This window comes from Jaculus jaculus, chromosome 2 (assembly GCF_020740685.1).
Source record: "Jaculus jaculus isolate mJacJac1 chromosome 2, mJacJac1.mat.Y.cur, whole genome shotgun sequence".
Taxonomy (NCBI): Eukaryota; Metazoa; Chordata; class Mammalia; order Rodentia; family Dipodidae; genus Jaculus; species Jaculus jaculus.
The window spans coordinates 211243332-211315420 of record NC_059103.1 but is presented as its reverse complement, the minus strand read 5'-3'; the positions used below and the strand labels follow the sequence as shown (position 1 = coordinate 211315420).

Below are 72089 nucleotides of genomic sequence, written 5' to 3'. Positions count from 1 at the left end.
TTCATAATTTTTAATCTCCAGAGTAGTCAAATTTGAACTAGCATAACTAGTTTAAACTTCAAAGTATGACTTGCTGGAGCTGATTCTCATGGTATTGGATTCAAGAAGTCTAGCATAGACTTGATCATTGCATATCTAACACGGCCCTTTGTCGCACTGATCTTGTGAGAACAACTAGGTCATCCTATAGGACTTCGAATGATGTGTTTTTAACTTCAGGGCTAGAACAGTAGAAGGAGGGAGGGAGATGTGGCTTCCATGTTTTGCTATAAAGCTTTTGGAATGGATTCCACTTGACTCTAGATCCACTGTGTTTGGAAAAGTGGTTCTCAATATTTCATTTCCCTCTTGATTTCTGTTCCTCACCTAAGCTTTCTACAAAGTTTATATTTCAAAGCTGCCCCATGACACAATTGATACTTGCATAGTTGAGCATGTGAGTGAAGTGAGTTAAGGTTGATAAGTGTAAGAAGCTTGTCTAGACTGGAAGTCCCCATTCTACTTCTCTTTCCTAGATGGTGGAAACAACCACATCATCAACGTCATTTGAGCTCCCAATTAAACTTTTTGGTTTACAGCAATATTTTTTCCTCAGACCCCTTAAAATTCTTTGTCCATCTTCCCCACTCCATTTTCTGTTTCCATCTTCCTGATTTCAGACCCTGCCACTTGATGAGGGCAAAACGTTTTCCCTACCAATTAACATAGTGGAAACCCTGAATGGTTCATACTGTGGCAGACAATGCTTCATTATGGTCTCTGGATTTGAACAGAGAAATCACTGTTCCTGAAAGCAACCAAAAAATGCTGTAAAGGATAGAGTTACTGAGTTACAACCCTGAGCAGCGACCACAAGGGAGCTGCATGCCACAGAGGAAAAAAATGTATCTGTGAATGGGGTTCTGAGGAATGCCTGGGAAAGAATTCAGGATCAGAATCAATGGATGCATGTGTTCTGTCAATAAGCAGGAAGTTTGTTTGTTTCCCTAAAGTCCTTCAACATTTCTGACAGAAGTTTTGCTCCCAGTGCTCTCCCTAAACCAACACACCATTGTCCATGTAGAAGATGTTTTGAATTAGTTTCCCCAGGTGCTATTCACTAGTGTGTTCATGTCATTGTTGTCTAAGGTCCTGGTACCCATATTTGCATCATTCTTTCAGCAATGAAAACCTAAAAGCCAATGGGAAAAATTATTTCAGTCACCATGTCCAAAATATACAGGGAGTTGTCAATGTCAAAATAAATAACAACATAAAATTTTATTACCGGAGTAGGGAGTTTGAAGAGACAATTAGGAAGAAATGAGTATTTCAGGCAGCGAGGACAGCTAATGGCACACCTCAGCATAAAAGGTAGTTGTCAGGATGTGTCTGCTGTGGGCAGAAAGTGACAGGAAGCACAATGGGAGAGAGATGGACCAATAGGAAGTGCCTGCTACTTAATCAAAATGTCACAATGGGAGAGAGATGGACCAATAGGAAGTGCCTGCTACTTAATCAAAATGTCGCATTGGTGGACACTGATCATGTATAATGCATATTAAAGTCTTTAACTTCCATATTCTCCCAGGTTTGTTTACTAAACATTTTCTAAACACCTGAAATCTTCTAGGGCTCCTTAAATCATCTTGTATATCTCCAACTTTGTATTAATTTTTGGAACTATTTAAAAAGTGATAGTAATAATGGGAACAATGTGTAATTGCATTTATGTGACTTAAACCTTACACTGACACCGGGCAGAAGGCTCCATTGATTTTCTGATTTCTACCTTGTAAAAAGAAATCTTGGGGCTCACATTATTTATTTATTATTTATTTATGTGTATATGTATATGTGTGCTGATGAGCATAGTTTGGAGATCAGAGGTCAGTGTTGAATGTCTTTTTCAATATCTTCCCACCTTATTTTTTGAGACAGGGCCTATTGCTAAACCCAGAGCTCATTCTTTCAGCTAGATTAGCAACCCAAGAAGCTTCAGGTAACCACCAGTCTGCACCTCCTCAGTTCTGGGTTTACAAATGGACTGTTGTGCTCAACTTTTACATGAGCACTGCAGATCTGAACTCTTTTTATTTCTCCTTTCTTTTCTCTCTCCTTTTCTTCTTTCCTTTCTTTTATTTCAAAGATTTTTAAATGACAAGAGAATTGACACATAGACCTCTCTGTGGCATTTCTATTTGGGAATATTACATTTCCCCAACAGTATGTATTTCTTTCCAGGGTTCTGCATTGCCAATATTGACTGCGGCTGATGTCCAGAGAGAGTTTGTCAAATTTAAATTTGTAATGGACTGATATACTTGGCTAAAAATATGGAGCTAGAGATATAAAAGTTAAAAATGGAGAGAGCCAAACAGGTTTAAATAATTTTCCATCCTAGACTCATCTTTAATTTACCCACTGTTTTAGTTTGAATGTATGTTCTCCAACAGACTCAGATATCTGTATTACAAAGCTTGCCTCTAGGTGCCTGGCTAGAGGAGGTGCTATTGGGGGTAGATCCGGGGATCCAGCCCTATGGTGTCACTGGGGATGGATGTTATTTTTAGCCCAAGGTATGCAGAGGGCTTGAGCTTTGCCTGGGATTTGCCTGCCAGATTTTTGCTCTTGCTTGTGGCAATTGGGGTGTTTTCTGTTTCTGCATGGATCTATGAAATGGGGCCAGCTCCTTTCACCATTACAGAACTTCTTCTGGATCTGTGAACCTGAAATAAATCCCACTACTCCCATAAACTGTGTCTTAATTGGAGGTTTATCTCAACACCATGGAGCTGACTACAAAATTGGTACCAGAGAGTTGCCATGATTGTGATGAATCTAATCATGTGAATTTTGGTCTTTTGGAACTTTTGTTTTGGAATAATGGGCATGGGCTTGGTACTTGCAAATGAAGATGCCTTCCAGAGCAGTAAGCCAAGTTTTATAGACTACTCTGGTGAGAGTTTTCAAATGCTAACTGCAGATAGAGGATTGCATTTGGAGCTTTAGCTTATGAACTTTCCAAGTGGAAGAAAAGACTGCAGAGATCTTTGTTGGAACTGGGATACTGGCAAAAGGGCTTGTTGCTTTCTGAGGCCAATGTCCAGAGAGTGTTTATCAAGTTTAAATTTGTAATTGACTGATGTACTTGGCTAAAGATATGGAACTGAGAGATATAAAAGAGATTGGAGAGATTCAAACAGGTTTAAAATTTACTGGCATAGAGATTGGGTTTTGGTTACTGAAGCTGATACTGTCCTTTACACTGAAACAATTGCAAGGATGCCTGATGAAAGACAGAATGGTAGAAATGCAAACTCTTGAAAGGAGATGAATGGAAAGAATGAACCTGCTCTTCAAAGTTGTGGTTTATTTCTTCTGTGAACTAACAACATGGCTGTGTCCTGTATACGTGGTATGGGTTTATACTCTTTAAGAATGGATGGAATGGGTCATGAAGTAACACAAATCCAGGAGTTGCTACTGAGATGTGGCAAATGAGGCAGGCCTGATGACCCTGACAAAGAGGTCAGCGAAGCCATTGGAAGGTGTACCATGGCTCTCATGGAGACTCAAAAATGTATTGGATGTACCAGAACTGTGTAAGGACTACCATGGAGCACTGTTGGCTCAGGATGGAGGTTTCCTCGGGCTACTGAGCCCAGCTCAAGGGGCATAGTTATACAAACCACAGATTTTCAGTCATTGTTTATGGATATCAAACTTGAACTTCAGATATTTGCCTAATGGTTGTTGAGCTGGCATTGGTCCAGTGCTTCCTTGTTATGCATTCTAGCAATATAAATGTTTACTCCATGCTATTATTTGTTGGAAGTATGTAACTTGATTGGTTTTACAGGAATTGCAGTTAAGAGACAGTCTTAACGTTAACAAACTCTATGGCACCTTTAGACTACATATTATTTACAATGTGAGATAGTCATGAGTCTATTTGTGGTCAAGGGCAGATCTGTATGCCTGAAATAAATCCTATTCCTGCCATAAACTGTATCTGATTTTGAGGTTTGCGCCAGAATCATGGAGCTGACTACTATACACACCTTACATTTTTTTCACTCTCAATGTTTATTTTTAAATATTTTATTTAATTTATATAGTGAGACACACACACAGAGGTAGAGAGAAAGACAGTGAATATAGGCACTCTAGGTCCTCCTGTTGGTACAAACAGACTCTATATGATGCATGCACCACTGTGTATATGGCTTTATGTGGTACTGGGCTATCTCTCCTCAGTCCCAGTGTTTTTAACATAATGTGCAATCCAGACTCATTATTTCCATTGTGATCAAATCACAAATGTATTTTAAATGTGGGGCATTATGGTCTATTTAATATGCTGCATTTGGGTCTGGCTTGTATGGGCAAGTGTGTTGGTCTGTTGCCTTCTAGAATGCTAATCAACTCTTGAAACTTGTGACCTTAGAACTCACATACATCAGTTAGATAGATCCTAAGGAAGAAGAAGTAGAATGACAACATTTTTCTAAACATGGTAAGGTAGTGCACTTCCCAGACTCTGATGAAATAGAGGAAGAGGATGCCAACTAAGTTGTAATTTTGGGCAGCAAAATAGCCTAACTTAAAAATGTCACCAGGGCTGGAAAGATAGCTTAGTGGTTAAAGCACTTGCCTTTGAAGCCTAAGAACCCAGGTTTGAGTACCCACAACCCAAGTTAGCCATATGCACACAGTGGTACATGCATCTGGAGTTTGACTACAGTGGCTAGAAAGCCTAGCACGCACATTCTCTCTATTAAATAAATATTAAACATATAGTCAAAGTCACCAGTAAAACTTCATGAATCTTCCAAAATTTTGCTGTGCTAACATTTGAAAAAATTAAAAAATTAAAAATTAAAAAATGCCTGCCTTTATTAATGAGGGAAAAATGCAAAATTTTTTGTCTTTATACCCTGTGGAGTGGTTCAACTACAATTTGCTTCATCACTGTGAACATCTCATTCCCACAATTCTTTTAGAGTGAAAAATACTTTATTATTTATTCTTTTTAATTTAAAATTATTTGTTTGAGAGAGAGGAGGGAGAGAGAGAAAGAGAAAGAGAGAGGAGAATGGGTGCAGTAGGGCCTCCAGCCACTGTGAATGAACTTCAGATGCATGTGCCACCTTGTGCATCTGTCTTACATGGGTCCTGGGGAACTGAACCTGGATCCTTAAGCTTCACAGGCAAATGCCTTAACCACTAAGCAGTTCAGAGACTCACTCTAGCCCAAAAAATAAACACTATTTTTAGAGTATAAAATGGGCTCTTTGGTCTCCAACATTCATGGATTTACACATTCCTTCATTCATGCACAAAGTTGTATAACAGGTTCTAGATATATAACAAGAAGACAGACTTTTTCTTGCCCTCTAAGAGGTTACTGTTCGAAGGACACTTGACAGAAAACAGAAGTTCTAAAAGGCCATGTTTGGTGGATGTCACTTCATTTGGCTTTTCCTACTTATCTCCTTTTAAATTATGCTGGCAAATGCCAGTTTTCCAACTTATCTTTTCATGAAAATTTGTTCCATGAGCACTGGAGGCCATCTTATTATCTCCGTTTAATTTCTGTTTATATTAAAGTAAATTATGAGCTTGTTACACATGAAATTTGGAAAAGTTAGGGGTGAGAGATAATTAGCTAAGTCCTCATCTCCTTGTCTTCCCTAAGTAGGTCAAATTTTTCCATTTTAAAAGAAATTTTAATTGTCAAACATTGGCCTTCTTCATGTTTTTTTTTTTTTTCCTTTTTCTGTTTGACACCCTTCAAGACATGGCAAGCAAGCCCCTAACCTGCCTCTTGTGAAGCTATATTTAGTACTGTGTGAGACTTTATTTTCCAGTTCGGACATACTCAACCCTTGTTGCTGAGTTCTAACACTGACACTTCTTTAATAGAGAGGAGTTTCTGGAATTCTTTTCTGTTTGGTAGATGTTTTCACAAAGATTTTCACTAAATCTAGAACAAACTGACCCCAGCAGGACCCCCAGTGCTAGGAGACAGTCTACAGTTGCTAAGCTAGTTTAAACAGGTCCGCTCTTGGTTTTTCCTTGCTTGTCTGCTTTCTTTCTGGCAGAAAGGCACTACAGAAAAATGAAAATTACTAAAGAAGGAAGAAGGAGAGAAAAAGAAAGGAAGAAGAAGAATCGAAAATGAGGAAGAGGAAGAAGACACTATTTTGTGTATTACTGGAACAGGCAAAGCTGTCTTTGACAATCTGATATGGCCCCAGCAGTAAATTATAATATTGTATTCTTATTAAATTCCAGAATTTGTCAACACACATTCTTCAATTGTAAATTTGGTTGTCCCTTACATATTCTTGAGTAGTAATTTGTTGGAATCTAAGATACCACAGTGTACCAGTTAAATTCCACCACCCTCTCCTCCTCTCCAAGTCCCTTCCTTTCTTCATAGCTGGACAACCTTAGAAAAATCATTGAACTTGTCTGATCATCAAGTCTTTCCTATATAATAAAAGGAAAGTACAGTTGTTGCTGTTGCATCCATTTTAATGCACTGTTATGAGGAGTGAATGAGAGTAAGAGTAACTTTCCCAGTAGATACATTTAATCTAGAGCCAGAGGAACAAGCCCTTAGTAACCACTGGATGGAAAAATGTTGCACATATTGTCACCTAGGATACAGTAGTAGAGTTCATTTGGAAACAGCTACATGTTGGGTAATGTTATGTTCACAGGGGATTCATAACAAAGCTTTGTCCCAGAGTGGACTTCTTAATAATTCACTTTGCTCACTGGTATATGAATCAATGACAATAAAAGACACAATTCAGTAGAGATGTATTTTATTAATCCAAAATTGTGTGTATATACTGAAGGTAAGAAATAATGAATACTCATATCTTAATACCCAAACATCTACACAGAGCCAAAAATAACCATAGAAACCTCCCTTGGGAGCTTATTAATTAACTTAGTCCTTTACTTACCTCCATACCAGTGTAAAAAGACCCTCAAGTGAGGTATAGATGATGAAAAAAATTCATAAGAATCATAGATTATTGGACTAGTCCAAGGACAGTGAAGTTTCCCGGAAGGAATACAGGAAAGATGTTAGCTACCTGTTCAGGTAGCCTGCTAAATGCTATTGTCTACCTGAGAAGGTCAGGAGATAAAGAAGAGTGACAGAGAATATGACCCAGGAACCCACCGAGTGATACAAAGATGAATGATTTCCCACACGTTCAAGAAGAACTAAGCTTGAACAGACAGACCCATTTATGATGTGAGCTTTGGCTAAAGGATATATTGTCAGTGTCTGGAAACTCATCCAACATGGAGGCCCAGGGAATAGAAGAAAACAACCATGATATCCCACAGTGGACATGTGAGGAAGCAAAAACCTGGTGAAGTATTCACACAGAGCTTCCAGTCAGCCAGCATCAAAATTCTGCCTTCAGTATGTCCCTATTATTTTTTTTAATTTCTCTGGCATCTGTTGTGATAGCACTTTTTTCATCTTTAATTTTATTAATTTGCTCTCTTCTCTCTTTCTTTTGGTCAGATTTGCTAAGAGTTTATTAATCTTGTTTATACTTTCAAAGAACTAGCTCTTTGTTTATTCTTTGGATTGATTTTTGGTTTCTATTTCATTATTTTGTGCCTTATTTTCTTCCCATCTACTGATGTTCTTCTTTTCCCGAAGCTTTAAGGTGAAGCATTAAGTTGTTTACTTGTGACCTTTCTAATTTCTTAATATAGGCGCTTAAAGCTATAAATTTCCCTCTTAGAACTGCCTTCATTCTGTCCCAAATGTCTTGGTATGTGGTGTCCTCATTATTATTTGACTCTATGAATTTTTTGAATTCCTTCTTGATTTCTTCATTGACCCATTCATCATTTAGTAGTGTATTGTTTAGTTTCTATAATTTTGTGTATGCTCTATAGTTTTTGTTGCTGTTGATTTGTAATTTGATCCCATTGTGATCAGATAGAGTGCAAGGAATTATTCCAACTTTTTTATATTTGTTAAGATTTGCTTTGTGTCCTAATATATGGTCTATCTTTTAAAAAATGTTTCATGTGGTGCAGAAAATAATGGGTATTCTGCAGCATTTGGATGAAATGTCCTGATATCTGTTATCTGTGACCTTAGTTCTAATAGCGTTTGCTTGATAAGTTGGGAGTCCTCATGTTATCTGCATATATGTTTAGGGTTATAATGTCCTCCTGTTGGATTATGCCTGTAATCAATATAAAGTGATCTTCCTTATCTTTCATGACTGATGTTGGACTGAAGTATACCTTGTCAGATATCAGGATAGTGACCCCTGCTTGTTTTCTAGGTCCATTTGCTTAAAAAGCTGTTTTCTAAGCTTTCACCATAAGATAGTGTTCATCTTTTATAGAAGGTGAGTTTTTTGGAAGCAATAATTTGACGGATCCTGCTTTTTTAAAAAAAATTGTTTATTTATTCACTTGAGAGTGACAGACAGAGAGAAGGAGAAAGAGAGAGAGATAGAGAGAGAGAATGAGAGAGAATCGGCACACCAGGGCTTCCAGCCACTGCAAACAAACTCCAGACGCATGCGCCCCTTTGTGCATCTGGCTAACGTGGATCCTGGGGAATTGAGCCTCTAACAGGGGTCCTTAGGCTTCATAGGCCAGAGCTTAACCACTAAGCCATCTCTCTAGCCCAGATCCTGCTTTTTAAACCCAGTCTCCAAACCTATGCCTTTTGGTTGGTGCATTGAGGCTATTGATATTAAATTATTATTGAAAGACGTGTATTTATTTTTTTTCTTTTTGAGATTTTTCTTGTTTTGTAGTCCTTCCAGTTTTACCTTTGCTCTCTTGTATTAACTAGTATTTGAGTATTTTTTTTTTCAGGTTCCTTATATGTGTACTTTTTTTTTCTTCAGCATGGAGGATCCTTTTAAGCCTTTTCTGTGGAGCTGGCTTTGTCTTCAGATATTCCTTTAACCTGCTTTGGTTGTGAGATTTCATTATTTCTCTGTCTATTTTAATAGATAGCTTTTCAGGATAAAGTAACCTTGGTTAACAGTTGGTGTCTTTCAGAACTTGGAATACATCACTCCAAGCCTTTCTGGCTTTTAAAGTTTGTGTTGAGTAAGCTGCTGTGATCCTGATGGACTTCCCTTTGTATGTGACTTAATTTTTCTCTCTAATTGCTTTCAATGTATTTTCTGGTTTGTATGTTTGGTAGTTTAATTGCAATATGACAAGAAGAGGTTATCTCTCTCCATGCAAAGAATTAGGTCCAAATGGATCAAAGACCTTAATATCTGACCTGAAACTCTGAAACTGCTAGAGGAAAAAGTAGCCCTTCAATATATTGGTCTTGGCAAAGACTTTCTGAATATAACCCCAATTGCTCAAGCAATAAAACCACAGATTAACCACTGGGACCTCATGAAATTACAGAGATTTTGTGCTGCAAAGGACACTGTGAATAGAGCAAAAAGGCAACATACAGAATGGGAGAAAATCTTTTCCAGCTGTATATCTGATAGAGGATTAATATCTAGTGTATACAAAGATCTCAAAACCCAGAACAAGAAGAAATTAAGCAACTCAATTAAAAATGGGTCATGGAACTAAATAGACAATTTTCATCAGAAGAAATCCAGATAGCATATAAACATCTAAAAAAATGTTCTACATCCCTAGTCATCATGGAAATGCAGATTAAAACTACATTGGGAGTCTATCTCACTACTGTCAAATTGTCTACTATCATGAAAACAAATGACAATAGACACTGGAGAGGATGCGGAAAAAGAGGAGCCCTTCTACACTGTTGGTGACAATGCAATCTGGTCCAGCCATTGTGGAAATCAGTGTGGATGTTACTGATATTGATAAAAATAGATACCACATATGACCCAGCTATAACACCCCTAGGCATACATCCTAAGGGCTTATCTCACTACCTTAGAGATACTTGGTAAACCATTTATTGCCACTCTGTTCACAATAGCTAGGAAATGGAACCAGCATAGATATCTCTCAACTGATGAGTAGATAATGAAGATGTGGCACATTTACAATGGAGTTCTACTCAGTGGTAAAGAAAAATGAAGTTATGAAATTTGCAGGAAAATGGATGGATCTGGAAAGGATTACACTAAGCGAGGTAACCCTGGCCCAGAAAGCCAAATGTCACATGTTCTCTCTCATATGTGGATCCTAGCTACAAATTAATGGACATTTATGTGAGTAGGAAGAAAACTCAGTAGGAGATGCCAGTAAGCTGGAAAGGAGATATAAAGACAATTGAAGAGTATGGAGGTGGACTTAATAAGATGGTATTGTATATATGTAAGTAGAAGAACAGATTAATGAGTGTGAAAAGGCCTAAGTGAGGTCAGGGGAAGATATTGAGTAAAGGAAAGAGGGAGGGAGGGCTAATCAAAATCTAAGAGGATATAAATAAGTCATATGGAAACCTACATTTTGGCCAACACTCAGGAACCATAGATTGATACTAGAAAATGTTCAGTTCCAGGGATGGGATACCTTCCTGTGAGTTATTGGCCCAGGAGTTCCCTGATGCCCTCAAAACATTACAGACCATTGCTAATGCCTTTGGTTGCCCACAAGAAGTATATGGTAAGGCCCTATTGCTGAAGTCTCAACATACTTGGGTTGCAAGGTCACTGAGAAATTCTGCTGGAGCTGAAATGAAAACCTCTTCCATTTAGATCAACTGACTGAAATCTGGGAAAACCACTCAGCAGGAAGTTCAATGGGAGAGAGTAATCACCAGTGAAGATACTCAACAGTGGACACAGCAAGCCTTATATTTTGGCCAGACAGGCCAATGAGCCAATGGGTGCAATAGTGGCACATCTGTTATGGGGGAAACCAACTGCCCTCTAATTAGACTGGAGGCCCTCTCCATGGGAAGGAATACATCCCTGATACTGAAAACCTACAGCAGGGGTAGTCATGAGCCCTAGGGGTGTAACGTCTGCTGCTGTCTGACTAAATGTATATACTATGCTCACCAAACTGCCCAGTAAGCACTTATCAATGTCCATACCCATATATTAATACTACTCTCACTTTTGGTAGAAAACCTTGTCTTTTCAGATGGCAGTGATCTTGGGATGACTCAGAAGGCACTATGGTGCTAAGAAGAAGTGACAGAAGAGTGCTCAGCACTGAAATATCTCTATCATACCTTCCATGGCTTAGAGTCCATTAAGGAACAGGTGGCAGAAGAATATAAGAGCAAGGAAGGGTAGGACTCCTTACAATGTGCTCTTCCAGACACAGAATGGCCTGGATATCCATGACCTCACAGTGCCTGACACTACCTACACAAGACCATCATAATAGGAGGAAAAGATCATAACATCAAAATAAAAGAGAGACTGATTGAGAGTGTGAGGGATATAATGGAGAGTGGAGCTTCAAATGGGAAAGTGGGAGGAGGGAGGGAATTACTATAGGATATTGTTTACAACCATGGAAGTTGTCAATAAAGGAAGTTTCTGCCTTCAGAAAGGCTGTGAGGATCAGCAGCTGCTATGGAAAAGACTGAGACCCAAGGGAGGAAAAATATTTTCCTCCATTTCCTATGCAGTGTAAATCCCATAAGTTCAATGATGGGGAGAAAGAAATGATGCTGGAATGTACAATGGACTTTGTTAGTATAACCACGTACAGAAATCTTTTAGAATGCTCTCAAATCTGCACTGTGTGTGTGTGTGTGTGTGTGTGTGTGTGTGTGTGTGTGTGTGTATTATTTGTAAAGAAAAACATTCATGGAATGAGCTGCCTTTGCAAAGACTAATTTTTTGGTCCCTACCGCTTAGTAAATAGATGATACAGAATAAAGTTGTGGGAATACAGGCTATATTGAATGACTTAAATCCCTTAAATAGTCACTTGGCTCCAATCTTACCCCAGATTCTAGTTTTTCAACCACTCTGCCTAGATGCCAATGTGAAAAGAACCCATTGCTTACCCAGTCTCATGGACTGCTTCCCCATAACATGTTTGCTAAATGCATGCCTAATATCATGTGTATGGAGGCCAGAAGAAAATGTCAGGTGTCCCCCATCATTCATTAGCATGTTTCGCTGTCATAGAGTTTCTCACTGACCCTGCAGCATACTGGTTTTACAAGACCCAGTGATTCTCCACTCTCTGCTCCCCATGGGACTGGGGTTGGGGAGTGTGTGGCCACACCTAGCTGATAACGTGTGTGCTAGGGAATCAAACCCCAGAAGTCTCAGTCACCCTTGGACACTCATGCTTTCATGGGAAGTACTTTTACCTGCTGAGCCATCTCTCCAGCCCTTTGGTATTGTTTTAGTAGCTATGTAATATTTAACTTAAAAAATTGTACCAGAGTAGAAGATACATAAGCAACTATTCCTCCTACACTATTTGGATTATCTTGCATTTTTTGTTAATTTAAAAATAGTACATAGAGGCACATTCCCATTTTTATTCTATCTTTCAATTTATTTCTATACACTGGCTTTAAAAATGGTCCCATTGAGCCATATTTTTGGACACTTTAAAGAACTTAGTGCATATTACCAAAAATCGTGCCAAAGGGGCCATGGCATTGACAACAGCAATGCATAATCAAGCTTATTTCAATGGGTCTTTGGTTTCACCAGGACTTAGTGTTATAAGAAAACTAAAGGGCTGTTAGCTGGGTGTGGTGGTGTAGCATGTAATCCCTTCACTCGGTAAGGAGAGGCAGAAATCTGAGTCAGAGGCAGGATTAGGAGAACAAAACCAGCAGAGGTTATATAGCAAGACCCTGGATCAAACAAACAAACAACAAAAAATAAAGGTTGCATTTTGCAAAAATGAAATGTTATATTTGCTTTTAGTTTGTATTCTGTGTTGGACACTTTTCCATGTTTATTATCTACTTACTACTTTCTTCTTTATAACCTGTGTACAACTGTGTAAAATCATCTTCTAATACAGTGGTTAATTTTAGATACTCACACAGACTGAGAGATTTTTCTTAGTAAAGAAAATAAGAATTATGAAGTGCTGAAATAAGAGCTATCTATGCATTACAACTGATTGTGTATGTGTGTGTGTGTGGGGGGGTGTCTTTCTATTTAATCATCCAAGTGACATTATGACACTATTTTTTAAAAATTTTTATTTATTTATTTATTTGAGAGCGACAGACACAGAGAGAAAGACAGATAGAGGGAGAGAGAGAATGGGCGCGCCAGGGCTTCCAGCCTCTGCAAACGAACTCCAGACGCGTGCGCCCCCTTGTGCATCCGGCTAACGTGGGACCTGGGGAACCGAGCCTCGAACCGGGGTCCTTAGGCTTCACAGGCAAGCGCTTAACTGCTAAGCCATCTCTCCAGCCCTATGACACTATTATGTAAGCTTTCTAACATAGGCTGAATGATACTCGTATCTGCTGAGTGGCACATGAAGTTCAAGGAATGGATTGCATTTACATTTGTCCGGCACATGCTCACATCTCTGTTACTCCCTAAAGCAACTGGCCTGTAAAGATTAAGTACATTGATACTAGAAATTATGTTAAATTCTTTACAGCGCAATCTTAGTTCACCCTTAAAATAACCCCACTGTACAGATATTCTACTATCTACGTATCTATATTCATATGTATATCTGTATCTATATCTATTTCTGTATCATCTCTATGTATGTAACTATCTATTATCTATCTATCTATGTATCTATCTATCATCTATCTATCTTTATGGAAGCTGAGGTTCTGAATTACTTTGCTTGAGTCAATGTTGCTTGCTTAAGAAGATGCCAGGCTCTCAGGTGTGCTTCTGCAAAGGCCATGGCTAACCTAGGGAATTTTAGCTCCACAATGTTTCTTACTCTTCCCCCATGGAAACTTTTGGTTTCAGCTTTTATGTTGTCTCTTTTTGCTCTTACCTCTGGTTTTACTGCACACACACACACACACACACACACACACACACACACACACACAATCTCTCAGGCAACAAAATTTCTTCAGAAGATAGCAGACAAGGTTTTAAATCACAAGTTGCTTCTATGAAGAATTTGATTTCCAATGTTTTCATGTTTGAATTCTGTCACTGAAGGAGTTTTGGCAAGTTCCTCACTAAATATCATCTTCCTGTTGGTGTCCAATATGCTTTCTTCTAACATAACTTAGAGAAGTAATGTGGGTCCAGCTGTAAACTTTTGCAGTTCAAATCAGATCATGTAATTTTAATAAGGTTCTATTTTACATGTGTGAGTGACTTAGTCAAATCTCATTTCTATCTATGCAAATGAGCTTCAAACAAATAACTTTGCTGACCCCATCCTTCTTCTCTGCTTCTGTGCCCATTTTTATTTTTATTTTTGATCCAGTCAGAAACAAGTATTTGATTGTGTCTTAAACTTGGTAGTTTATGCTCAGGGGAAGAGGGGGGAAAACTACTTCAAATGCAGTTTGTGTCTGTCCAAGAGTTCACAAAGTCCTTTTCTTGTTTATCCTAACGACCCTTCAGAGTCTGGATGACACCAACCTGGCAGCTACTCTGTGTCTTCAGGGAGGCGCTGCCAGAGCCCCAGCACGGGGCGCCACACGTCATCACTGCCGATCGCCCGCCCTAGTTCCACATCCTTCCAGACGCCAAGTGTCTCCTCCACTCTGTCTAGAACATCAGGGGTAAAGAACTCAGAGCTTGCCAAGCCCCACTGTTTGTTTCCACATGGGAGACCACCAAGTGTTGTCAGGATGCCTGAGCAAGACCATCTCAGATTTGGATAATTCACCACGAGAAATCACACTTATCTTTCAGGGAAGCTATCCTCCTCTTCTGCATTTTTCTTTTGAACTATATCACTAGACTAAATTGAATAATAGCAAATATTGCCTAACGTTGCTATTTAGATCCAACAACATAGAAAAATCTATGAAGAATTTTATGCTTCTAATGAACTTTTAGCCACCTTTGTATAATTCAACAAGTATTTTCTACTGTGATAGATGAGATAAACATTTCTACATATTGAAAGTTATCAATTATCAAGCTCCTGCGCAAGGTCATAGTCCATCTGAGACAAAGTGGGCTCCTCAAAAGCTTCTGCTTGTTTTCTAAGATTAATTGGTCAATTTTGTGCAATGATTCAGGGATGGAGACAAACTCAGAGAGAAAAGCAAATAGAAATATCCTTGTTGAGGATGCATGAGCAGTCTTATTTCCAAAGTCCAGGGAGAAGAAACAGACTCCAGATCTGGGCCCTCAAATTTATAATCCAACTCTCCACAGAGCGCTTAGTGACTTATATTCACATCTATCTGGCTTCTACACTAATGGTTTTCAAAATATGGCCCTTGGAGGAAAGATTGTTAGAGCCACACATTGGGACATTTTGCATAGAGACATTGCCTCTATCCCCCATGATGCATGAGCCACAATCCCCATGGGGTTGACCTGCATCTGTGACAAGGGAGGCCTCTTCAGAAACGTGGTAGGCAGGAGGAAACTGATGGTATAAGCATGTGTTGTTTACATGCTAAATATGTCCATATCTAATTTAAAAAATAAAGAGAAATAGATACAAACAAAAAAGTATGTCCCTTGGACAAAAAAACACAGAGTCACCTGGAAACATGTCTGGGACACTGATTCTTGCCCCCACACCCTCAAGTCTTATTTAAGTGATACCCTGAATCTGAAATTCAGTGAGACCCAATGATCAATGCTTTACTATGCTCTCCAGGGGATCCCACTGGACACTGATGTTTGGGAGCCAGTGCCTTTCAGGAACCCCAGGATGAGAAAGACAGCCTTGGGACTTAACGCTTAATTGTCAAAGTATCTCAAACAGATACCAGACATGTGAATGTTAGGTTAACAAATCGTCTAACTGGATCTAGAGCCCCATGCTACAATTCTGATCTGGATGATGGGTGTTGATTGACTTAATTTTTTAAAAAAATATATTTATGAGAGAGACAGAAAGGATGTGTCAGGGCCTCTAGCAAATGCAAATGAACTCCAGGCACATGTGCTACAATGTGCATCTGGTTCCACCTCCTAAAGGTTCCACAACCTTCCAAAACAGCACCACCAAGTAGGGATTAGGTATTCAAATACATGAGTGTAAATGGGGGTGTCATTGTACATAAAACCACAACCATCACGTATTTTGTTATAACTACCCATGCTGAAATATCATCCCACCGCCCCCAATGCCACTGTGTCTCTGACAATGACAGTTTCTTACTTCAAGTACTTCTCAGCTCGCAGGTACAGGATCCCCAAAGTGAGGAGGACTGCCCTGCACACTATCCCAGCTGTGCTGACCTCTGGAAAGCACACCTGAGGTACAGTGCACAGTGGCTCAAATGTCCACTGAGCACCAAAGGGCCAACAGCACACCCAGACACCATTGCCTTCCCAGCTCCTCACTTTTTGCAATTGTATGTAATGTCCTGATATGCAAAGATTTATTTCAGGAATGGTTACAAGGAATGCAAAGGAAAGCATTACATTAAGGTTATACATGCAGCTAAGGCACATTAATAATCATATGCTTATTTCTATTATACTTATAAAAGTCCAAAATCCTACTATTGAGTTTTATATTTAACTCTATTCTTTTTGTTGTTGTTGTTGTTTTTATCTTTTTTCAAGTCAGGGTCTCACTCTAGACAAGGGTGACCTGAAATTCACTATGTTGTTTCAGGGTGGCCTCGAACTCAGGGTAATCCTCCTATCTCTGGCTCCCAAATGCTGGGATTAAAGGCATGTGTCAGCACACCTGGCTTTAAATTTATTCTTGCCAGTACCCTCCTTCAAGTGTTCAACACTGGAAGTCATTGGAACACAATTATTTGTAAAATCAGTAAATATTAAATCACACTTTCTAAGCTCTTCAACTTCTTGACACTTTATAATTCTACTCATTGACTTTTCCTAGTACCCATGCATTTTGCTCAGGAACATGATGCCTGACATGCAATAAGCTGTTAATTTGTTGAGTGAGTTAATAAATTGTGTGGTCCATTTCACAAAATAAACTAAGAAAGGAAAAAATAGTCTCAGCAAAGGTCATATTCCTGGTCAACAGCTCAGGCAGCATAAGGAAGGAGTCCAGCATCTCCAGACTTAGTCTAGTTCTTTCCTGCCCCATCTCATCTGATACTCTGAGTTTACATTTTCCCAGTATTTTTCAGTCATCAGAATAAACATTATGGACTTCATAGCAGTGCATTATGAATACTATTCAAAGATAGGAAACTGTCCAGAAAAAAAAAATGTATTGGGGATGGAAAGATAGCTTAGCAGTTAAGATGCTTGCCTGCAAAGCTGTAAGACCCAGGTTCGATTCCCCAGGATCCATATACACCAGATGCATAAGGTGATACATTCAACTGGAGTTTTTTGCCAGTGGCTGGAGGCCCTGATGTGCCCAGTCTCTCTCTCTCTGCTTCTTTTAAACAAACAAATAATATAAAACATAAAATAAATTTATACTAACAAATTTCAATTTTTGGTTTAAGGGCAAATGAATTAGGCTAATGTGAAGAATGCAGTTATTAGCATTGCACACACATGGGTGTGTTGGGTGCTGTAGACATCTGTAAGCATAAACCTTCTGAGGGACAGTGTGGTGGTTTGATTCGGTGTCCCCCATAAACTTAGGTGTTATGAATGCTAGCTCCCCAGCTGATGGAGATTTGGAAATTAATGCCTCATGGAGGGAGTGTATTGTTGGGGGCGGGCTTATGGGCTTTATAGCCAGTTTCTCCATGCCAGTGTTTGGCATACCCTCCTGTTGCTGTGGTCCATCTTATGTTGGCCAGGGGGTGATGGCCACCTTCTGCTCATGCCATCGTTTTCCCCTGCCATTGTGAAGCTTCCCCTTGAGCCTGTAAGCCAAAATAATCTTTTTCCCATAAGTTACTCTTGGTTGGGTGATTTCTACCAGCAATGCAAACTGGACTGCAACAGTAAAGTATAATCTCTAAGACACACCACTTAGAAATGATGGCAAGTTGTTATGATAGTTTTATCTAGCTATCGCTAAGTGTGCTTTAGAGGTCGTATATATGCAAAGCACTATGCTAGATGTTTCTCAAATAATACGTATGAAGGGTTTCTGCCTCCAAGGTGATAACTTGCCCTGTATCTTACTCAAAATATAGACCACTAACCAATGACACTATTGTCTTGTACAGCTATTACTGAAATTATGCATATTTGAGTTTCATTGGCTTTTTGTAAATGTACTATATCAAGTTGCGGTTGTTCTCTTTAGCTGTTTGTGAATTTTGTCTTGAATGAATATTGAAACTTGTGAAAGATTAGTCTCATTTTATTAATATTATCTTAGATTTCCTTTAAATCTGTCAATAAACTATTTCAATTAATGAATTAATGATGTAATGCTAAACCAATATGACTATCTTATGGTGGAGAAAACCCAACTTGGTTATAATGGATTTTTATTTTTGCATGCTACTGGATCAAGTAAGCTAATATTTTGTTTAGGTTTTATTTGTGTTCATGAATCAAAAGGCTTGCCACTTTTCCTTATTATTTTAATTTTATCAGTTTTTAAAACATATATCTGTCTATTTATTTACAAGCAGAGAGAGAGAGAGAAGAGAGATAGACACAAAGAATGAGCACGACAGGGCCTCCAGCACTGCAAACAAACTCCAGGTGTGTGCGCCACTTTATGCATCTGTCTTTACATGGGTACTGGGGAATGGATCCCTGGTTGTTTGGCTTTTGCAGGTAAGCACCTTAACCACTGAGCCTTCTCTGCAGCCTTATTTTATCTTTTATTTTGGGCAAGATTATTCTCTCCTCAAAACTTCAGTTTGAAAGTATTTGATTTCTATATTCTGCTAGTGGTTACATAAGATGGGAGTTGTTCATTCCTTAACTATTTCATAAAACTCATCAGGGTCAACCATCTAACCCAGTGTTTTCTTTGTAATGAGACTGTAAAGTACCAACCTGTTTTCTTTGACTTTTATAACAATTATAAAGTTTTCTATTTCTTATTGAGTCATATTTGATTAATGTTATAGAATTTTTTCTTTTTAAAATGCTCTCATATTAATTGGTATAGGTTTTTCTCTTAACATATCTATTATATTTTAAATTTACTCAATAACTATAGGGAATTGAACCTGGGTCATCCTTTGGCTTTGTAGGCAAATGCCTTACTTAACTGCTAATCCATGTCTCCAAGCCTACATTCTTTTTTAATTTTTAAGTGAGTTATACAGTGTTGGGAATGTACATCAATGTAGCAAGAATGAAAATCTTTATGGAAAGGCTTCAAACACTAAACAAAGAGCTGGGAAGATGCTCAGTCGGTGAGAATACTTTCTATGTGAGGGTCTGAAAGAACCTGAATTCAATCCCCATCACCCACAGGAAAAGCGAGGCATCGCCACACAGGCCTGCAGCCTCAGTGCCTAGAATGGATGCAGACGGGAGAAGTTCTGAGGATCATGGTTCTAGCCAGTCTGACAAAAATAAATGGCAACTCCAGACTCAGTGAGTGACCACATCTCATAGGAAATAAGGTGGAGAAATGATAAAGGAGTATGCTGTCTGTGGTCTCTGTACATATATATATATATAATATACATATAATAGACATATACATATACACATACACATACCCATATAATATACATATATACATATGTATACATATATACATATATATATACAGAGTGTGCACATGTGCATACACAAATATTCACCACATGTGACAACACATAAAAATAGAACATAGAACTATTGTATGACCTATCTTTTCCACTCCTTAGAGCTAAGGTGATAATGCTACAAAAATCATCTGTTAATACCCAGAGGAATCTAACAGAGCATACTGTGGAGACACTAACTTTCCAGCAAGCCTTATTACGGCTCTGCTCACAAAACCAAGCTATGGCGTTAGCCTGACCTGTCATTTTCAGGTAAGTGGATGGAACTAGAGATCATGTCAAGTGGAAAAAAATCAGTTCATGAAAGACAAGCATTATGTTTTCTCTTAATAAAAAGTCATGAAGTAGAAGAAGGAACTTCCAGTCACTAATAGAGAGGGGGAGGAGGCACGTGGGGAGGGAGGAGGAATACATATCAATAATAGGGAGAATAAGTAAGATCAAAATACCTTATGTACATGTATGAAAATGTCATAAGGAAACATCATTTCTCACAATTTAATATATTCTAATAGAAATTATTTTAGACATTTAATTATTTTATATTCAATAGGCTTTGAGATGGGACTATAGCTTATAAGTCAAAATGATCATTTTGAAAATATTTCCACTCAAACCTTTTTAATGTGTAAAATATTGTACAAGGAATCATTTATTGCTCACGGAATAAAGTCTAAACTATCGAATACAATTGAGATGCTCTTGTTGATGTACCTTTAGCTTAATTCTCCCTTACCACTCTTTTATCCTTTTGCTATTATTTAGCCCACATTTTCTCTCCTTATAAAACTAGTTATCTGTTTTTTGTTTGTTTGTTTGTTTGTTTATTTGTTTTGGCCAGGGTATTTTCACTTGATGAAATGTTCCTTTGAGTGTCCCTGAATACATTAGGTATCTTTTCCATATGTTTATAGAGTGTTTCCCCCTAAAGACTTTGTCACACTGTATCTAAATGATATAGCCAATAGGCCATATCTCTTATTGACTATAATGTTTATGGCTTACATATCTTTCACAGGTCAAAAGTGAGAGGGAAAAGATGAAGATGAGCTCTGTCCCCTCAAAGTACAAGCTAAAACAAACTCTTCCCTCTTAAGTGACTTCTAGTCATGTATTTTATCACATCAATGAGAAGAGCAAACAGAACCTTGGTACTGAGGAGCCATGCTGGGATAAAATTTTCTATGTGGTTCTTGGGCCTTTACAACTGATTTGTCGGAAGCAAGTTGGAGAGTTTGAGACTTTGTGCTGGAAAAATCACAATGTTCTAGAAACAAAACAAAACCAAATCTTAGTGATCCATTCTTGTGGGAGTTGAAGGAATAGAATGCTGAGAGAAATGCAGACTATGGAGGCCCAATCCCATAAGACTCTATCAGGAACTGGGCTAGATACAGTTCACTTTATATTCTGGGGAAAAAATCTGGCAGCATTCTTCCTTTGCCCTGAGAATTTGGATGAGGCTGAATTCAAAAGCAATGAATTCGTTTGGTGGAGGAAATCTCAAGACAGCCTAGCATCCTGGATGCATTAATGCTTCCTTCCTGAGCTAGGTCTGCAGTGTGAGAGAGAAACAAGTAAAACAGAAACATGTGAAAATATCCAGCTTGGCAAGAAAAGGTTTGTAAGGTAGTTTAAAGGTACAGACATTGCAAGTTAGAAGAAACTGTAACTGTAACTGTTATGCAAAGATCAGCATTATTAGAAAGAATCCTGGGTCTCTGCATTGGCGCAACAGGAAAGGAAAGCAAGACCTCACACATTGAACATTGCATCTGGCTCAAGTGCAAATTCACTTGAAAGGAAAACACTGCTGTAGGATGAGTTTCCTGCCTGAGAGCAACCACACAGAGATTGTCCAAGGCTCATTCTGCATAGCAGGTAAAAGCTGATGTGGCTGTGATCGAAGGGGGTCAGGCCCTATCTCAGGCTGGCCAGAGAACTTGACAGCATGATCCATGTGGTACTGGATTTGCAAGCACGAAAGATACAGGGCTGAGGTGGTCATTAAGTTTTGCGTCACAGTTGCAGAGAGCTGCTGAGGTCAGGATATGTGAGACCTTGGGGAGCGCAAGGTGGTCCTGAGAGCCCACGGCACGACGCTGCGGAGGCAAAGACTGAGCTGCAGCGAAGACCTCAGGCTGTTGGAGATGCCAAGACCATGAGGCGTCTTCAGAGGAAAGTGGCAGTTACACAGGGAAACTTGCTCAAGAGAGAGAAGCGATGCGTGTTCCAGTAGAAGAGCTGAAGGAGCTGGGCTGGAGGGCCGTTTGGAGCACAATTATTGCATAATGAGCCCAGGTGCTAGACATATAGGTGGATGATCTGGTGTTCGCCCTGATTTTGCTTTGGTCTGATCTTTTCTTATTTTGCCTCATTTCTTTCTTTTATAATGGTCATGAATACTTTGTATCATTGTGTATCAGATGTATACACTTTGTTAATCAACTTTATACGGAATCTCAAAAAAGCAATTGTTTTGAGTTGTAAAAGTGATTTTGGATTTACAGTGTTGGGACTATTAACAATTACAAGGACTATTTAATTTGTACTGAATGCATTTTTCATGGTAGGATGGTTATGAATATATAAAGACAAAGGGTGGGAAATTATGGACTGCAAGTGACATATGTTGATGCCAAATTGACAGAGGGTGGACTTCTGATGACTGATATTGACAATTTGACAGGATCTAGGATCACCTGGGACACAAGTATCAAGACCTGTCTGTGAGGGAGGTTCTATGTTAGGTTCATTGAGGTGGGAAGACCAGCCAAAATGTGGGTGGTGATATTTCATGGGCTGAGGGTCATATGGAATAAAAAGGAGAACGAGAGCCAAGCGCTACCAGTCATGCCCCTGTGCTTCTTAACCGCGGGTGGAATGGGGCCCGCTGCCTCACGCTTCTGCCGCCATGCCCAGCTTGCCATGAGGGCCGTGCCACGTCCTCTGAACGGGAGGTCAGAATAAGCACTTCTTCATTTACTGACTCCTTGTCAGGCATTTTATCACAGTAACAAGAAAGGTAATAAATACACATGTATTTTTACACAATTAATGACAATATCATACCTCAGAAAACACTATTTTTAGCTTTATTATGATATAATTCACAAAACTGTATATGATTTGCATATATAGTTTGATGATTTGATTATGTGAAGTAATCATCACAGGGCAGCAAATTAGCATGTCTCCCATCTCCTATATCTTTTTTAAATTTTATTATCTTTTTACAAAAATGAAATTAATGACTACTTAGTGTCTTTTCTCTTTTATAGATTTTCAGAGGAAAAAGAAACAAGTGGAGGAAAGACAAAACACTGCTATTTATTATTTCCGGGGTAGGATAGGGTTAAAGAAGATGAAAATAAGAGCCATCGTTGTGTCATAATGAAGAGAAGCCCAACATCAGACTGGCCTCGGTTGCCACTTGTTGAGTATGAGTATTGAAATATGTCCATTATTGTCTGAACATCAATTTCCTATATAGAAAATGAAGACCACAACACCTATAGGAGAAAGTTGTCGAAAGGATTTAAAAATATCAGTTAAGTGATAAAGAGTTCTTAGAACACAATAATTGTTCAATAAATGTTAAGGTCCTTTTCGCAATGTCAATGTTTTCTATACTGCATTTTTGTTATTTAGTATGAAGAAATACTTATATCATTATACAAATTACATCAAGGTTTCAACATACAAACTGAATTTATAAAAGCAAATTGATTTGCTAAGTAGCAGTAAGGAAAAGAGGAATTAAATAAAAAAAATATTTTGTCCATTGACCTTAGAGTCAAAAATAAATGAAATACTTAGGTATAAACACAGCAAATATGTATAATACCTCTATGTGAACATTACAACTTTGATGAAAGATGTCAAAGAAAAACCTGAGTAAATGGAGATATTTTCACTATTCATGGATAGGAAGACTCAGTATTGTGGACATGCCGTTTTCATTCTCAATTTGGCCCTTAGAATTGATGCAGTTCCAATTTAAATAATAGCCAGTGTTTTGTATATATGAGTGAACAGAATCTGAAGTTTATGTAGAAAGAGTGAAAAACCCAGCATTGACAACTTAGTGCTGAAGAGAAGTAGACTTAGGGCCCCCGCGTCACCTGATGTCATAAAGACAATGTCACATTGGCCAAAAACAAGAGAAATAGATATGCAGGACATACAGAAGGCCATAAATAGATACCCATATAAAGTCAAATGATCTTGAACAAAGGAACGGAATTGGGGCAATACAGTGAAGACAGGTTCTTTAATAAATGGTGCTGGACCAAGCGCATTGCCACTTTCAACATCAAAAAAAGAAAGAAAGAAAACCAGAATCTAGACAGATGTTATAATTGTCATTAAAAAAATCAACTCAAAATAGATCATAGACCTAAATGTGAAATGCAAACTGTCTGAGACTGACTATGTACAAAAACAAACAAACAAACAAACAAAGAGGGAAGAGTCGAAAGGAAAATAGTCATACAAAAGAAAAGGCTGACGCGAAGGGGATGGAGGAGAGCTTTGCTATAAGTTTATCTCTGCTTTTTCCCGCGAACATACTTAAGGAAGACTAACCACAGGTCTACAATCTCACACGAGCATTCCAGCAGTGACGTGCCTTCAGCTGCCTCTGGTACAGCTACGGTTTTGCTGCAGCCCAGCGGGACAACCGGGGCTGCCAGCGGCCGAGCGGAGGGGCTGTGCTGTAGCTGGCAGTGCCAGGCTCTGTTCCTGCTGGCAGTTGCCAGGGTGAAGAGCGTAGGACAGATGCAGTCTACAGAGACATTGTGACATCGTAGAAGGAACTTTGACATGGGACGTGTCTGCATTTGAGTCTCAGTGCTCCGGCCTGTTAGCATGGGTACCTTGGCGGAATTGCTTTACCGTGTGTTAGTTGCAAAATCACCCGAGTTGGCATGAGGATGAGAGAAAAGGAAAACAAAGCACCTGGCACATAGTAGGTAGTGACTTGCATGAGGCACTATCACCCATGTCTGAATCATCAAGTACTGTTTATTTCACTTCCCGCAGAATCAGGGAGGGTCTCTTGGATACTGTCCATGTTCTTCCTAGGAGTTACCCAAGGGTACTCCCCCCGTCCCACACACACCAGAGATCTGAGCGGGATAATGTCCTTCTTACCACTTCCTGTGCTTCTAGAGATTCCATTCTGCTGTCAGGGAGTTATGGGAAGGTGGGGAAAGCAGCCTTAGGAATAAATTCATTATCTGCTATACACCAGCAAGAGGAATGAGTCACCATCTCCTTGCCAACATGTACATGCACAGAAAAAGCAAGATGGAGCAACTCCCTGCTCTTGCTTTATCCCTGGCTCTCACCCTCTGCCGCAGCAGTGGCTTGTGAAATGGGGAAAAAGGCAAAAGTTGAATGACCTCATTCAGGCCTGTGCTTTAGGAAGAAACATGCATGGGCCTCTCTATCTTAGATACACCCACAGAGCCCTGGGGCCATGAACAGAGATTTTGAAACAGTTCCTTGTGGAAATGAATCTGGGGTCCTACATCTTATATAACTCGAGGTTAAAGAAACAAAGGCCTGTGGATGGGTGTGCCTGCATATGCCAGCCAGAAGGATACATACAAGCTATCCAGGGCCCTACCCAACCCTTACTAAGCAGAAAAGTTAAGTAGAAGCAACCTGTTTGCCATGAGTGGTAAAAATGTTCTCTGAAGATGGTCATGTGAGGAAAGGGAAGAGAATCTTAACCTCTGTGAAGCACTGGTGCTAGGAAGTGGGCTGAGAGAGACTTGGCCGAGATTGGATCAATCTTTACAGCACTTCCATTTTCCTTTTGATCTTAGCATGGAAATGAACCAAACATCATGGGTGAAGAAAGTGAAGTCAGAAAAATGACACTAAGTCTCTGGTGAAATGCAGTGTGTGTGTTGGGGGGGGTCATTACTGAGATCTGTAGGGCTGGAAGCCCACATTCCTGCTCAACATCTTGCTGCCAAGGAGGGGAAATGCAGCCAAGCTCCCCTCCCTATCCTCTTCAAGGGGAGTAGTGGCAGTCAGATCGCTACTCCTCTTCAGTGGACAGGGGCCTATGATACTCCAGGGATGCCCCCCCCCCTTTTTACATTTCAGAGGTAGAAATAGATATTTATCATGTTAATTAGCCAAAAATTAGACAGGGCTATATAGTTGAGAGCAAGGGAAAATGTTTTAAGTTTCCACAAATTTATTTTCATCTTTATACAAGACTGTCCATAAGAAGGAAAGATGTTCTCAAGACAAAGATCAGGCTAGAGAGATGGATTAGTGGTTAAGGTGCTTACCTGCTAAGCCCAAGGACTCATGTTTGACCAGGTCTCAGATGCACAAGATGATGCAAGAGCTCAAGGTCACCATGCACACAAGTTGGCACACAAGTCTGGAGTTCGAATGCAGTGGCTGGAGGCCCTGGCACACCACTTCTCTCTCTCTCTCTCTTGTGGTTTGATTCAGGTATTCCCCCATAAACTTAGGTTTTCTGAATGCTAGTTTCCCATCTGACAGAGATCTGGGAACTAACGCCTCCTGGAGGCAGTGTATTGTTGAGGGCAGGCTTTTTGAGTATTATTGCCAGAGTCCCCTTGCCAGTGTTTGCACACTCTCATGTTCCTGTTGGCTACCTGCTGTTAGCCAGGAGGTTGTGTCCACCCTCTGTTCATGCCATCATTTTCCTCTGCAGTCACGGAGCTTCACTGGGGTCTGTAAGCTAAGATAAATCCTTTTTATTCCCAAAAGCTCTTCTCTTCTTGATCAGGTGATTGTTAGCAAAACGAGCCTGACTGCAACAGTAATGTGGTACCAAGGAGTGAGGCCATTTGCTACTAGATTCCAGACTGTGTGGCTTTGACATTTTGGAGCTAATTTTCAAGAGGCATGTGGAAGGATTTGAAACTTGGCCTAAGAAATGCCTTGCAGTGCTGTAAGTACAACTTGATGGACAATTCTAGTCAGAGTTGACAGGTCCAAATGCAGTAAGAACTATGAACTGTGAGGTTTGGCTTATGAGGGTGAGGAAGAGTTTTATCAGGACTAGACTGGAAGCAGTTTATGCAAGAGGCTTGCTGTTATTGCAGTGTTCTGAGAACTTGTGTGAGAACTTGTTGCTTTGCATAAAAATGGACTGGTGTGAGCAGAGGGATATAGCACAGAAGTGAAATCTTTGGGCTGAAACTTCTGCCCATTCAGCTTCAGTTATATGAGAGATTACAACCTTTGATTGGGCCAGCTGACCTGTGCTGGGGCAACAAGAAGAATGTAGACTTTTTGAAGGGGCCTGAGTGATGAAAAGTGACCTGTTCTTCAAGGTCTGCTTTATTCCCCCCTAGATTAAGAAATTGGCACCCTACCTGGTATTATGGAGTATGAAGAGAGGGTAATTGCATTTGCAACACTGTCTTGTGTTTTGGAAACAGCCATGGGCAGTGTGAAGCATGTTTGCTAGATGCCTGCACAGTGACCTGATGGGTCCTTGAGGATGAACTGTGGATTGCAGTGGAGACCTAGTAGAGATGCCAGGACCACAAGATGGCTGCCAAGGAGAGCTGGTGGCCCTGGATGATGTTTTCCAGGACTGTGAGTAACCTAACTGGAAGAGTGGAATTGGAAATCCAGACAATTGTTGCTGGTTAGAATTATCTGACTTGGAGATTTGTCACTGACTAGAGTTGTTGAACTTGGAGATACAGAGTTTGATGTTTGCCCTGTTTAAATTTTGCATTGTTGAATATTTCTTTGCTATGACCAATGTCATCTTTTGCAGTGTGAGTTTTTATTCTATACCATTATGTGTTTCCTGGGGGTTGGGGTGTTGTTTTTTGGTATTAATGCTCAGTTAAAAGAGCTTGGATTATGGGGATGTTTGAACATCATTGTTATTCACAAAAAAATATGGAACTTTTAAAGTTGGATGAATGCATTGTATTTTACATCATGGGTGTTTATCAGTTTATGGGGGCCAGGGACAGAAAGTGGTGGTTTGATGCAGGTGTCCCCCATAAATGTAGGTGTTCTGAATGGTACTTTCCAAGCTGATGGAGATTTGGGAATTAATGTCTCCTGGAGGCAATATATTGTTGTGGCAGGCTTATGGGCATTATAGCCAGTTTTCCCTTGCACACTCTCCTGTTGCTTTTGTCCAACTTATATCAGCCAGGAGGTGATGTCCACCCTCTGCTCATGCCATCATTTCCCCCTGCCATCATGGAGCTTCCCCTCAAGTCTATAAGTCAAAATAAGCCCGTTTTTCCAAAAGCTGCTCTTGGTGATTTCTGCCAGCAATGTTAACCTGACTGCAACTTTCTCTCTCACACACATAAAAAAGGCCAGTCTGTTGGGCTTGCCTTTAAAAAATAGATCTTAGCTGTACCATACCGAAACTGGACTTTTTATTGTTTATATTTTAGTCTTTACCCTCCAATTACCATGAAACATCATTTTGCTAATGCCTTCTGAGCCTCTATGCTATGTGTCATTGGTGAACCCATGAGGGCTATGGCTGGACACTGCATTGCCGAGTAACTCATTGATTCCTCTAAGTACCTAATCTTTTACCCACTTATACACAGAGGATATTTGTGAATAGATGATTTTTATGATAAGCATCATGAGCTTTGTGAGTATTACAGTGACAGTTCAGTATCTGTTTGTTCTTAGGAATTCAGTGTAGCAGTGAAGACAACGAAAAGCTGACTGAGCAAAGCTGTAGATACAGGTGGGCCGCTGGTGGTGCTCAGAGTGTGAACTCCTAAACTATAGACACAGGTGGGCCGCTGGGGGAGCTGAGAGTGTGAGCTTCTCCTGAGATAGATACAGACTGGGTGCCAGGGAAGCTCAGGGTGAACTCTTGCAGATACAGATGCAGGCGGGGCACCGGTGAGTTAACAATGTGAACTCAAACTCCTCCAGAAGTAAGTCTTCTACTCTTCCATGAAGTAGCCATTTAACTGGAGCAAGACCGAGGCAGGAAAGTTGTTGAAGACGGAACCGGAAAGGGCACCAGGCAAGCGAGGCCTCAAGCGGCGGGAGCACTGGATCGTGGAGACTTGGGAACACTGCTCCCACTATGCGGAACTCACAACCCCATGGCGCGTACCTGCAACCCTCTGAGGGGTGTCCCAGTGGAATGGGGGCAGGGGTAAGGCAAAGATGGTACCAACACATGAGGCAGCCATACTAAATATTTTGCAGTTTTTTTAACAAAACGAATAAAATGCAAGTAATTCAAAATGTTAGACTATAAAGCCCGAGGAAGAGATAGAAGATGAGGCTGGAGAGGCTAATAGTGTACCAGTGAGCATGGTAAAGACTCGCACAGGGTCCCAAAGCGGTATGTTCGTGGCAGGCATAGAACTCCATTATTTTGGCTAAGATTATACAGGTATATCCACAATACAAAAGTGTTTCACAGATAAAACTCCTGCTCTTCAGGAGTCACTGAGAACCACTGAAAGAGTTGAAGGACTCCTCACATTTCCTTCCATGATGAATAAAATGCATAGTAAAACTCATTTTGTGAAGCTGATTTGCCTTTTATTTTTCTTTTTGTGATTCTTCTGTGTAGTATATAACCCATATTTTTTGAGCAATGGAAAAACATCTTGAATAACCTCTGAGTGTTTGTCTAAAGTTAGACTAAGGGTTAATAAAGAAAGGTCTCCACATCCTCTCCCATCAATGTTTATCAGGTTGCTTAGCTGCGTGCTGGGATTCTGCTTGTAAGTGGCAGCTCAGATTCTCTCCTGTTTCCTCTCTTCTCACTGACAAATGCATTCTCTCAAGGAAGACTCGAAGGACTATCCAAGAGACCCAACACCTTGGCCCTCATCCAAACCCTAAGTCAGAATTGATTAGGGTAAGCACTCAGCATCATTATTGGCATCTGTTGGTGGGCTGACTTGTCAGTTTTTGGAAATAGTTCATCTAAATGACACATTTCATCAGGAGCTTACTCTGTGCATTGTAATATTCTCATTGTGATGAATCTTTGAAGAGCACAGCCCTGCCCTTTTGTTCATTCACTTAATGAAGATTTATTGGCCAGTAGCTATTTGCACAGGACTGTGCTAGGTGCAGGTAATAGAGAAATGAGTACACACCAGGATCTATCTCAAAGAGATCTCAGGTAACTGCTATAGGGCAGAGGACTGGGCCATGACTCAGGAGGCAGCTGGAGGTGGAATGTAGCAGCATGCTCAGCTGGTGCTAAAACGCCTGAAGCTTTTATGAGTATTGTCATCCAGGCAAACAGGTAGAGCCAGGCTGGAAGGCTGCCTGTCATCTCCTCTTCTCTCTCTCTTCCCTCTCTCTCTACCTCTGTCTCCCTCCCTTTCTCTCTCAGCCATTCCATCACAAATCTCTCCCCTCTTCAAGGATTCTTTCTCTGCATTTATCATAGGCCAATTTTATTTACACAAATGCATCTTTAAGGGAAGACCAAATAATCTGCTCTCTGAAGTCTTTATCTTCCAAGGGATCACCTTAAACATAGGAGAATCAATATTGAAAAGTCATTTTCAACCATATATTAAATAGTTAGTATATTACAGGTTGCTATGCTAATTTTTCACTCTTTTTTATTAAGATAAACAACCTCCAACCTCCATTTCTGCTAACATGTCCATTTATCTATCATACTTAGTACACCAGAAACAATATCTATGCCTAACCCACATATAGCTAATGCAAGTCTTACATGATAATACATATTTTAATGCTATATTTAATGCATTATTTTCTTTCTGCTGCTGTAAACCTTACTTCAAATGTAAGGGCTTTTAAAAGCCACACACTTATCATTGTACATTTCTTGAGGCCAAAACTCCAAAATGGATCTTACTGACCTAAAATCAAAATTGTGATAACACTGAATCCATACTGGAGTGTCTAAGAGCCCTGAGAGTGTTCAGACTGAGTGAGGTAACTGAATACATAGGCACTATTGTCAACGTGAGCTCAACGACCACAATTGTTTCATCAGCATTGTTCCCTGTCCTGACAACATTTCTCTAGTCATGTTCTCTCCTGGCTTAGTTCAGTGTTATGCCTTCAACATCAAGGGACAGATGATATGATAACCCAAGTAATACACAAAACCAGTAGCCCCACACATAACCACTGATTCACTCATATTCATTCTAACGACACGTCTGTATTTTCACCAAGTCCCTGAATAATGTCTCTGAATGCATGCTTTGTAATGTTTCTCTGTCCTCATAAGTTTAAGCAACTAAAAGAATTTTTATTGGCATATTATTGTTATGATTATTACTACTACTTTGGCTTTTCTGAGATGGAGGTCTCACTTTATCCCAGTCTTCTTGAATTCGCATCAATCTTCTCACCTCAGCTAGCTGCACTTTAATTTTTAATATTCCACATGTTTTACTTCATTAGATACCAGGCTTACTACACAGCAAATGCTAATGTAAATTTGCCAAATGCACAAATACATGATTGATTACAAGTCATTGAATTTTTCTTCAGGAATGACATCACAACAACTTAGAAACTCACTCTTCTGGGCATACAAAAGCTGGTAATTTCCTCCAACAGTATACCTTTCCACAGCTGGAAACTCAGAATACCAATGAAGGAATCCTCTGTTCACTTTTAGTAACAAGCTAACTTTCTAAAGCTTTTAAATTTCTGTTCTCAAGACAGAACTAAGCACAACATGGCAAAGGTGTACATGACACATGCACGCACGTGTGTGTGTGTGTGTGTGTGTGTGTGATAGATACATAAATCTTTTCCAAAGCAAGCTCTTGGCACTGAAATTTCATGTCTTGCTAACAATGTGCAATGTCAGTCACAGTCCCTAAATTATTGGCAGTCCCCATGTTCCTGGTATGCACACCTTTCTTGGCAGACCTAAAGAAAGGGTGGAGATAAATCTCAGGGAGGGGAGAGGGAGGAAGGGGACAGGTAAGTCTAACAAAGGAGATGATTCCAAGCTAAAAGCACAGAAAATGATACATCCCTTCCAGAAATGAAACTCCATGTAGTTCTTGACAACAGTTCAAAGCTGTCATGCTTCTTTAATTCCGAGATGCGTCAGCAGGGAAAGGTTTCCCACTGAAACCAGAGACACCTCATCTTTATGTGATCCACACCCTTGGAGTCAAGGCATTAGCATGTTCTCCTGCAGCCACTGGAAGGCTTAGCATCTCCCTTTCAAAGCGGAAGAGTTTCCTGTAAAATAAACGGAGCCAATCACAGCTGGAGCAGGGCCAGCGCAGTACAAGATCTCACACGGCCTGGGCAAGGCTGGGCTAAAAACCAGTTTCTGCTTCTTTTTCACCTCGCCGCCTCCTGCCTTCCCTCATCCACATTGGCTCTGTCAGCTCCAAATGGCTACGTGGACACTGGGGTCTTCGGTATGGACTTCCGGGTTTCAGCCAACTTCTCCGACCTTGCCTAATTCTTTCACTCAGGGTCAGGCAGGTGGCAGATTCAGCAAGTGCCCTGGGAATCCGAAGAAGATGAGAGATTGTCCTTTAATTTCATGAATTCTTGACGTGATTACCTATGGTTAACTAAGTTCCATATAAACATTCACCCGCCATGGCTGAAGACCAAGTGGAGTTTAAGGTCACTAGCAGGGAAGCAGATCCACTTGATAAAACTAGGTTTTAAAATATGGTCAAGTCTTACCATTTTTGTTTGGTTTGCATAAAGTTCACTTTAATTAAGGTCAAACAAGCCACAAAAGTGAAGAAGGAAACCAAGTAAATTTTCTTACAGGAACAATCCCTCACCAGGACATGTGCTTCTCTGAAGTGTCTTGACAGATCTGTCTCATGGGGCGCAGCGCTCATACTTCTTTGAAGCAAGTTTGGCCAGTCTCCATTTGAAACGACAGCTCCCTATTGCTACTGGATTCCATACCAGTATTCTTCAAGGCTTAGGAAGAAGAAGAAAAGTCCTGGCCAATCGCTGACATTGACATTTGTTTGCATTTTAATTTTTGCTAATTACAGTGGGAACTTAGATCGGTTTTATCTGTTTTTTATTTTTTTTCTTTTAAGCAAGCCCAACAGACTGCATTTTTTTTGTTGTTGTTGTTATTTTTTATTTCTTGGTGTTTCAAGGTAGGGTCTCACTCTAGCTCAGGGTGACCTGGAATTCACTATGTAGTCTCAGAGTGGCCTTGAACTCATGGCCATCCTCCTACCTCTACCTCCCAAGTTCTGGGATTAAAAGCATGAACCACCATGCCCTGTAACAGGCTTGCCTTTTTCTTATGTGACAGAGATAGTGTGGTAGCTTGATTCAGGTGTCCCCCATAAACGTAGGTGTTCTGAATGCTAGGTTCCCAGCTGATGGATATTTGGGAATTAATGCCTCCTGGAGGGAGTGTATTGTTGGGGGCGGGCTTATGGGTGTTATAGCCAGTTTCCCCACGCCAGTGTTTGTCACACTCTCCTGTTGCTGTGTCCCACCTTACGTTGGCCAGGGGGTGATGTCCACCCTCTGCTCATGCCAGCATTTTCCCCTGCCATCGTGGAGCTTCCCCTTGAGCCTGTAAGCCAAAATAAATCTCTTTTTCCCAGAAGCTGTTCTTGGTTGGGTGATTTCTAACAGCAATGCGAACTGGACTACAACAGATAGCAAGAGAAAATTGGCATGCTAGGGCCTCTAGCCACTGCAATCAAATTCCAGATGTGCTCACCCCTGTGTGCATGTGCAGCCTTGCATGTTTGTGTCACTGTGTGTTTGGCTTATGTGGGACCTGGAGAGTCGAAACATGAGTCCTTAGATTTCTCAGGCAAGTGCTTTAACCACTAAGCATCTCTCTAGCCCTAGATCTGGCACTTTAAACATAATATAAGCAAGATTCTCCACGAAAGCTGTGCACACAAGTTCTAGTATTTAAATCATTCCCAAGACTCAGCCTGTCATTTGATAGTTATACTTCATGAGGTTTGGAGTGAGCCTTTGGGATAGATATATATTTAATGTAGTATGCACTGATGTATACTTGATTAATTGTAAAAGTGATGGCATTTCTTGAACTTGGCACAGATATTGGCAAGTGTTAGAAATTCAATACAGTCTTATTAAAACAATTAATGACTTTATATGCTTTCTTTATTATATATATATATATATATATATGTTTATGATATATTTTATGTTATATTCTGAGGTCATTTTATTCTTAAGCCAGTTTTCTGTAGGGAGTGTCAATGTGTGTGAGTACACACACACACACACACACACACACTGTCGTCCTTTTTGAGCTCTTTTAACTGCCTATGTTATCTTTTACCACAAGGGTGTCGTATTAGCTCCGCTCCTCCTGTCACCCTCCGAGTCTAGCTGACTTGTTACTCTTCTGTTCTCAGCTCAAAGACACCTCACCCACAGCTGTCTTCTGTTCTTCAAACTCTTCTGCCTGTATGCATGGACAGCTCGGGTCTCGTAGTCTTTCATGAGATCATCTTTCTCTTAGGACGCCTATATAAGTTTGAAGTTTATAGTAAAAAAATGCGCTTATTTGTTTTGCATATTTCTGGTGATCCTCAAGGTTTGGGAAGGAGAGAGAAATGGTGGCTGGCCAACCACTTGTGTTGAAATAGGTTTATGTTTTAATTTTTTCCTTATTATAGTGGCCACCTCAACCTGGTTGCTTTAACTTGATATATGCCAGATTCTCAGCCAAGGTGTTATATAAAAACCATTTCTGGTATTTAAGTATTTCTTCAAATCTCCTGTATCATCCAGAAAATACCATGAGGACAAGGGCAGGAAAGGTGTGTGTATGCGTGTTTCTTTTTAAATCACCAGATGTCCATGTTCAAAGACTCCTTGCATCCAAAAAATGATGTGGATGATGAATAAATGTCAGGATAGGTCCTCTTAGCAAGGCAAGTACTGATGAACCAAGAGCGAGCCTATGAAAGGATTAAGATTAAGAGAAGGATGTTCCCACAGAAAGTCTCAGAACTGGAGGAGCTAGGAGTTGCAGACGGGGAGGGAGGCTGCAGCTTGGTCCTTTCCCCAGAGGAGAGACAAGCACAGCCCGGGAGCTTGGCGACCCTTGAGAGGCCACACTTGCTCCACTCTGTCTTGTGATCACGCACGCACTGGCGCTGCTGGGAAGCTCAGGGCTGGCAGTCAAGCTCAAACTCCTGTGCCCATGGCATCTCTTAAGTAGCTGTAACATTTCAAATGCCAACTCAGGAAGGTAGATCAACAGAATATGCTTAGGGTTGAAAGCTCTGGTGAGAAGGAACATGAATTGAATCCAGAGTTCATTTGTTTTAGAACAGGGGAAAAACAAAAAAAACAAAAACCTTCATCTCTCATGCAATACGTTCCTTACTTACCAACAGAAGATGCTACCAAAAAACTCCTGGAGGTTGGGCTGAGTTGCGAATGTCAATGTCTTCCTTTACAAAGCAGGATGGAAAAATGGGAGCACTTAACTGATATGGTCCTATTCCCCCTCCAGCCCCTGACTGGTACGCACCACTCTTGTTGGGTATGAGTTAAATGGCCGCAGATTCTAAATGTGAAACTCTACAGTGCTTATCTTTCTGTACCTGGCTTATTTCACTTTGAATTATATTCTACATGTTCTTTCACACTGTTTCAAAAGACAAGACTTTCTCTTTCAAGGCAGAGCAGTATTCCATGATATCTTTTGGGATTTTCTTTTTTCTTTTTCTTTCTATTTTTTTTTTTTTTTTTGAGGCAGGGTCTCACTCTAGCCCAGGCTGACCTAGAACGTGCTATGTCATCTCAGGGTGGCCTTGAACTCATGGTGATCCACCTACCTCTGCCCCCTGAGTACTGGGATTAAAATCATGCACCACCATACCAGGACATTTTCTTTATTCATTCATCAGTTGATAGATTCTTAGTTGACTCTCTATCTTTGCTGTTGTAACATAGGTTATCAAAGTATCATTTTCTATAATAGAAATGCATGCATTTTATTTGTCAATTAAAATCTAATAATTATTGCTTTTCAATGTAATTACATCCTCATCTGTCCCATAGAGTTGACCTGGGATTTAAATCAGTCCACATGCCATCATCTAACCCATAGCCAGCCCCAGCTCCTCTTAAGGGGGAAGTCTGGAGGCAGGGCTATGAATGCAATTTAAAAATACACTTCCAGTCTTCTAGGTTTTTTTTTTTTTTTTTTTTTTTGATGGGGGAGAGAAGGCCAAAGCTTGAGGAAAAAAATTAGATACTACAATGTTTGGAAAATAATTTTGTTGCCTGTAAAATATGCATATTAAAAGATGTTCTAGGGCTGGAGAGATGTCTTAGCAGTTAAGCACTTGCCTGTGAAGCCTAAGGACCCGGGTTTGAGGCTGGATTTCCCAGGACCCACGTTACCCAGATGCACAAGGGGGCGCACGTGTCTGGAGTTCGTTTGCAGTGGTTGAAGGCCCTGGTGTGCCCATTCTCTCCCTCTCTCTCTCTCTCTCTCTCTCTCTCTCTCTCTCTCTCTCTCTCTCTCTCTGTCACTTTCAACTAAATAAATAAACATAAAACAAAAAAGTTAAAAGGTGTTCTCTTCCGCTGCCCAGCTTTGCTCACCCTCACTCTTGCGCTTCTCCCTCCTCTTCCCGGCAGCCCCAGTCCACCCCGCCCCCGCTACTTTCACCCACCCATTTCCTGCGCTTTACCCACAAGTCAGAAAATACTTTACTTGTAAAGATCTTGTATTTTTTTTCAGTCATCAAGTTTCTATAATCAATAAGTATTCAAATAGTGCTTGAGGAATTTCTATTCAAGTTAAAAATGAAAGAAATCACAGAGGGAGTTAACTATCAAGCATTTTTCTCCTTGCATGCTAAACCTTATAACAGCAGTATAACTTTTTTTCTCCTTTTGACAAGTCTTTCTAACTAAAATTTTTATAGCAAAGTTCATACGTCTATGTGTTGTGTTTTGCGTTATAAGCTCCTCCCACTACTGCCTTTTGCCTCCTTCCCATCTCTCTTCCACTGAACATTTTGTGTTCCAACTAGTGTTTCTTTTTGATGTCAGTTTTCCCCGTCCTCCACCATTTATGATGAAATGTTCTTGTACTGGTAATGACAGCTGCTTATGAGGTCACAAGTGCAAGGGTCAGTTGATACACAAAAGCCAGCATCTTAAGTGGTTTTGATTCCTTACTTTCTGAAGCAGTAAGAGGCAGGAAATCCACCCTCATCTTCCAAACAGACAGATACTGAAATGGGTCTGGGAGAGTTTGGATGCTTGCATCATAACATGCATGAAGGAGGAGGAGTCGGAACGGGAGAATGATATTTCGATATCTAAACCCCTCACCCATTTCTGACACCACGGACTTGGACATAGAAGGAATACAGGACGAACTCTCCCCAACAGAGAAGGGCAAGTACCTGACCTCTACTTCTAGGTGTTTCAACTTAAATTCTAGGAATTTACAAAATGCCTGGAGCATAGTAAGTACCTGGTAAATTTCTCATCTTTGTCCCATCATCTCTTGGGGTGTCTGCTGCAAGTGTTATCAGCAAAATGTACTTATCTGTGCTTATCAGACATATCTCTACTGAGGGCAACAGTACAGTTCTGCCCTTTGATCTGAATTCTGTGAACAACTGAGATAATGAGCTTGTTTAAAACTGAGAAGTGGAAGTAGTCCAGTTTTCAAAGATGTGATCCTTGGAGTACCTATATCAGAATGCTGAGTATATGTTAAAAATGCAGATCCCTAAGTCCCTGTCCCCAAAAAACTATTTCATTCAGAGTGGGTCTTAGAAATCTGCATTTTCAGTAGATTCCCCTGGTGAGTTGTATATGCAATCAGGAATATAAACTTTAGGCTAGGCATGGCGGCACGTGCCTTAAGTCTTAGCACTAAGGAAACCGAGGTGAAAGGAATGCTGTACGTTTGAGCCTGGGATGACCTAGTGGGCTCCTGGTTAGCCTGAGCTGGACTGACACCTTGCCCCAGAATCATGCAAACAAAATAAATATAAAAATAGCAAGAACTTTTAAGTCTCTAGAAATCATTCTTGACTGTACACAAAAAAGAACAGGGAAATCTTTTGAAACTCCAGAAGCCAAAGTTTCTCCATGAAGAATTAAATAAGGATATTTGGAGTAGACAGGGACTAGATAACGGTGAGATTAGACTGGAAGAAAATGAAGAATGCTAACCCAATAAAGCTCTTTTTCCTTTAAGAGCTCCATTAGCATGCAAATTTATTTGTTTCTAGAAAAGAAAGAAAAGCAAATAAGAAGCTATATAGATATAATTTTTAAGTTATAATATAATCTATATATGAAATTACATAGATACAATTTTGAATGTTTCTATAAACCTAAAAAGCTTAACATGAGCTCTTTATGACACTTTCAAAAGATGACTTTTCTATCTTTCTATGTAAGATTAGTAGAAGGTATAAAGATGGAATGAATACCAGGTTAAGTTTTATTTCTTTTTGTAAGCTATCTTTTAACAAAGATGCTATTTTCTTATGACCAATATATACTGCTGTGCCAAGGAACCCCTAGCTAACATTTAAACAGCCTGCATATTTTTTTTAATTATTATAGGAGCACATTGTCAACTTCAAATGCTTAGAAATCATATCCTTCCATGTCAATGCAGCACATTTATTGATATTCATGAAGTGAATTCCTCCACACTGTCTAGACTGGATGTCAATAGGGTCTGCTGAGGGAAACACTTTTCACAGAAGGAAGACATTAATAATGAAATTGAGAAATTATTTTTAATTTGGTTTAATAAAGGATTAGATGGCACCAGACCACTGTTCCCCTTAGTGGCCTGATGCATAAAGAAATGTAACCTGGCTAAATCATTCTGAACATCAAAGATGAGATATGATCAACTTAGCATAATTCACTATTAGCTGATCTTATTTTCATAATTCTACAGGCCAAAATCTAGCTTCTCTGTCATACCAGAGAATTATTGCTTGTATCCCAAATAAAATGGAATCATGAAATTTTTCTGTCAGTCTCCCCAGTTTTGGAAAACTGAATTGCGGAAAAGTTTTAAAAATCTAGGTTTAGGGCTGGAGACATGGCTTAGTGGCTAAGGCATTTGCCTGTGAAGCCTAAGGACCCAGGTTTGATTCCCTGGTACGCATGTAAGCCAGATACACAAGATGGCACATGTGCCTGGAGTTTGTTTGCAGTGGCTGGAGGCCCTGGTGTACTGATTCTCTCCCTCTCTCTCTCTCTCTCTCTCTCTCTCTCTCTCTCTCTCTCTTTATCTCTCTCAAATAAAAAAAAAAAATTAGGGCTGGAGAGATGGCTTAGCAGTTAAGCGCTTGCCTGTGAAGCCTAAGGACCCCAGTTCGAGGCTCGGTTCCCCAGGTCCCACATTAGCCAGATGCACAAGGGGGCGCACGCGTCTGGAGTTCGTTTGCAGAGGCTGGAAGCCCTGGCGTGCCCATTCTCTCTCTCTCCCTCTATCTGTCTTTCTCTCTGTGTCTGTCACTCTCAAATAAATAAAAAAAAAATTTAAAAACTAGGTTTTACAGACATCCTTGGCAATAACTTCCTTCTCAAATAAGAGGAGAGGGGATCCCCCTCAACAAAACAGTCCAAGCTTTTGATCTGATAGAACATACCTGTGATCTACTCTGTGGATGTAAGCAAGAGAAACATAAGTTCTTGGCCAACCTGGGCTACTTATAGGAACACTATAAGTCAAAGGACAGCAGAGGCTAGAGGTCCTGCCCTGCCTCTGTAAGACACTGGATTCAACCCTCAGTAAAACGGAAAAGACACAAGAAAGGACAAGCCAGTGTTCACCGTAGGCCCTTCACAAAGCTGCTGCCCGCTGTGCTGTTCTGTGGAGCAGGCCCTCTCCTCACCACTCCCAAGGGGTACACTTAATTTCACAGCCTCCTCGGGAAACAGAATCAGGGAGCAGTCCCATTTTCATTGTGGGGATGTTTACACATCTGACTCACAAAATGGAGTTAACCATACATCTTAGTAGATGGCAGTTTTAAATTATCTGCTGCTCAATTCCCTCTCATTCAATGCACTTAATTGTCCCTTCATGTCCCAGCGCCCCACCCCCTGCTCCCACCCTAGTTCCAGGGAGAACAGTTCTGTGGTGTGTCACGTTTGGATACCCTCCACCTAAGAGCAATGGGTCACTTGTGTATGATAAGCTGTTATAGCTATTTCTTACTTTACCATTGACATCTCTTTGTAAGATCCTCAGATGTTGATCTCCGTACCTCTGACATATTACATGTGAACTCAGTTTCACAGAGGACACATCACTGAAAGCACCATCACATGCATAGTCACTTGGGAACTTCTAAAGTTAGTGCTGAAATCTACAATTTTGCTGCCTTTTCTCCCTCAAAATCTTATGTGCTGTTGTTTCCATGAGGACTATGTGGCATCAAGGAGGATCGTGTCACATTCCCAAGTCATTCTGTGTTTGATGTTCAGGTGATAGGCCCGGTCAGGTTTGAGGATGGTGGACAGTGAGGCATGTCTTTCTTTAACAAATAGCAACATGTGGGGATGAGAAGACGTGTGGAAAGACCCTCTGTGCTGTGCCTGCTTCAGTGTCTCCATCTGAATTTCTGGGGCTCAGGAAGGTGACGTGGGCATCTTTTCTGTCAGGGTAGATGTGTGCCAAGGTCTCATGCTGGAACAAGATCAGCATTATTGCGTTTCTGGTCCAAGGCTGACATGATGCAATAGGTCTGGTGGCAGGAGGTTTTCCTTTCCCAGCTGCCCTTGGACACTCCATGGCGGTGACCACTGACGTTATGTAAAACTGCTTGTGCTCCTTGGCAGGAGGCCCTGGGAACTTGACTGCCTTACTCCTGTGTTAAGCACTCCAGTCGAGTGAAAGGCAGAGCAAACTCTCCTGATCAACTTTCTGAAGCCTTTAGGTCACTGTATGTGAAGTGTAGTCTTAGATCCCAATTAAACAGAAGCTGCAAAATTGTGCATTTATGTTTCTTTAAAACACTCGATTTCAGCCATTTTGCATCAGACATTCATTCTTGACAGGAAACATTTTGAAATCAAACAAAAAGGAAAAATAAAGATACTGACATGTTAAAAGTATAAAATGGCTCTTTTAAAAACTTTATCATAAAAACAAAGGGTTGCCTTGTGTGGAAAGAAATGAGATAAATGAGCAAGGTAAAGTGTAAATCTCAGACTTGCTTCTCTCCAGTGTGATCTTGGGAAATTCACTTAACTTTGACCTGTTTCTGCAAATGTGAAATAGAGACAACAATACCCACTTCACAATAGTATTGTGAAATAGTATAAGAAAATACACGTAAATTTTCTAGTGTGTGATGAGATGTTCATTGAATGCTAGGTAACACCAGAAAGAAGAGATAGGCAAATATTGTATAACCTCAGCTAGTTTTTAAAATCCTTCTTGTTGAAGTGAAATTATAGATTGTTTTGTTTCCCCTGCCCTTTCAGTTCATTTTGTAGAGGACAGCTTAGCTGGGCCTTGAAGTGTTTGGAAGGTCATTCTTTGCATGAATTTGTTTTGGCATTTATTTCTGCCTTCTTTGTTTTATTTAATCCAGTGCCAAGGGGGCATTTTGATTGGCACAGGAGCCAAGTGAAATGAAGCACTCCCTTCGAGGGACATGCATGCTACAGCTCTGAGAATCACCTTCTTTGTGTCTGATAAGGTCTGACTTTCTTCCCCTACCACTGTGTTTCTGGGAGATCTGTGCTATTTCCCTGGCACTGTCAGTTTCATTCCTTGCCTTCATCTTTAACCAACACCACAGGCTTGATCAAGCTGAGACCCAGGAACATGATGCCAACATGGCAGAATCCTTTTAGACAGAGTAACATTTCATATGAGTCTTGCAGGGGACAGTGATTCAATTTATTTTAAACTCTAAGTGGAGGGAAAGGTTTCTCTGCATGTCTGACACATGGTTCCATTACTCTGTCTCTTGCCAAGTGATAGGGATTTTGTTCACTCTCCCTTGAAAGATATCAATCACCTGAAGTCACCTGTTCCTATTAGCTGTACTTTCCATCACTGGCTCCAGAATGAATCGTTTGGAAATTTCTACTGCATTAAGAAGAGCCCCTTTCAAATAGCCTGAGGATAAAATGCATTATTCAATATGTTCTATACTCTCCAGTGCCCAAAGAAAGTTGGGGGGACTCATTGAGTCTGCTTGAGAAGAGATTCTGAGGGCATCACGGATTCACAGGGAGCACATGTGGCACTTTGCATAAAAGAGCCCTCAGAAAGGAAAGGTGTGGCAAGAAGTAAGACAAATTAGAACCAGGGGCAGGGGTTTGAAACCCAGCCCTAGAAGTACTGTTCCTTTAACACATGACCCTCTATCATCCACCCAGATGCTTTGGGAGTTTGATGGAAATCCATCAGTTAGCCTTGGTAATTCTCACTTTTGTACCTGAAGTCTTGACATCATTCATCTAGAGATTCAGATGTCTTCATGGTATCTTTATAAAAATAGAATCTTATTCTAGATAAAGAGTAAAATGAAAATGACTGGTGTGGGCTGGAGAGATGGCTTAGCGGTTAAGCGCTTGCCTGTGAAGCCGAAGGACCCCGGTTCGAGGCTCGGTTCCCCAGGTCCCACGTTAGCCAGATGCACAATGGGGGGCACGCGTCTGGAGTACATTCGCAGTGGCTGGAAGCCCTGGCGCGCCCATTCTCTCTCTCTCCCTCTATCTGTCTTTCTCTCTGTGTCTGTCGCTCTCAAATAAATAAATAATAAATGAACAAAAAAAAATATTAAAAAAAAAAAAAGAAAATGACTGGTGTGATAGCCAGGGTGTATTCAGGTTTGCTTTTGAGTAGCTGTATCTGGATATGTAAGCACATGAAAACTATTGGCCAGCACACCTGAAATGGGTCACGTGCTTACAGGGTTGTGCAGACGTGGATACAATTGGTTTAGAACACTTTCATCCCCAAAGAACTTCCCTAACCATCAGTAGCCCTCCTACGAGTCCTGTTCTCTCATTCCCCTTCCTCCTGCCCACTAGTCCCTCTGACTTTCTTGCCTACTTGGTCTCTCTGTGTATCTGCCTCTTCTGCATTTTCCCTCACTTTGCGTGCAATTATATTTCACCCCAGAGTGGTCGTTAGTGCCATTCACGAATAACTTTCTTTTCTCCTTCTGGAAAAAATGCATTAAGATTGTCAGACCTCTTGGAGTTTAGTGGGGCTGTGGGAGGGGGTTTGGCAATGAAATATGAACAGTGGTATCTGACAACATTGGATATAGTTTTGTCGCTGCAGATCCCACTGTGACATGAATGGGCAAGCAGTTCCCACCATCCCACATGGGAGAATACTTGAAAAGTGATCACTATTAAAATACTGATAATTGGGGATTTACTTGCTGCTAACCTCTAGCCCAATCTAATTTATAAATACTAACTTGCTGTTTGAACTTTGGTAAGGGAGTTGAGATTTCTGAGCCTCATTATTACTGTTATTAAATAAAAAATGTAATACGCACAACTGAGGGTTTGTGGGAGAATTAAATTAAATTAACAGACACTTGTCTGCCTACTGACACTTAATAGTCAGTGAGTGTTCATGAACCTTGTCTCTATAGTCTTTCCTCTAAAAAATAAGCCAGAATCATATTTATGAATGTCTTCCCATTATTATTCTGAGTAGAATAATCACTTGCCATAAATAAGTTAATATTTGTGCAAGGACACTTAGGGATATGCCAACAGCCATTGCACAGCCTGAAGCACCTTGGTGAATTGAGGTGCAGAATCTTTAAATGAGAATCTTGAAGGTAAGACTGCACCCATGACACACAATGACACATGTGAAAATGAGTGGGGAGCTTAGGGGATGGCTCATTATTCGTTAGTTAAGATCCCTTGTTACAAAAGCATGAGGGCCTAAGAAACATACTGAATACTTGGGAATGAGATGTGGAGTAGATTTCGGAATCAAGCAGGGGGCACATTTGGTATATTTTCAAATTTCATATGGAAAATGCTGAGAATTGGAGTGCACTAACTTTTGGGAATGGAAATAAAGATGTTGATTCACAAGGTAAGATTAGGTAGAAACTAGTGGGTTTGTTGCATGTCAAATGTGAGATTTAAACAAAGGAAAATCATATGGTTAACTTTTCAACTGAAGCAAAAGGGTGGGTGACATTGACATAAGTCAAAACTGGTAACACACTGGAAACAAACAAAACAAAACAGATAAAAAGTCTTGGCTTCAGGATCACAATAATTTTATTTGGATTCTTAGCATAACAGAAAAACACAATACATGAAAATAAAAGCAAATTATGAGTGACTATAATGAAGTGAATACTGGTAAATGCATTATATAGGTTTAGAACTACATCGATAGTACTTGAATGTTACTTTTTAAAGCCACCCTCTTGTTATAGCTTACAACTCATGAATATAGTCTTTTCCAAAACTCAAACAAGCAATACTTTAAATCTTACTGCAGAATATAGTCTTCTGTGGTTTGCATCATCCAGTCAATAGTCTTACTTGTTGAGGTTCACTCAAGTGATTGGTGTGACCATGCTTTATTCATATTTTTTCTGCCATTTAACAGGTTCACTGACTGATTATGCTGCAATCTGTCCCTATTTCTCTTGATGCTCTAGATTTATTTCCATTTCTGTTTTTTTATTTTGCAGAAATGCTGTTATAAGCATTATTGTATCTGTCTCCTGGTATTGATTATTTTAAGGCACACATTCAGATGTTCTTGAGCTCAAGCTCAAACAAGGTTATTTATAGACCAGATATAGTGTAGGAATGACAAAGATAAAAAATATCCAAGGTTTTTTTTAACCTGAATAACTGGAAGGATGGAGTTGCTATCTGCCATGACAAAGATGGAATACAGTTGGATGTGGTGAAGTGGGGTTTTGATATGCTAAGTTTAAGATGCCTACTAAAATACTCAAGTAGTCATAGGGGAGTAGAAAATAAGGACAGGGAAATCTGGAGTTGAGGGAAGATATTTAGTTTGAAGATACCCAGTTCTATAAATGAACAGATGATATTTTGAGTCACGAAAATCGATGAGATCACCAGTGGAGTTGTCTTTTGTAGGGACAGTGTGTAAAAGTGGAGCTGCAGAAGAGAACATGGGAGGAAGAAGCTGAAAAGAGAGACAGAGGAATATACCACCCGCAAGCAGGCCATGGGCCAAGGAAGGCCCTTCTAGCAACAGTGCACTCAGCGTTTCAAGTAAGAGAAAAATCAACCACTTCAATAGTTTAGGTTCAAAGATGAAGAGGACCAAGAAGTCACCACTGGGTTTCATAGGGTCCTACTGCTAGGTTGGATCTCTAAGTCTCAATTTTTGCATTCTGGTCATAAGCCATATGTGTAAGGGAAAAGGGAAGGACTGATCCCAATAACTGGAAGTCCTTTGTTTCTCACAAAAAGTAGAACCTGCTGCTGGATCATTAGTCAGAAACTGATCTTTGCTTATCTCTTGATTAAAATCCAGATTTTTCTTTGTATGGAAGCAAGTTATTTAAAAGCAAATATGCCAGTTTCAGTTTCTTTAAATGATGGAATTAAAAGACACCTATGTACATCCAAGTTCAGAATACATGTGGATTTTTATAACCTTACCCACATTTTCTAAAGCTTTACTGTCCACATCTGTCTTATCAGAACAACTAAAGTCAATCACTGTGATTAAGGCTTTCAAAACTGTCTCTCTCTCTGTTAGTAGAAACAACCTTTTTCTACTTATATTTTATTTATTTACAAAATAGATGCACCATGAATGCACAGCATCACCACAAGCAATTCTTTTAATAGATCTCACAGGAGTCTCAGGGAGCTAGGACTAAGAAGCTTGGAGCATTGTTGCTTCCATGGATATCAGCCAGCTTGTCCAATAGGAGGAGAGCAGAACAATGCTAACTTCAAAATAAAAGGAAAAATCAAATCTATTTAGGAGGTATTCCACAAACATTATTAGTCACTTATAATTTATGCACCGAAATCCCAATTTATAAAATAAAAAGCAAAAGAAATCTGCAACACTATCTTTCTTGTCACTGTCCTCCCTTTATCTCATAAAACCTAAATTCAATCTTCACATAATCCCAAGACTTCCCACCTATTCCCTTCCAAAGGAAGCATTCACCTTCAAATCCCTCCATCCACCCCAGTGGGCTGGTGGGATATCAGTTTTTATTTATGAATCATTTGATAATTTTAAACTTCTTTTCTCCAACTTGGTATTTTAAGTATTTGTTTCTGGAGTGCAAAGTGCACACTTGTCTTATCGTAATCACAGATATGTAGCCTAAGTTATGTATTTTTCTCATTAAACTAGCATATACCTGCTTGAATTTTATGTTTTATAGCCCACATGCCCTTTGTCATGGATCCAACACAATCTATTCACTTTCTGTGTGAGCTCAGCATGGTTCCCAAGTCAGCTGCAAGATCAGGGACAGTCCTGGTGGAAGCAAGGTTCAAGCTGAGACCAAAGTGACAAAGAAGCTGCTGGGCTCCTGTGAGGGGAGACCCTCTGCCTGAGAGCAGGAAAGATGGGGTCCTGACCGGTCCTGAAGCAGGATGAGCTGTGAGGGGAGACCCTCTGCCTGAGAGCAGGAAAGATGGGGACTGACCAGTCCTGAAGCAGGATGAGCTGAAGAGAATGGTAAGAGATGGAGAGGAGGGAAGTTCAGATTGGCCTTGCTAGAACTTCTATTTTATTCTAATCAGGCGGTAGAGTTCTTAAAAAGTTTTAAGGAAAGGTATAGTATACTCTGATGTGGCATTAAGAGATTCATCTTGAGTATTGATTTTGGAATGAAAGAAGTTGTAACATTATTTGGTGGACAAATGTGTATTAATTTCATGAAGCCTGTGTTGAGAAAAGAAACCAGACACAAAATATACAAGCTATACCTAATGTATCATTTTGTACACACTATAGACATACCCCATCCTAGATCCTGATTCTTGTGGGGCTTGCTGGCAGGACAAGAGAGAAGGGAGCTACAGTGGTAACCAGGAAGAGAGAGGCCTTCCGTTTTGCTACAGATTAAATGTGAAGGGAGGGCCACAACTACTCTCTGTACTAGATGAATAAAAAGCTTTAGATACCTTTTCCTGAGATGGCTTACCATTTAAAGGCTCTTGTTTGCAAATCCTACCAATCTGGGTTCAATTCCTCAGGCAACCACATAAAGCTAGATGGGTGTTTGCAGCAGCAAGAGACCTTTACACACACACAAATAAATAAAATGAATAAAATAAAATTACATTCTTCCACATGTCATATTAATTATAAAAATTCAAAAATATATATTCACAGACAGGAGGTTTTTGGTCAGCAAAAAGAAAGAGGAAATGACTGGACATATTAATGCTATGAATTTTAGACATTGTATTGAATAAGGGAAGCAATATACTTATGGTCTGTCCACTCTATGAAGTTCCCCAACAGGAAATGCATACTTATCATCTCCATTGACTGAAGTGAAAATTGGCTTAAAAAGTGATTGTTTCTTTGTGGATTTATGGAAATTATTTGGAAGTGTGTCTTTAGACAACTTTATGGGGTAGGGGGAACTGTTTAATATATCGATTCATATGTGGCATATATATATATATATGCATATATATATATATATATACATACATACATACATACATACATACATACATATACATATACACATACATACATATAGAAGGTAATTCATAAAAGGAAAATTTTGGGATAGATAAATGATATTCTAAATGCATGAGGTCAAAATGTGACAATTCTAGCAAAAGGTTCATTGTTTTCTTATATCAAGTCATGTGTTGTTACCCATGAAGCCAGAGGTCTTAGACTCAAACTTGCTAGCACATCCTACTATCTGACCCTAAGCAAACATCACAACTATGCAATCAGATGAATTCTCTTCTTTTTTGTGGCTAACAACCCTTAGAATTCAAAGTCATATCCTGCACGGAGGAAGTGAGCATCCTTCTAGAGCAGTTGGATCCTTTCTGAACCTCAGTGAAATATTCAGGGGAACAGAATACCTTTACATCTAAAGCATGAGAAAATTGCTGTTGTAAGAAAGCTTTCAAGATCCAGTGTGAGGTAAAGAAGCTAGATTTCTTAAAATAAGCCCTGCAAAGCTTATCAGGATTTAAAGTCACTCTAGTGACACTTGTGACAATGGTGTTCTCATGACTGATCATAGAAGGCGGTGCCCTTACAGGATTGTTTGACTAACAGTTCATGTTTTACATGATTCTATTCAAGGACTACATACTTTCACAGATTCATTAGTGTTCCTTTAATCATTTCTGGTTCTATCTACAGCTTGTAATTTTCCAGGTTTGGATTTGCAGGTGGGAAGTAACACTCCACTTCTTCTAACACTTTGGCTTACAAAGTTTTACACTCAAAATCATGAGACATTTAGGGCAGGCGAGAGGTGGTAGCTGTGCCTATGTTTTCTAGCATATCAGGGTAAGATGGATAGGTTCCAGCCTAGGCGATACCTGAACATAAGGACGGAAGGGATTGCTCATAGACCGGAAGCTGGGTGCTTAGTTCTCTTTCCCTTCTTACAAGATGGTGGGTATAAAGTCTGAGAAGGCAGATATCAAGGAGAAGAACCCTGCAGTCAAGAAGGCTGATGCTGTAGGCAAGGCTAAAAAGGGTGATCCTAAGGTTACAAAGCCAAGGAAGGGAAGCCCCCCTGCAGCCAGAGCCCGGTCCTGGAGAGAGGACTTGGCAGGTACTCCCAACCAGCAGTGTGATCCAGAAAGGCTCTGTACAAGAGGAAGCACTCAATTGCCAAACCCAAGGTTGAAAAGATAAAGGGAAAAGGTTCTTGCTGTGGTCACAAAACCAGTCAGTGTTGACAAGAATGGAGGTACCCGCGTGGTTAAGCTTCATAAAATGCCAAGGTATTATCCTACTGAAGACGTGCCACGGAAGCTGTTGAGCCATGGCAAGAAACCCTTTGGTAAGCATGTGAGAAGGCTACGTGCCAGCATCACTCCCGGGACCATCCTGATCATCCTCACAGGACGCCACAGAGGCAAGAGAGCGGTTTGCCTGGAGCAGCTGGAAAGTGGCTTATGACTTGTGACTGGACTACTTTCTCTCAATCGACACCAAAAGTTTGTCATTGCCACCTCCACAAAAATTGATAACAGCAAAGTTAAAATTCCTAAACACCTCACTGATGCTTACTTCAAAAAGAAGAAACTGTGGAAGCCCAGGCATCAGGAAGGCGAGATCTTTGACACAGGGAAGGAGAAATACGAACTTATAGAGCAACGCAAAGTGGATCAGAAAGCTGTGAACTTGCAAATTTTGCCAAAGATCAAAGCTGTTCCTCAGCTGCAGGGCTACCTGTGGTCGGTTTTCTCTAACAAATGGAGTTTATCCTCACAAATTGGTGTTCTAAGTTTCTTACTGAGAACCTAATTAAACAGCTGATAAATTTGTGTCAAAAAAAAAAAAAAAAACCAGGATGGAAGAGGGCTGAAGAGATGGCTTAGAGGTTAAGGCATTTCCCTATGAAGCCTAAAGACCCAGGTTTGATTTCCCAGAATGCATATAAGCCAGATGCACAAGGCAGTGCATGGATTTGGAGTTAGTTGCCAGTTGCTAGAAGCTCTGACATGCCCCAAAGAGAAAAATAAATAAATAAAAAGGATGGGAGGACTAGAGGTTGGCTTGGAAGATGATGTTTTTCTGTGTACCAAGTTCCCTGATCCACAGATTTGGATATTCCTGATGCAGTAGTAAGAATTCTAGGAAGCTTGATATAGCCTCTTACTAGTTCTGATGCATTAACCCATGCATAACATTCAAAACCAGGGCATTCCTGCTTACTTTCATACTGGATCAGCAAGAAAGTGGGTAGAGGTTAGAAAGTAGATTGTTAACAAACATGTCAGTTACTTCAGACAGTTCACTGGATGGAACCAAGAAGAAAGGACCTGCTGCACTCTGCTTTTTCCAAGCAATCTGCCTGGGATGCATAGCAATTTGTTTTGCTTACCTGTATTCATTTGGTAAGGGGGTGTTGCAGTCAAGTTCTCATTACTGGCAGAAATCAACTGACCAAGAGCAGCTTTTGGGAAAAAAAAAAAATTATTTTGGTTTGCAGACTCGAGGGGAAGCTCCATGATGGCAGGGGAAAAGATAGCATGAGCAGAGGGTGGACATCACCCCCTGGCCAACATAAGGTGGACAATAGCAACCGACAATAGCAACAGGAGAGTGTGCCAAACACTGACATGGGGAACCTGCCTATAATACACATAAGCCTTCTCCCAATAATACACTGCCTCCAGGAGGCATTAATTCCCAAATTTCCATCAGCTGGGAACCTAGCATTCTGAATACCTAAGTTTATGGGAGACACCTAAATCAAACCACCACATTCTGTCCCTGGCCCCTGTAAAGTGATAACCATACATAATATAAAATACAATGTATTCAGTCCAACTTTAAAAGTCCCCATATTTTTATCAATCCCAGTGATGTTCGAACATCCCTATAATCCAAGGTGTTTTAACTGAGCCATAACACCAAAAAATCCCCCTTCCCAAACCAAACTCAAACAACAACAACAACAAAAAATCCCATAATGGCACAGAATAAGCATTCACACTGAAAAAGATGGCACTGTGCACAGCAAAGAAATATTCAACCAATTCAAGATTTAAAAGAAGACAAACATCAAACTCAGTAGCTCCAATTCCAACAATTCTAGTCAGTGACAAATCTCTAAGTTTGATAATTCTAACCACCAACAAGTCTCTGGAGTTCCAAATATGCCCCTTCAGCTAGGCTACACACAGTCCTGGAAAACTTCATCTGGGGCCAGGAGCTTTCCATGGCAGCCATCTTGTCATCCCGGCATCTCCACGGGGTCTCCACTGCAATCCACGGTTCGTCCTCATGGCCCCATGGTGTCTCTATGCAGGCATCCAGAAAACCTGCTTCACACTGCCCATGGCCATTTCCAAAACACAAGAACATGTTGCAAACTCAATGACCCTCTCTTTCTTGCATTTCTCATACTCCACAATACCAGGTAGGGTGCTAATGTTAATCTAGGGGGGAATAAAGCAGTCTTTGAAGAACAGGACACTCCTTGAGCATTCAGGCCCCTCCTTGAGCATTCTGGCCTCTCCAAAAAACTTCATTCTTTCTGTCATCCCAATGTAGGTCAGTTGGCCCAATCTCAAAGGCTGTAATTGCTTGTACCAGTACAGCTAAGCAGGCTGAGTTTTGGCCTAAAGATTTCATTTTGTGCCATATTCCTCTGCTCATACCTTCATTTCTACGCAAAGCAACCCTGCACAAATTCTCAGGACACAAGCATAACAGCAAGCCTCTCACACAAAATGCTTCTAGCCCAATCCAAGTGTAGCAGACAGCTTCAGGTTCTCTGAGATAAACTTTGAGACCAGGCACAGTTACGGAGGAAGGGATATTTATTGAAGCTTACAGAATCAGGGGAAGTTCCATAATGGCAGAAGAAGCTGGCCTGCCTTCACCAGACCAAGCAGAGAGAGAAAGACAAAAGTCTAAAAGCTAAAAACCACAGCACACTTCAGGAACTCCAGCTAGGCACACTTTGCATAACTTTAGAATGAAATCTGAGACCCACTACCATACCTTAAGATCCACACAATGGCACTGACTACAGCCAGGTGGCTGCAGAATACAAACTATAAACAATAAAGAACTGAATATATTGGGGGGCATCTATTCAAACTACCACACCAAGCAAAGTTCTTTCTCACCCTCATAAGCCAATCCTCACAGTCCGTAGTTCTTACTGCATTCAGGTCTGAGTTTGACCACAATAGTCCATAAAGTTGTACTTGCAGCACTGCAAGGCATCTCTTAGGTGAATGTTTCAAATCCTTCCACATTTCTCTTGAAAAACAGCTCCAAAGGCCAAAGTCACACAGTCAGGTGTCTAGCAGAAAATGACACCACTCCTCGGTACCAACTGCACTGCCGCAGTCAAGTTCGCATTGCTGGCAGAAATCACTCAACCAAGAGCAGATTTTGGGGAAGAAAACATTTATTTTGGCTTACAGACTCAAGGGCAAGCTCCATGATGGCAGAGAGAAATGATGGCATGAGCAAAGGGTGGACCTCACCACTTGGACAACATAAAGTGGACACTAGCAACAGGAAAGTATGTCTAACACTAGCCAGGGGACACTTGGTAAAACACCCATAAGCTCACCCCCAAGAATACACTGCCTCCAGGAGGCGTTAATTCCAAAATCTCCATCATCTGGGAGCCTAGCATTCAGAACACCTGAGTTTATGGCGGACACCTGAATCAAGCCAGCACAGAGTGTCGTGACACTGAGCCATGAGCCCATGGCTTCAGAGTGTCGTGACACTGAGCCATGAGCCCATGGCTTCAGAGTGTCGTGACACTGAGCCATGAGCCCATGGCTTCAGTGATAGAGATGTATCATCACATAATTCTGGAGGTCTGATATCAAAGTACAGACAATGTGGCAGCAAGACTCCTTATGTATTTTTCCTGGGTTTTATTTCTTTATTAAACTGGGAGGCAAGGACATATTTATCTCACCCTTCCCCAGCCTCAACAGATTGAATGAGTTTCTAAGTGAAAAGCATGGACCATAATTCCTAGAGAATTATCACTGCAGTGATCAAATGCTAATAGTTCCCGTCAGGCTGTGTGACTCCCCAAAGGAATTACAGAAGTGGAGGAATTTCAGAGATCCCAGATGAGTTCAGGTTGCTGAAGACCCAGAGGATAAGATGCTTTTAGTATTCTTTGCAAACTGTATTGGCTAACTGTGTTATTTACTAGTAATAGTGATGGTGGTTGCTATATTTCCAAATATAGTAGTGGTCTGGTTTGGAGGTCAGATGTTTTCTGTAGCTCATGTGTCTGAATTCTTGCTTCCTAGCAAGCAGTGCTATTCTGGATGGTTGTACAACCTTGAGGAGGCGGAGACGTGCGAGAGGAAGGAGTGACCCAGCAAGGGCCTTAAGTTTGAAGCATGTCACCACTGCCTGTCTCCTCTTTGCTTCTTGCCTGAAGATGCAGTGTACCCAGCTGCCTCATACTCCTGTCTTTCCCCCCACTCCCCCTCCATGATAGACTGTAACTCTTCTTAAGCTGTAGGCCAAAATATACCATTTCTCCCTTAAGTTGTTTCAGGTTAGGCATTTGGTCATAACATCAAGAAAAGTAACTAATCAAGGTAGGAAGGAACAAGTGGTTCCAGTTCAGCCCAAGCATCCTAAAGATGTGATTCAGGTCATTTACTTTTTGCTAGTTATTTGGTCACAGCAAAAGAAGAGTAAATACTAATGACACGCTTTGTTCTGAAATTAATTACACTTCTTTAGATTTTGAATTTACACAGGATATAGTAGCAGCTCTTTTCTTAATTGGATAATCCTAGCTTATCTATGGCTGCAATTATTTCAAGGACCTACTATTGTCACCCTAATAGTTAGAACTGGGTTTGAATCAATACCAGAGTTATATGAAATATGTTAATATTTACTTCATTGCTTTTAAAGTCATTGAAAAATAAGACTGAGGAATTTTAATAGATTTTATTATCTCTTTTCATTTACTATTAAACATGACACTAAGCAATAATCCCTCCCCTGTCTGTTTTTCATACTGATACTGGGTTTGTGAGATTGTCTGAGAAGTCTTGGGCAAGGTGTACTAGGAAGAAAAGATAAGCAGTGAGAACTTTGCCAAGATATACAGCCAAGAAGACACCCAGGTGCTCAGGGGACATGGAGCTCAGGTATTGGGCAGCCCTCTTATTAAAAAGAAAACATTACAACCTACAACGTGAGGGGTCCTAGAGCTTAAGCTACAGTAGCTTCATGCTGAACTTCTGCCACAGCCAGACCATAGGCCCAACCCAGCAAGTGGAGCTGGTTATCTGTGTTACTGCCTCCCTAGGCAGACATGCAGTCTACCAAGTACCTTCCCATCACAATTACCTCCTTTAATTTGACACACCTAATATGTGAGGTGACAGGAGGAAGAATCTAACATCTAATAAAAATATTAAACAATAGGCAGTTTCTATCTAAAGAGGTGTTTATACCACTCTAGGAAATGTTGTGTGTCCCCTGTCCTTGTTGCAAAATGCGTAGTGTATGTTTTTTGGACTATCTATTCAAAATATATCACTCAAGACTAGTGTTCTCAGTCATTAATCATCCAATTGAAAATATAGCATATTACAAAGCGAAGAAACCCATCATAAAAGGGTATATTCTGTTTGTTTCTAACTACGCAACATTGTGGAAAGGAAGAGTATGGAGACAGTGAGAAGGTCACTGTTTTCCATAGGTTACGGGAGAGGAAGATATTAACAGACAGAGCTAAGAAAAACTTCAGGGCAATGAATTTGGTCTGCGTTTTTCTATAATGCTGGATATATGTCATTATACATCCTTCCAAATGCGTGCATCTTAAGCCATTCAGATCCCTAAGAAAAGCCAGTAAAAATTCTAGGCACTGGAAGATCTGACAATATCTGATGAGGGTCTCCTCACTGCAACCCCTCACTGAATGGATGAAGAGTTTGTTAGAGGAGCGCTAATCTCATTTGTGACAACTTTGCCTTAGTGTTGTGGCTTCAATGTAAAATAATCCCCTACAGGCCCGTGCATTTGAATACTTGGTCCCTAGCTAGAGATACTGTTTGAGAAAGTTTCAGAACCAAGTTGGAGACTTGCTAGACAAAGTGGATCACTTGAGGCTGTTGTATTCCAGCCCCACTTCTCTCTGTTCCCTGGTCCTGTTGCAATGTGATGAGCTGATCTGCCATACCTTCCTCACCATGAAACTTGCTGTCCAACTGCAAACTGAAAATTAACCTTTGTTTTGCTACCCCTGGTCATCTTTCAAAGGCTCCAACTCTTAACATCACTGCATTCAGCTTTGGTTCTTGGGGCACAAAGATAAACACATAGACCAAAATTACTGGGATCAAATTGGGGAGAAGAGAGATAAATACACAGATAACTGTCAATGGTGTACCTATGATGAGTAATCTTCATTGTCAAGTTGACTGAATTTAAAATCACTGAGGGCACGCAGCGACTGAGGGCATTTCTAGAGAAATTTAACTGAGGAGGGAAGACTTACCCTGATTATAGGTAGTACCACCCATAGACCAGGATGTCATACTCAACAGAAAAGAATAAAAGGAGGAAGCCAGCTGAGCACCAGCATGCAGCCATCCCTGCTTCCTTATGGCAGATGAGATTGGACCAGCTGTGTTACACTCCAGCTGCCGTGCCTTGCTGGTCAAAAGGGACTATATCCTCAAACCATGAACCAAAATAAACCGTTTCTTAAGTTGCTTTTACCTGACATTTTGTCACAACAACGAATAAGGGTAACTGATAGAGAACCCTTACATAAATTATGGGTATTTTCGGGGGGAGGATTTTCACTGTAGCCCAGGCTAACCTGGAATTCAATATGTAGTCTCAGGATGGCTTCAAAGTCAAGGGGATCCTCCTACTTCTGTCTCCTGAGTGCTGGGATTAAAGGCGCATGCCACCAGGCCCACCAAATTATGGATTTTGAATGACTGTAGAAAGAAATATTTTGCTAATAGTATTCTAAATTTAGTGCTTGTGTGTTGGGCGGGGGGTGGTTGCTGTGACCTAGAGTAACAGAAAAGATCAAGAAACATAAAGTGTTCATTAATGTTTGCTTGCATAGAAATAAGTTATTAGTAGACATAAAGCTCAGGGCATTGTGACACAGGAAAGGAAATTTGGGCTTCAAGGGGAGATAAACTATGGGGAAGCAACCAGGAAGTACATAGAAAAGCTCACGGTTGACGAAGGCTCTTTTGGTGCTATCCCTCCATCTTAAGTGCAAGAGTTGCTTTTCTTTGCAAAGGAAAATGCGCGCCCTGATTCTGGATGGGCAGGACTGCAGGGGACTCTTCTCAATAGCCCTCACCTCTGAGCACTGTTTGGTGGGTTGGCATGTTCTGACCCTTCTCAGCGATAATTGTGTCCAAGTTATTTGACTGATTGTCTGGTTGGAACAAGTGGACCACGACGGTGCACCGTTAATAGTGGGGGCGGCTTTTCATCTACCAAGGCCATAACGAGACTTAGAAACTACTTCTGCTTATTTTGCTAAAATTGCTCTAACAAGTGAAACCTATTAATTTTTTTTTAATTCCAAAGAAAATCTAGACTTAGGCAAGTAGAGGTCTTCTATTAAAGGTTTTTTTTTTTTGTTGACAGCATCCATAACTACAGACAATAAGACAATAAACCATGGTAGGTCCTTCCCCCACTTTCACCTTTGCAAGCCCCCTCCCCCTCATAACCCCCACCTCTCAATCCATCTCTATTATTGTCCTCCAAGGCACTGCCTGGCCAACATAAGGTGGACAATAGAAACAGGAGAGTGTGCCAAACACTGGCATGGGGAAACTGGCTTTAACACCCATAAGCCCACCCCCAACAATACACTCCCTCCAGGCGGCATTAATTCCCACATCTCCATCAGCTGGGAACCTCGCATTCAGAACACCTAAGTTTATGGGGGACACCTGACTCAAACCAATTATAGAAGGGATAGTGGCCATAGTCGGTACCCCTTCTATAATTTCAGAGATGAGTGGATCACCCATGTAGATCCCGGCTTAAAACTGGAAGCGGAAACTACTGGTTACAATGAGATGTTGAGGTTTCTTTATTAAAAAATGGTCAATCTCAAGTAAATATTAGGTATTAAGAAAAAAATAGAATAAACTGGTTCTTAGGTAGAATGGCATACTGTTTATACTTACTTCCAATCGGGGTACAACCATATAACAATGAAAATAAGTGTTGCAGCAATGAAAATGCAATTTGTGTTGTCAATATGGATACTTAACTTTCAACAGTTATGATTAAGCAAGTGATGAATTATATATACAATAGTACAATATGCAACCATATTTTAGAAATATGAGGTCCTTTGGGGAATAACCAAAAGTTCATATACAATATTCTACCACAGCATGGAATATTTTTGCATACAATTCTAAACTTGCTGGCATTTCATCAGAATCCCATTGGAAATCTTTAAGGTTTAAAAATGCACTGTCAGCTTTTTCAAAGCTTCTTACAATCTGTATTTAAGATCGTCAGGGTAGCAGATTCTCTGAAACACATGTGATGGGGAGTTCCTGTAAGGGAGACACAGAGGAGGACTTTTCATTTGACTTTTTTCTATTAACCCTTGGTGACTGACAGGTATGTTCTCTTTACAAAACTGTCAGTGTGTACACACGTGATTCTCTCTCATAGTTCTGCACCAATCTTCATCAGGTTAGGGACTCTTTACTGGACTGGGCAGCTTGAGCAACAGAGACTTATTTTCCACTGTTTTGAGGCTGGAAGTCCAAGATCAAGGTGCTGTCAGACATGATGCCTGGTGAAGTCACACTTCCTGGCTCAACAGCCTTCTCCTTCATACTCACAGGGCTTCATCTCAATGCATGTTTGTGGGAATCAAAGAATGATGTTTAGCTGGACATGGTGGCACACCTTCTAAATCCCAGCACTTGGGAGGCAGAGATAGGAGGATCACCATGAATCTAAGGCCACCCTGAGTTTAAAGAGTGAATTCCAGGTTAGCCTGGGCTGTAGCAAGATCCTACCTTAATAAACCAAAACAACAACAACAACAAAAAGTATGATGTCTAACTTCATTGGATTATAAGCATACTAACCCCATCACAGCTATCTTCACAACCATAAAACCTGCAAGTTTGTAGTTCCCTTCTCCTAATATCCCACTGGGTCTGTGACTTCAACCTATGAGTGAAGTGTGTTTAAGCTAGGGAAAATATGTAGCCATAACAACCTATCAAGAGCAGACAAATAAATGTTTTTGAAGTAATGGAAATAATTGCCAATGTTATAAGAACATTACTATAGAATAGAGCCATTTACATATACATCTATTATTTATTTTATTTATTTTTGTTTTGAGGTAGGATCTCACTCTAGACCAGTCTGACCCGGAACTCACTATGTAGCCCTAGGCTAGCCTCAAGCTCATGATGATCCTCCTACCTCAGCCTCTTAGGGCTGGACCTAAAGGCTTGTGCCACAATAACCAGCTTGAACCATTTATTTTTAAAGTAAAATTTTTAAATCTTGGGTTGATAAGGTTTGAGAGTGGTTCTACAAATGTCAGGGAGCAAATATTTTAGATTTCCTGAACCAAATATCTTTGATTACAACTTGCCAACTCTGCAAGTACAATACAAAAGCAGCCACAGAAAATGTGTACTATGTAAGCATATTTGTGTCCAAATAAAACTATATTTAATAAAACAGGTTCAGATCAGATTTGTCCTATGGGCCATCACTTGCTAACTTTTGGTTTTAGTGATCAACCCTGCAGCCACATTTGGACAGAAAGTGAGAAATGAAGGCATCTGACCTACAGTGAAGACATGTGCCTTGTGAGGATCTGAGGCTTCTCTCAAGAGGACATAAGACGTGCAATGGATGATGGGTTGAGAGACCTGCATTCGTATCACAGTAAATAGGATGCCAGTGTTATGAAATTGTAAATGAAGCAGAGTCCATTGTTATGAAATTGTGCAGGAAGACAGTAGGCCATGATGAGTATAGCTGAAGCAGGGTGAAAATGAGACTTGCTTACGTGCATTAAGTCTTGTAAGGCAGACCTATTGTTTGGAAATGTTCTTGTTTCTTTGGATGGCATCCATTTTCATGAGATTCTACTTCTTCTTTTTCTAAATTTCAAAAGACAATTGTTTCACTGGGATGGAGGCCAGGGTTTCTTGCATGCTATACAAGGACTCTACCTCTGGAATTTATCCCAAGCACCATGTCCTCTTTTGAAAAACAGAATGAGGTCATCACTAAAAAGTTCAACTCTAAGCAAGATGGTCTGGGTGTGAAGAACATCTCTGTCACATTCCAGCCGTGTGTCCTGCACCTCAGCTTCGTCATCTGCTAAATGGAGATGACACGACCTACCTCTCAGAGAGCTAGGTGAGCAGCACGTGTAGAACTATGCCGTCGCTGGGACTAGTGGACTGTTGTCCTCGATGGGACCATGCCTTAATAGAGTTTCTTCTGTTATCATTAGTCATTGTCTCCACTTGACCCCTTCCTCAGGGAGACTGATTTTTATTATTTTTAATTTTTTTGGTTTCCATTTTCCATCAGTTCTTTGTCACAGGTGGCATTGACAGGCAGCTCACATCTGTAGTCTGCCACTGGGTTGTTGTGGGGTGTGAATTGTTGCATGGGTCCGTGTTGGCTTTGTGGAGGATTTATTTCAGTGGGTACCCTTACCTCTTTTGTATAGAGGCATACAGGTCGTGGTCTGGATCAGAAGCCATAGGAAGGCTGTGACTTTAAACACACCATTCCTCCACTTCCTCTGGCCATCACCTTTACACAGGGAGACTGAATTGATGGTAAGATTCCATCTCCTTGGGCTGCCTCCTCTCTTTCTCTGACCCACACCTCTCTCCATTATCCACTTGCTATCTGCACTGCCTCCAATGTGCTGTGCTGTGCTATGGTTCCCATAACATTCCTTTTTCTTTTCTTTTCTTTTTCTTTCTTTCTTTCTTTCTTTTTATTTATTTATTTATTTTTTTTTGAGGTAGGATTTCACTCTGGTCCAGGCTGACCTGGAATTAACTATGGAATCTCAGGGTGGCCTTGAACGCATGGCGATCCTCCTACCTCTGCCTCCCGAGGGCTGGGTTAAAGGCATGCACCACCATGCCCAGCCTCCCATAACATTTTGTTTGACGGGGGTTGTGCAGTTGGTTCTGCTTTTATGAATTACTTTCTGTTATCGCTTACCATCCTCTGCCCACACGAGATAGGTTGGGGCCCCTCTCCCAGCTCCAGCCTACCTTGTACACGTTGGTACTGGAGCTCTTGCCACACACTTCCAGATATGGGTTCTTCTTTTCACTGGAATCTGTATGTGTCCTGCGATCAAGTTCCGAGTAACAACTTCTCCGTCCTCTTCAACACTGAATCTGCCAACGACAGCACCTGGCTTCCTGCTGCTCAGGAGCATTGACTGACTGACTGGAGGCTACATAGTTTCTTTAAACTTCCTCAAGTGGCAGACACCTGCAGCCCCTTAATTCTTGAACCTCACCCCTAGTTATTCCCACAGACCATCTTCCTCCCATACACATTTACATTTGAGGAAACCTAAACTGTTCAACCTCACCTTAGTTTTCCCCACTTGGTGTTTTCCTCCTGCATACATATTTCACCTTTTAGGTCATAGGTTCTATTGTTAACTGGTCTATTTTTAGAAAATTCTTTGAACAAAACCTTCACTCTAAGCATCTTCCAGGTTTAGGGATTAATTCTGCCATATGGAATGAAACAAACCAACTCTTTCCTTTATACAATAAAAAAAATAACATTTTAAATTACAAGTGGGACTGCTACTATATATTCATGAGACATTCTGTGGTGTTATATGTCCACAATATGGAATGATTAACATGGACCTCACACACTAATCCATTTTGTTGATGAGAACATTGAAAGTACAATCTCGGCAGTTTTGAAATGTGCACTGCATTACCACAAACTGTAGCCACCTTTCTTTCCAATTGATCACTGGACTTCACTACCCTTATCTGACTGAAACTCTGTATCCTGTGACCAGCATCTCACCTTTCCCCATGGATCCCTCACCCCAGCCTCTGGAAAGGACCATTCTAATCTCCGCATTTATGCATTTGGCTTTGTCGATCCCTTATATTGAGATCATGGGGTATTTGCCTTTGTGTGGCTGGCTTACTTCACATCCAATGACAGGATTTCCTTCTTTTTAAAGGCTAGATAGTATTCCATTGTGTGCATATATAAAACCCATTTTCTGTGTTCATTCATGCCTTGATGGAGACTTAAATCATTTCCAAGTCTTGGCTGTTATGAATAATAGTGGGAATAGATGACTAAGTGACACACTGATTTCATAGCCTTCATGTATAAACTTGGGTGTGGAATACACGGATCACTTAGTGGCTGCACTTTGGGCTTTTTTGATGACTCTCCATAGCTTCTCACATAATGAACCAATTTATAGACCTTCAAACTGTGTACAAGGGCAATGCTCAACAAATCAGCATCACATCTCAGAGTCCTGGGCCCACGCTTGCCATTTGACAAGGAAAAGCACATTTTGAATGGGGGCATTGGTGTGGTTTGAGAAATTCAGGGTGATACATGAATAGAGGCCACACCTAACCTCGACTGTAGGAAACAGGAAACTTACTGGTAGGAATCATGATATCTTAATCTATGTATCTTAAGTCAGATACATAGAATAAATGTAGTTAAGAGAAAGCATGAAGAGTGTTTCCAGTGGAGCACACACAGTCCGTGTTAAGGTCAAGAACATGGCAAAGGAAGCTGACAGTGCGAGTGAGTACTGGAGCAATATATAAACTTGGCCATCGTACCATGAGAGGCACAGACCCATCCCCCACCACAGAGTGAGCCTTAAACCCAATTATGGAGCCAGCCATTGGTTACCCCCATACCTGACCCACTGCTATTGCATCTGTGGGCGTGTCTTGCTTGACTGCCAGTCATATAGGCTGCAGGATGCACCGCTGGTTAAGACTATTGATGTCTTTCCTCCCCCCAGTAGCCTGCATAGCAATTTCTAGCACTGCAATAGGTAGCCAGCCAAGAGGAGGCTTCTAGCTCAGTTTCAGCATGATTTCTCAGTGTCCAATGACTAAAGCATTGTGATGCCTTCAGCCATAGGGTTTTACCATCTAATTCTGATGGGCAGCTGAGAGCATTGGAAATAGACTCTATTACATCGGAGTCTCGTGGGCCTCTCTGACCAACAACTCACTGATGGAACAGGGAGAGTGTTACCCACCCTGGCATGGGGATTTGCCTGCAACAGCCCATGACCTCTAGAACAGCATTCTTCACCCTGAAGTCTTTCTGTCCAAGCACCCACAGCACACATACACACTTTCATAAATTATATTTTAAATTGACCGATGAAGAAGAATGTTCCTATATAACTTATTCATACTAACTTTTGTTTTGTGTATTGCAACTCTGCCTGTCTGCTCCTTCCCTCTATTCTGTTCCTCTGCCCCACTTAGTCCTTTCCATCCTCTGGGTTCTGTCCTTACTTAGCCATGGGTAGCAGTGCAAGTGACAGAGCAGCGCACTGGAGCCCATGCACGCCCCAGTGTGGAGGGCTTGGGAAGCTTTGTCAAGGGACTTAGATTATATTCTCACTGAAATGAATGTATATTAAGTGTTTGAAGAAGGGGCACAAGGTAACTATGTTTTTCTTGTATAATAATGGCACGCTATTTTTTTTTGTTTTAATTCTATGAATCTCTTTTATGGGTATCACAAGTCTATATTTTCCGAATTTTCTCACAAATTCTGGCAGACGATTTATTCTAAATATAAGTTATGGAGCTGAGTTGAAGTGAACCTGTTTGGCAATTCAAGGCTTTTTTCTTTTCTCTTTTTTGAGGATGTGCTTTGTGACATCGTGACAACTATCTCAGGCTCTCACTTTGGTCCTGGAAAAGAAGGCAGCTGTTTATGGAATGTCCTGCCCTTTTAACTTGGCAGCTGCCCTTCCAAGCTGATGACATTAGAGATATGGTGGGTTGAAGATGCTAATGATGCCATTTGGTGAACTCATGTGACTATTTCCATCATTATCTCCATGTCTTGTGCCCATGGAGGGGACACACAATAACTTTGTAATTCCTTGGCTCTATTAGGAGACAGATACACCCAGGGCTTTAAAAGCAAGAATATGATTGAAATGTCAACTGGAGACTTGATGACCTAAGCAATGTTCTCCTGAAGCCAATGCCTTGCTCCACCTGTGTCCTCTGGGTGGAGTTTCTAAACTGAGATAACAGAAAACACATACTTTCTAAAAGGGAAAGTGATGACCCTCTGGTCCTCAGGACAATTATGGTATGGCATTTCTGGAGGAGTGAGGTCTGCGCATGCCCAAGTGATGAGCTTGCCTTTCCCTGCATACAAACAGACAATGATCCATTTCTAGCTTGTTCAGGGCCACATGTTATACTTCCTTGGTTCAGTTAGCCTTGTATCTCTGCTGTCTTCCTCTCCTTCCAACCTCCTTGATTACTTGTTTGTTTATTTAGTGTTGTTTTTTTTTTTTTCATTTTTCTTGAGACAAGGCCTTACTGTATATCTCTGGCTGGCATGTTACCATCCTGTCTCATCTCCTCAGCAAGTGGGCTATGGACTGCACACCCATATCCAGTATTCTGTCTCTTCTTGGGTGAACTAATGAGGTCATGTCCTAAATTCCAGTCCTGTAAAACTACTTGTTTTTCTTTTCATATGTTCGTCTCTATGTCCTCTATGTCTGTGAATTTGGGCTGATCCCTCTTAGATTATTTCTCAGCATCAATAGAAAATTTTTTACTTTACTAGATGTTGTTTAAATTATACCATTCCAGATTTTGCGTTTGTAGTTTCATTACCTTTGAGTCATTTTAAAGATGTGTAGAATTATGTCAACACATATAGTTCTTGTCTATGGACATGTATATTCTATCCATTGGCAGTTTAGTTACTTCTTCCCTACTGTGCTAAAGTTCTTCTGCCAATTCATTCAATATTTCTAATCAATAAATACAAGTTTTAAAAAATTCTTTAATCTCATTGTAGCCTATTGCTAGTTTCCTCATTGATAAATTAAATAATATCTATAATGCTCATTAATTTCTATATCTCTGTTGGAGTATAACAAAGCTTCTTTTAACAGATGACAAGAAGAACAAAAAGCAAACAACAGGTCTGAAGCTATTCAGGACTTTTAGGGTGATAGTCTTTCTCCTGGAATGCTTTTCTAGTATCATTTTTCTGTATAGTTTTTCTTGTTTCTGTTCTTGTTTGGTTGGTTGGTTTTGTGAGGTAGGGTCTCCCACTAGCCCGAGATGACCTGAAATTCACTATGTAGTCTCCGGGTGACTTCAAACACATGGTGATCCTCCTACCTCTGCTTCCTAAGCACTGGTATTAAAGACATGTACCACCACTCCTGTCTCTAGTATCATTTTCGATTGCTATAATTGGAGATTCCTGGACATTTATGGGAACTGTTGAATCATTCAATCTAGGATGATGATCAGAGCTTTTTCTGTTTAATAAATCAACCCCAGGACAGTAATCACAACAAATAATAAAAAGTAGAATGGAGGCATGAGAAAAGGGCCCAGTCAGTAAAACGCTTGCCACCTGTGGGGGTTTGACTCAGGTGTCCCCCATAAACTCAGGTGTTCTGAATGCTAGGTTCCCAGCTGGTGGACATTTGAGAGTTAATCCTCCTGGAGGGAGTGTATTGTTGGGGGCGGGCTTAAGGGCTTTATAGCCAGTTTCCCCATGCCAATGTTTGGCACACCCTCCTGTTGCTATAGTCCATCTTATGTTGGCCAGGGGGTGTTGTCCACCCTCTGCTCATGCCATCGTTTTCACCTGCCATCGTGGAGCTTCCCCTCGAGCCTGTAAGCCAAAATAAATCTCTTTTTCCCAGAAGCTGCTCTTGGTTGGGTGATTTCTAACAGCAATGAGAACCGGACTGCAACAGTAAAGTGGTACCGAGCAGTGGGGTTGCTGCTAAACACCTGACTATGTGGTTCCGGCCTTTTGGAGCTGATTTTCAAGTGGAAAGTGGAAGGAGTTGAAATCTTGGCCTAAGAGATGCCTTGCAGTGCTGTAAGTACAGCTTGATGGACTATTCTGGTCAGAGCTGCAAGACCTGAATGCAGTAAGAACTATGGACTGTGAGGTTTGGCTTATGAGGGTGAGAAAAAGCTTTGCCTGGACTGGGCTAGCAGTCTGTGTGAGAAGCTTACTCTTATGCCCATGTCCTGAGAAGTTGTGCAGGGTTGCTTTGCATAGAAATGAACTGGTGTGTGCAGAGGGATATGGCACAGAAAGAAAAATCTTTGGGTGAACTCTTGCCTGTTCAGCTGCAACTGAAAGATTACAACCTTTGAGACTGGGCTAGCTGACCTGCGCTGGGGCAACAAGAAGAATGTAGACTCTTTTGAAGAGGCCTGAGTGATCAAGGAGTGTCCTGTTCTTCAAAGTCTGCTTTATGCCCCCCTGGATTAACAAATTGGCACCCTACCTAGTATCATGGAGTATAAGAAATGCTGGAAAGAGGGTCATTGAATTTGCAACACGGTCTTGTGTTTTGGAAATGGCCATGGGCAGTGTGAAGCGGGTTTGCTGGTTGCCTGCATAGAGACCCCATGGGGCCATGAGGATGAACCGTGGATTGCAGTGGAGACCCAGTGGAGATGCCAGGACCATGAGATGGCAGCCAAGGAGCTTCCGGCCCCGATGAAGCTCCCAGGACTGTGAGTAGCCTAGGTGGAAGGGCGGAATTGGAATGCCACAGACTTGTTGCTGGTTAGAATTATCGGACTTGAAGATTCGTCACTGGCTAGAGTTGCTGGACTTGAAGCTACAGAGTTTGATGTTTGCCCTGGTTGTTTTAAATCTTGTATTGGTTGAATGTTCCTTTGCTATGCCCAATGCCATCTTTTGCAGTGTGAATATTTATTCTGTGCCATTATGGGTTTTTTGAGGTTATTTTTTGGTATTATGGCTCAGTTAAAAAATCTTGAACTAAGGGGATGTATGAACATCTTTGGAATTGATGAAAACTATGGGGATTTTTAAAGTCAGACTGAAAGCATTGTATTTCCTTCTGCTCATGCCATCGTTTTCCCCTGCCATCGTGAAGCTTCCCCTCAAGCCTGTAAGCCAAAATAAATCTCTTTTTCCCAGAAGCTACTTTTGTTGGGTGATTTCTACCAGCAAGGTGAAACTGACTGCAACACCACCCAAGCATAAGGACTGTGTTGGGATCCATAGGACCCGCGTAAAATCTGGCAGAGAGATGCTTTCCTCTAATCTCAGCATAGCGAGTTACAGCAGGAAGGTCCCTGGGGCTGGCTAGATAGCTAGACAAGAACTGGTGAGGTTCAAGTTCATCTTGAAATGCTATCTCCAGAAAAGAAGGTTGTCAGAAGCCGGGCGTGGTGGCGCATGCCTTTAATCCCAGCACTCAGGAGGCAGAGGTAGGAGGATTGCTGTGAGTTCGAGGCCACCCTGAGACTCCATAGTGAATTCCAGGTCAGCCTGGGCTAGAGTGAGACCCTACCTCGTAAAACCAAAAAAAAAAAAAAAAAAAAAAAAAGTTGTCTGAAGAAGATTCCTGAAATGACCTCTGCCCCCACCCACATGCACATACAAGTGGCCACACACATACAAACACATGAATATAAGCATATTCACATGCACACTCTACATACATGTACATACACTTGCACAAAAGAGGCAAAGTAGGAAAAGGTGGCTTTCTGGTACCTTAGAAACTTACCTAGAGAAAGAAGTAGGTATATAGTCAAAACTGTTGATGAGAGTTAAGACTAATATATGTCACACACACATCTGGAAAATTATGCGTAGATAGACCTAAGTAAGCCAAAGCACCATTTCCTAAAAGAAGTCAATATAAGCAAAGTCATTGGGAGGACATCACTTACATTTTGACTTAGGTTAGTGCTGCAGTTTAAGTGGCCTTCCAAAGTTCAGGTGCTGAAATTTAAGTTCTCATGTGATAGAATTACAAAGCAACTTCTTCAAGGGAAGTTTCTATCACCTGGGCTCCTCCATCAATGATGATTTTAAAAGCCTTTTTTGAAAGAGACCTCCTCATGTAGCATGGTGCTGGCTTACCCTCCCACCTTCCTCAGCTAGTAGCAGTGCCCCTCCTTTCTGTAGGATACAACATCAGAATGCCCTGTGGAAACAGAGAACAGCCTTTCTGGTGCAACTGAACCTGCCAGCACCTTAACCCTAGGCTTTCCGGCCTCTAGAGCTGTGAAAAATAATTCTTGCAAATTACCAGTGTCCAATATTTTGTCACAGCAGCACAAACAAGATGAGGTAAAAAGTATGACAAACTTATGTTAGTAAGTAAAACTAATAATGTTTTTAAAACAAATTAATCTTCTGTTAATTGATTCAATAAATGATGACTAAGCATCTACATTGGGGATATGTTTTTAGGACAGTCTCTTCTCTCTGTAATTTTAGTGCTTTGTAAAAATAGAAGCAAATAGACCCAAGGCAGGAAATAAAAAGTGCTACCTATGACATTTGGGAACTCATTCCACGGAGGCTTTAACTACTGTCATCATTGGACAAGCGTGACTATCGTAGTGCCCGTCCATGTGCCTGAGTGGTGACGTCTGTTGCCTTCCAAGATACAATATTGGAAAACCTTGACCCAGGAAAAAACTAAATGCAACTATATCTTAATGGGCATCATATATAGCAAAGACTGCTATGAAAGATATCCACAAATGGCCTATGATAGTATAAAATTAAGTTCAAAATTCACACTATAACCTTTTTTTAAAAAAAAATTAGTTTTCTATTCTGCAAGTACAGGCAGTTTGGTACCATTATTAGGCTCATTCATGACCTATCCCCTCCCCATTACCCCCTCCTTGTTGAGGCATATGGGTCGTGCATTGTGGAGTTAGCCCACAGTTATTGGTATGATAAATGTCTCTGTATATCATGACCCAACATGTGGCTCTGACATTCTTTTCGCCCCTCTTCCGCAAAATTTCCTTGAGCCATGCTGGGTTCATTTTTGGTCTGCTTTAGTGATGAGGTGTTGGGGGTCTCTGGGGCTCTGGCTCTCTGATTGGTAGGAGTTGATTTTTCTCTGTGTTGGTCTCCTTCCCCCTTGTGCTGGTATGCGGTTCATCAGGAAAACAGTACCCTTGATTGTTTCGCCAATTATCCTTAGTTTCAGCCATGGCCCTTTTGAGGTATGATGGGTGGCTCTCTCCTTAGGATCTGCATCTATCTGAAAAAGAGAAGCAGATTCTCCAACGGAGAGTAAGTTAGCACCAGGACAAATGAGATAGCTCTTACATTTTTATAGAGAATTTAATAGGTGTAGGCCCTCTTGTAGCCCATGATTGATGGTAGCTTGATATTGGACAGTGGGCTTATGTTTGGATATGGATCTGACTTGTTTTCCAGATCCAGCTATGGGTCTCATACCACTGAGGGGATCATTAGCCGAATCAAGAGCAGTTGGTTCCCCACCATGGCTGTGTGCCACTATTGCACTTGTGTGGGCATCACACCAGGTTATTTGCTGCTAAGTAGGTTGGACCATGAGTTGCTTGGACAGATATTAGTCGTTTCCCCCAGTCGCCCATGTAGCACCTTCTGGCACTAGACGTGCTGACTGTCTGGGGACTGACTTTCTCCTGGCTTCCAGCCATGCCGTTCCATTTTACATGTCAGCTGCATATGTAGTCTTCAGCAATAGGGTCTTACCACTAACCTTTGGTGGGTCATCAAGTACTCTGACAGAAATCTGTCATTCTTTCTAATTTTTTAAAAGTATTTTTATTTATTTATTTGAGAGCGACAGACACAGAGAGAAAGACAGATAGAGGAAGAGAGAGAGAGAGTGGGCGTGCCAGGGCTTCCAGCCTCTGCAAACGAACCCCAGACGTGTGCGCCCCCTTGTGCATCTGGCTAACGTGGGACCTGGGGAACCGAGCCTCGAACCAGGGTCCTTAGGCTTCACAGGCAAGCGCTTAACCACTAAGCCATCTCTCCAGCCCAAATCTGTCATTCTTTTAGAAAACCTTGTAGGTTTCTCTGATCAAAAGCTCATTGTGGGTGATAGCCCCATGCTGGTACTGGGAGTTACAGGTCAGTGTCCCCTAAGAAAATGAGGGAAAAAAGGTAACTAATATATAAGAGTTAGAGAGGAGAAGGAGAGAGGGAGTGGGAGAGGGAGAGGGAGGGAGGGAAGATGTAGAGGATTTAGGTTAGACTTGATCCTACCCTCTCCAGTGTCTTGTGGTTCAGGTGTTTCCTGTAAGGACCTGGTAAAACACTATAACCCTTTCTATTTTTTTAAAATTTTTTATTTATTTATTTGAGAGAGACAGACACAGAGAGAAAGAGAGGTAGAGGGAGAGAGAGAGAATGGGCACGCCAGGGCTTCCAGCCTCTGCAAACGAACTCCAGACGCGTGCGCCCCCTTGTGCATCTGGCTAACGTGGGACCTGGAGAACCAAGCCTCGAACCAGGGTCCTTAGGCTTCGCAGGCAAGCGCTTAACCGCTAAGCCATCTCTCCAGCCCTATAACCCTTTCTTAATGGAGGCACCAGGAATGTAAATCCAAAAGTGAGCTTGAGCTGCCCACTATGAAAAAGAAAATGTCTGAGCAAAAGCTGGTGTCACCAACCCTGTACAACTTTTAACTGCTGAGCTGTTTTTGCAGCCCATGACTGTACAACCTTCTCCTGCATGCCTCCTGCATGCAGGATCCAGGTGGAGAATCTGAGGTGGGAAGCTGACCTTTCACTGCTACACTGCTCTTTCTCAGAAAGATGGCAGAAGAGGAAATGTTTCACCCCAAATTCCAGATGTCACCAGCATCTGCACACTCAGAGATGCTGAACAGATGGTTTGATGAAATCACTTTTCCTCTCCACCGGCGTGCTGATTGTCAAGCCTATCATTAAGTTCTGGGGGCTGCCAGGTCTACGGGGAGAGTAACACACACACACACACACACACACACACACACACACACACACACACACTCACTCACTCACTCCTGCCTGCAAGCTCCTCTTGGGACCATGCCTCTACTTCATTGGAACTGGCTCAGCTCTTGGGACTTACTGTGGTTTGATGCTCTGATGCCAAGAAGGTTTAATCCTGAGTGGTCACCTCCCTATGAATAGATATTACATTTAATTTTCCATGAGCCATGTGTTTTCAAAGTCGTAAATCCCTACACAGTTAATAAAGGAAAACTAGTCTTGTGATTATGACAAGGATGGCTGATTGAATAAGCTTTGAAAATGTAAATAATCAAAATTATTATATCATCTTAATATTTTATTTTTATTTATTTATGAGAGGAGAGAGAGACTGGGAACATCAGGGCCTCCAGCCTCTGCAAATGAACTTCATATGCAAGTGCCACCTTGTGTAACTGACTTATGTGGATTCTGGGGAATCGAACCTGCATCTTTTGGCTCTGCAGGCCAGCACCTTAACAACTAAGCCATCTCTTCAGCCCTGTTATAAGCACTTTAAGGGTGGTAATGAGATTTCTCAGTGGATAAGATCTCTTCATGGGCAAGAATGAGGAGCACACGCAGTAGCTTCAGTGCTCAGTGGTAGAGATAGGAGGATCGCTAGAGTTCTTGTGCCAGCTAGTCTAACAGAACCATGGCACAGGCTCCCTGGTTGAATGACAGATCTTGTCTCAAAGAAATGATGCAGAAGAGTGGTAGAAGAAGACACCACCCAACATCTTCTTTTGGTAACTGTCAGCATGTACACAGGACACATTGTACTTATCATATGTGCATGTACACACACACAAAAAAAAAACCCCAAAAATGTTCTAACACTAACTGTGCTGAAGAATAAATTTGCTGGTCTTCAGACATTTTTCAGAAAATATATTTTGGCCTTCAAAGGAGTTGATTATATTGAAATTTTTTTTATTTAATCATATTTTCATGTTTCTGTTTTCCTATACCTATGATCTCCAGGCTCCCAAACATCGACACACCTCTGATCCGGTGCCACTGCCATTCTGTGTGGCTTCCCCAGCCGCAGCTCCCTTATACAACATCAGCAGTGTCAGCTGGACGCTAAGCCAGACCTGAGGGCCCTCCAGGCCACCTATACATTCTCTGTAGCCACATCCGATGATGAAATGGCAAAGATTCGGGAGTCACACTGTGTCTAAAAAGTTAATGTTGTACCTGGAGATATATCTTTAACTGTGAAGAGATAGTCCACTTATTTATTATTTTTAATTTAGTTTAAGGAATTTTATTTATTTATTTCAAAGAGAGATAGAAGGAGAGAGAATGGGTGTTGTAGTGCCTTCAGCTGTTGTAAGCAAACTCCAGACATATGTGCCACCTTGGGTATCTGGCATACATGGATTCTGGGAATAAAACCCATGTTCCTTTGGCTTTGCAAGTAAGCATCTTAAGCACTAAGCCATCTCTCCAGCCCCTAGATGGTCCATTTATTTTATAAGTGGTTTTTAAGAGACTATGGTGTGTCAATCCTTGTGGAGTTCTGGGATAGAGAGAGAAATACAAAACACCGCAAACTTATATTCCATAGCACTTGAATGTAATGGCTCCCATGATTTGAATCTGAAATGCCCCACATAAGCTTCTTGGTTTGGGTGTTTGGTTCCCATTTTGGGGTCTGATTTTGAGATCTGTGGTGCCCTTCTTTAGGAGGCAGGGCCTGTCTGTAAGTAGTCCGTAGAGGCAGACCTTTGAAGACACACCCACTTGTTGTTCTTGCCTTTTTTCTTTGTTTTCTGGTCTACCAGGTTGAAGGAGCCTCTGCCATATGCTCTGTCAGCCACACCTTTCCTGCCATAGCTAACTGAGATTTCTGACACTGTGAGACAAAATAAATATTTTCTTTTTTTACATTTTCTGTCAAGCATTTTGTCATAGTGAGAAAGGTAATTGGCACATTATTTAAATATTACAATAGTCACAATAATTGTCCTCAGGGAACAATGAGAGATTGCTACATGAGATAGGAACAAGATGTCAGAAGAAGAAGGAACTGTTTTATCTATTAAAATAGAATGTTCAAAGAATGCAATAATTAGAATGAATGTAGAATAAAAACCATTACAAAATATAATTTGACCCTAAATATTTGAGTGAAGGAAATCTCCCAAAAGATACCAGAAAAAGCTATGGAAAAAGAGAGATCATTGAAAGCCAAGGGTTTGTGGTGAGACAGAGAAGCAAAAGAATTATATGGTGGATTCAAAAAATTGCAACACTACCTATCAGTCACAGTTCAGGAAGAGCCTGTAGACACACGAGAGAGACATTAAGACATTCATCGTGAAGAATTGGCCTACATGATTTTGGGTGATAAGACAGTCCCAAATCCATGTAACAGGCAGCAGGAAGTGGCTGGAACCACTAGGTAGAGCCTGACAGTAGTGCATGCTGGAAACTGGGTAGACTCAGCTCTACTCTGAAGGACTTGTAGCACAGTGAGCCTGTCCCACCCAGATGATCCAACATAATGTCCTTACAACTAGTGGACAGCGGGCTGCCATTGTGCCTATAGATGCACTCGCTGGCAACCTCTAAGTTACTGTTTGACTCAATAATTGGGATATATAACCTGGCCAAGTTGACACAAGACAACTGAACATCCCAATGACCA

The 72089-nt window shown here is 40.9% G+C and overlaps 1 pseudogene; it reads left to right on the top strand.

Moving 5' to 3' along the window:
• Nucleotides 1-48278: 48278 nt before the first annotated feature.
• LOC101612648 lies at nucleotides 48279-49122 on the top strand (annotated as a pseudogene).
• The last annotated feature ends 22967 nt before the right edge of the window (nucleotides 49123-72089 follow it).